Genomic DNA, 72089 nt, shown 5'->3' with positions numbered 1-72089 from the left:
TTTTTTATTGTAATAATATTTTTTTTTAATAAAAATTTTTTTATAAAAAGTTATTTTGTTTTTCAAAACATACCTTATTTTAATTATATAACTTCTACTTAAGAAAAAACAACTTTTTTTTTTATGACAATAAATTTTAAATATAATAAAAAAAATGTATAAAAAATAAATATTGAAATTGCGAAGACATTCTCTGGCATATATCTCTAAAGACCTGCGCCTACCTGAAAATTGGAAGTTGTTTTTCCCATTCCTATTGCCCTCTTGAAATGCGGTCTGATAATTTGAGCCCCGCCAATGCCGTCTTGCATATTAGACTCATCAGTAAACCACACCTGTTCGCTTTGTTTAAAGGATACATATTTCATCATTTCTTCACTCTGAGTGATCAGTGGTGACCACCTTGAAATGGTTGAAGAATTCTAGTTTTCTTTCCATTTTGTAATTTTGCAACTCAAGCAAATAATTTTTTATTCAAAAACATAGTAAATTTTTGAAAGGAATTCACTGTCTGTGTATTAGCACACTCAGTTGAAGGTCTGCAATTTATGAGTAATAGAAAAGTGATATTTTCCAGATGTAATGGGCTGCTCGCTATTGATTCTTTTGTTGAAATTTTCGAAGACATTTATGCACCATTGGAGCCTACATCGGCAATTTTTATTAAACTTCATCTCTCAAAGCTTCCGCCATTTCTGGGTTATCCGCATAAACTTTAGAGCTTCGTGAAATTATTTCTGCAAAAATTTCTTTTGCAATAAATTTGATGTTGCACCGCTTTTTTGAAATCATCTACAGCAGGCCAAAGCACATTGTTGAATCACAATTCGTGAGCGGTAAGTGAACACAGAGAATCCGACTGCATTTTCGGAGAAAAATAGACAGGGAACATCACCAAAGAGTAACACCAGAGTCACTCAGCGGCTTGCTTTGAATTTAACAACGCCCAAAGATGGCGATTTTGTTTGTTTATGTATCCACGTAAATGGAGACGAGCTTCCTATGAAAAGATGATTTTCAGCAAACACCATTCACAGTGGATCCGTATACAGTACAACAAAATTAGACTTTTTTGTGAAAGTATCTACAACACTTTTGAAGGAAAAGGTTTAAGTCCAGAATGTCTCACCTTTCCTTACAGCCGGTCAAAGATCATTTTTTAAAATTTTGGTTACAGAATTACTTACCCCTTGATTGAAAAGTTCACGCAACAACTGCCAGGAGAGTTCTGTGTTTTGTGATTTGAGTTCTGTTGTTTTTGTTTGTTAGGTCTGTGATTAACATTCGTACAAAAATTGTATCGCCATTGCTTCGCATGTGTAAAAGTTACACCATCCTGAATTTACGAGTGGCATGAAAGTTTCAGCAGAGATCGTGAGTCCAGCGAGGATGACATCAATAAAGTGAAACAAAAATGGATCAATAACCGCAAATTAATCATCAGAGAATTTAAGAGCTGGCAGAAGACTTGAGCAATGGTAATGGACCCGTTCAGGACATTTTAGTTAATGATTTGGTCCTGATGGTGTCGGGACCGTTTCCCTCAGTCATGGCTGAGTCAACTCTAACAAAACGGAGCTGGGTGCTATTTACCCGAAAATATAAACCTCCACCCTTTCGACTTCCCAAATTAAACAACCAAGTTCTCCCGCTCTCATCGGAGGTTAGGTACCTTGGAGTGATACTTGACTCCAAACTCCATTGGAAGCTACACATTGAAAATCGGGTAATGAATACCAGTAAAGCCTTCTACTCCTGCAAATCTATGTTCGGTAAAAAATGGGGACTCAAGACACAGGTCGTGCTGTGGATGTACAACGCAGTGGTTTTGTCAATTTTAACGTATGGATGCCCGAAAAGCTCTTCGAAGGGCCTTAATATCACTAAACTGGGGAGGGTGCAAAGGACTGCATGCAATGGTATCACCGAAGCATATAAAACTTGCCCCAGTGCTGCCCTGAATGTCCTCCTGCACTTACTTCCCATCGATTTTTCCGTCATTTCCATCGCAGCTCAAAGTGCAATCAGGTGCAATCTCTCAAGGGACATTTCGAACAGATCTCTCTATCTGCAAACTAGAGTTTGAGTGTCGTGCTAGGGCAATCTTTCCAAACAGGCAGGATTAGATCGAGGGGAAAATCTGTACCGAAGCTTGCACCTCTGCCTTCACTGACGGTTCCAAGATGGAATCGGGAGTTGGAACTGGGGTTTTCTCTAAATAAGCCAATTTATCTATCTCTCTAAACAGCCAAACACTGCTCGTGTTTTTCAAGCAGAAGTCTTTGTGATCTTGCAGGCAAGGAAAATGCGAGAACGAGGGAGACATTAACATTTTCTCCAATAGTCAAGCCACGATTAAGGCTCTGACGACGCCATGGTGCAGAACGAAACTAGTAAACTCTTGTAAGGAGGAGATCAAATCTCTTGGATATGCAGGTAACATTTATCTGACCTGGGATACAGGACATAGGAACATAGGAGGAACTTGCCAGGAAGGGGACTGAATTGTCCTCAGAGACCTTCTATCCGGTCAACGGCATCCCACTGACAGCTATTAAAGGAGAATTGCACAAATTATTTCTCAGGAAAGCGCGGAAAAGATGGAGCTACATTTCTTCATGTGTTATTTCGAAAACCTTTGGGCCCCAGTACAATGTACGGAGGACTCAGAAACTCCTTTGGATTACTCGCCATTCAATATCCAAACTCGTTACTTTGTTTACCGGCCATTGGACGATCGGCACACATGCGGAAAAGCTAGGGTAACCATTTAACACTTATTGCAGAAGCTGTTGGGACCTTTCAGAGAAGAAGACTGTTGATAATTTTGTCTACAAGCGTCTGGGATTGGCAGGTAGACGATTCAGGTTACTTAGTGATCCTTTTCCGACAGCTTAGTGTAGTGCTAAAATCTATATACCAGCAATCTGTTCCATCATTTCAACAGCTCCGGCTGGTTGTAGATATCCTTATGGTATCAAACTGGCTCTTTAGTGCTATTTGAGGAGTGTCAGACTGGCATTTCAACCATTTCACCTATCTACCTGCCTGGGGTTTGCGCCGTGCTGCTTCAAAGTTGGTCTCTAAGGACCTGAATTCAATGCAAGAAAGGGACCGTGTTGATATCGCTAAAGTCATCATTTCTAAAGCTGAATCCCCCAAACATTCTTTTCATCAAACGCATCACTGAGACGAAGTTACGAAGTCACTGGAGACGAAAGGTGGGCTTATGATTCGACATGCAATCCAGACATCAAGCGAGTAAGTGGGGTGCACCAAATAAACTAAGAAAAATAGAAAGCGATGCTGAAGGTTTTGACGGATTGCAACGGTAATGTTTGCCACGAATTTTTGCCAGAAGGTCAGGCAGTTAATAAGGACTGTTATTTGGGCGTTATGAGACGTTTAAGTCAAGTAAAGGATTAGTGGGAAAACAACTCGTGGATTTTGCACCCTGATAACGCACCGTCGCACCGTGCCATCATTATCATGAGTTTTTAATCAAGAATGAAAATGCCATCCAACAGCCAGCAAAATCATCATCTAACTTGGCTCCCTTGTATTTTAATTTTCTGAATATATTCCAGGAACTTTTTGACCAAGATATAGTGCGTAATTAAAATGTAGCAGGATTTTACGGCGTTCACTTCCTTGGAACACTCTAAGCTTCTAACTGCCCATTTTACAGTAAATTGTATCCCTTTTTTAGAAAAGTTCCAAAAAGTCGATTGAAATGGAACATTTGAAGTGTAAAATGTTTAACGAAAATATTTGCCAAAAAATTTGAATGAGGGTTGCCGAAAGTTATCAATAACAGCATTTACTCGTAATTAACAGAAATATCAGCGCTTTAGAAGAGTTGAGTTTTTCTTTGTTTTTTTTTTTTTTTTTTGTGTCGGGACAACTAGCAAGTGCAGCACTCAGACATTAATTAAGTCCATTGTACTACACTTGGATTCCCTTTTAATTTTCTTTAAATCTACCCGATCTCCGAAGAAATCTGAGTAGATCTTGTGGTGCGAAGGCGGGGCAGACACACAAGAAGTGGTCCGCCGTCTCATCCTCCTCTTCACGAGCTGGGCGGAGTACACTCTCTGAGATGCCCAACCTTTCCATGTGTTTCGCCCACAGAAAGTGGCCCGTCATCAGTCCAACCAGCCGTCTGCACTCCCCTCCGCTTAATGACAGAAGTGGTTTGCGACAGTCGATCGGACATGACAGGTAACATCAGTTTAGTCCACCTGCAGCCCCTCTTAGCCTGCCAAGCTCGTTTCTGGATGGTAGTTACCCATTTGCTAACCGTGGCTGTGATGGCCGCAGAAGGGAGTGGCAAAACGGGTCTGGGCCAAAGAAGTTGGCCTCAGAGCCCATCTTAGCTAAGGAGTCAGAGGTCTCGTTACGCGCTATACCCACGCGTCCGGGGACCGATGTTAGCATCAGGCTATTATGTCTACCGACATAGTTCAGCCTGAATTTACAGGACTTGACTACCCCTGATGTGGTTGGAGGGCTGTCTAAGGCCATAAGCGCAGCTTGGCTGTCGCTGCAGACACATATAGATTTGCCTCTCCATCGTTTTTCCACAACAAATTTCATCGCTTCTTGAACTGCATTCAACCTCCGCTTGAAACACAGAGGCATGCATTCCAAGAGCAAAGTGCAGTTTTGTCCCGCTGGATTCCACGTAGACCCCAGAGCCGGAGCCATGCTCGGTCCTGGAGGCATCCGTAAAAATGCGAAAACAGTGTTTGCCGGGCTCATTTCCTGAGTCTTCCCACAACTCAGCCTCTGGTAGCACTACACTGTATCTCTTTTCAATTGTGACTCTTGATGGCATGGAGTCAAGGGGCATGGAGAGAATCGTTGGATCGATGTTCATGCGTTATCTGTGTTCTAATGCCGGACAAGGGCCGTACCAGTTCCCATTGTGTTTCAGTCTGCAGATGGCCTTCAAGGCCTCTCCTTGGATGAAAGCATCAAGTGGTGGTAAACCAATGGTTGAGTTGCTTTGACTTATAACTCGATTTTACAAAAGTGACCTACCCAAAATATACCTTCAAAATTATATTGTATGTTCGCTTGTTCATTTCAAGAATGCTGTTGAAGAATGTTACTTGTACTAGATACTCAAGAGAGCTCAATTTAATTTTATTAAAATGCAAATTTCATGCTTCACACCTGTCTTAGGAGGCGGCATCGAGCTGCGACACCTGTCAAAGCCGGACTCGAACTTGAAAGGCCCTGCAGTTGCAATTACACTGGCGCATTTGCAGAGCTAACCATATGTTTGTAAATATGTACACATATGCATATTTGTATTGTTTATATGTGTGCGTATTCAAAAGTAAAGTTTTCATTATTGGCATTCAAAATTTTCAGGCCAAATTGCAATCAAAGACTAAAACTTTGTGTTTGCTGTGGAAATTTGCTTCATACATTTTCATGAAGCAAGATTTAACTGATGTGCATATTGTACATATACATACATGCAAGCAAACATACTCACATACATACATATGCACCTACATGTATGAACAAATACATGCGCATATGCCAGCGCAAGTGTGTGTAAACATGAGAGTATTGCAGTAAGCGAATGCATTGGTTCGAAGGTATTGTGACTTTAAATTATTGTAAATATTCAATATTTTGAATACCAAAAACAAGAAAAAAACGATTGCTTGCTTCGGATATGTGTAATTGTGTGTGCGCGGATGCAAATTCTTGCAATTATATTATATTTATGAACTTCTTCAAACTGCATTTCACTTTTGCTAAAGAATTGCAAAAACGACGACAAAAGAATTGTCGGTCAAAAAGAGCCAGAAGTAAAAAAATTACAAAAACCAGTGCGTGATTCGCGTGTTGAGAACGGTAAAACCTTCACTGCAATTGTTGCAGAAAAGTCAACTGAACCGAAGAACAACGATATTGTGTCCCAAATATTGTTCAAACTAAACGAACAAACATCTTTCAATACACTCTTGCTCAGCCGCGTTGTAAAACTTGAAAAGGCTGCAAATGTTGTATATGATTAATAAAAATCATATTAAAATTATGGCTTGGAACGCAAAGGGTCACCTGAAGCACAAACACGAGCTTGAACTTTTATTGAACAAAGAGAACATTGACATATGTTAAATATCTGAAACGCTCTTAACTTCTCAATCGTTTACGCTTTTTCAAAACTACAGTACATACTGCTCTTATCATCCCCTTAATAATGCCAGAGGACGTAGCGCAGTCATAATTAAGAAAACTATAGAACACCATGAAGAAGACAAAGTCTGCTCATCTGAATTTCAAGCCTCATCAATTTGCATCAATTTACTTGGAACGGATCTCTTTGTGACAGCGTTATATAGCCCACCAAGGCATAACATTAAAGTAGAAGAATACAAACAACTTCTTAATAGACATAAAGGAAGGTTCGTCATTGGTGGCGGTTTTAACGCCAAGCACGTTAATTGGGGCTCACGCTTAACAACTACCAAAGGTCGTGAACACTGGAAAGCTACTGAAGATCTAGGTTGCCGAGTAGTATCTAGGTAAACAAACATACTGGCCAACTGATTCTGATAAATCCACCGACCTGATCGACTTTTTTATCGTCAGAAAAATTCCGAGCAATATGATATCAGTTGAAGATGCGTTGGATCTAAATTCAGATCACTCACCTACATATACTCATCACTATTAGTGGCGTAATAAAACAGAACGTAAGAAACTGTGCGCTTTCAAAAAAGCGTACGGACTGGGAGTTCTAAAAACACAAACTTGGCACTTATGTAAACATAGATACATCAATTACCAACGCGCATGACATCGAAAAGGAAACAACAGATTTTACAATGCAAATACAGAAATCTGCTTGGTTAAGCACTCCAGAATTGACCCCAATATATTGTACATTCCCTATATATATCCTCGCGAAATACTATGTCTTCTTAGCAAAAAGAGAAAAGTAAAAAAAAAATGGCAAACAACAAGATTTCCTCCTTTAAAAACTGAGCTAAACAAATTGACCAAATTGCTCAAAAACAAAATACAAGAACATAAAAATCGACCGTTCAATACAAAAATTCAAAACCTATCAGCAGATAAAAAAGCTGATTATTCGCTTTGGAAAACTACAGGAAATTTAAAAAAGCCAATTATCCACAATCCTCCGATCAAAAAAATAAATACTTCCCAAGTTTGGGCAAAAAGCGACATTGAGAAAGCCGAGGTCTTTGCGAAACATCTTGAAAAGATATTTCAACCCCACGAAAGATATGATAGCTTCACCCCACCTCCAGCGGTTCAAAAATTTTACGAAATTGAACTATTTACACCAGAGGAAGTATCATCAGAAATATCTAAATTGAAACCAAAGAAGAGTCCCGGTTTTGCCCTTATAACTTCGGCTGTTCTTATAACCTAACATACAAGGCATTAATTAAACTAACAACGATTATAAATGCGTGCATCAGCCTGAAATATATCCCATTACATTGGCAAATTTCAGAGATCATAATGATCCCTAAAGCAGGAAAAAATGCAAGCGAGTCAGCCTCATATCGCCCAATTTCATTACTACCACTCATGGGAACACTTTTCGAAAAACTATTTGCCTTGCGCATAAAAGAAATAATTTCACTCAAGCAACTAATTCAAACACATTAATTTGGCTTGAGAGAAAAACACTCGACGATAGACCAAGTTCATCGAATAGTTCACACAATAGAAGTCTCTGGAAAAAAATAGCATCTGCTCTGCGATTTCCCTGAAATGATAAATCTCTACGCTGTCAAGTATGCCAATTGAGCAACACATCAATGCTGAAGCCTCATCTCTTTGCGATGAAGCAATATATACTAGGAGGCTGAAGAGGACTTATTAATAAGTAGATTCATAAATTCACAAACTAAAGTTCCTCAGGCTTTTGATAAAGTCTGGCATGAGGGGCTGATCTATATACTTGTTGTATACTTCCAATTTGCCTGTTCCTAAATCCTGCAAAAAAGCGACGTTTGCGAACGATACGTGCGTCCTCGCTGTTGGCGAAAACGTGGATGAATCTCCTGCAAAGCTACAGGAATCGGATACTGTAATAACAAACTGGACTAGCTTGTGGAATATTAAACTTAACGGCACTAAATCGGTACACGTAAACTTTACAGACAAAAAAGTTATCTGCAAACCCATTCAAATATTTTCCGCAAACGTTCCGTATGCTTGTACAGCAAAGTACTTGGGCATGACATTAGACACTAAGCTCAGGTGGAAGGAACATGTCAAAACCAAAGTCGCTGAACTCAAAATAAAATATGGAAACGTGTACTGGCTTATCGGCAGAACGTCTAAATTACGCATTGAAAATAAATTGTTCATTTACAAACAAATCTTTAGGCCAGTGTGGACTTATGGAGCTCAACTGTTGGGATGCACCGCAAAAGTAATGTAGAAATCATTCAACGTTTTCAAAACAAGGTAATCCGGGACATCGTAAAAGCCCCCTGGTATATACGAAATGACGACCTACATAGCGACCTACAATTTCATACAGTCAATGAAATGATAAATCTCTACGCTGTCAAGCATGCCAATGAAGCAACATATACTAGGAGGCTGAAGAGGACGAAACTACTGGACCTAGTGGTTATTAATAAGTAGATTCATAAATTCACGAACTAAAATACCTTGTTAGTTATATAACTAGGTGTAATAACATGGAATGTATCTATTTATTTATAACATTTCAATAAAAATAAAAAATAAAAAAATATCACTTTTAAGTCGCATAAAACATAGTTGAAATTTTACAAAACGAAAACAAAAATCAATGCGGCCGATAAAAAGTCTTCATTTATTCTAGCATGAAAAGACTAAATGAAGTTTCAGTCGCTTAGTGATTTTGTCAATCATTTCATTCCTTACTCTTTTATGGTATTTGTGTACATGACGTAAGAAATTTCAAATATACGCAATGAAATACGGATTCGAGAAATAAAAGGTGCTGACTTGTCCACTTTTGACACATCCCTATGTGTCTCTACCGGCATTCCTGCGTTAAAACTACCTACGATAAAGCTGGCCTTTTTTACAAGTATGTTTCTGAAAAAGTTGAATCAGTCAGTTTTTACTCTATACTAAATACACTTTTTGCATACATTTCGGTCAAGTAGAGATTCTTTCTAAAATAGTGAATAAATGAAAAAGTGATACAGATAACCTCTAAAATAGTGCTTGATGGTTATCTTAGAGAGAAGATCACAAGCACTACAATTTCAACATCCCAACCTGCCTATTTCAAAGGAAAATCTACATACACAACTCTTCATGCAGTTGTAAGTACGATAGAGAGAAGCATTCTTTTTTTTTTTTGTGGAGAAGGAAAGCAACGAAAGCCTATGGCCATTGTGACCGTCAGTGTGGAACTTTCACCTGAACTAAACCCCTCTCTTATCTAAACGGTTGCTCCTCCCGGAACTTTGCCGTTAAGTAATACGTCGGGAGACCGTTATGGAGTCTTTTAACTCAAATCAGTCAGTCTCTGTCAGTACGTGAATTTGTTCGGTGTTTGTCTTGTAACGACTTTTCCGCATTTCTATCAGGTTCGCCTTTCGGATCCATTCTTCATCGCGCAGCGTTTTGACTAGACGCGCTGCTGCACCACTTAATGCTCGTAATTTTTTAGGTTTATCGGAGATTTGCATATCGTAAGGTTTGCCTCCGTGGGATGCTCCCCAAAAACCGTGCAAAGGTCTTCCCTTTCCGTGTCGAAATGCGGGCACTGCAATAGCACATGCCTTGCACTCTCTGGTTCGTTAGGGCAGACCGAGCAAAAGAGGTCATTTTCTAAATTAAAGCGGTGTGGGTACTCTTTAAAGCATCCGTGACCGCTCAGCAGTTGCGTCGCGTAGAAGTCAACTTCCCCGTGCTTCCTTCGGTACCATTTTGCTATGTCTGGTATCAGCTTGTGCGCCCAACGACCATTTTTTGAAACGCCACTCTCTGAGGGTTTGCTGCCGCTCTTTTTCTTTAATCACACCGAGCGCTATTTCTCGCGCTAGGTTATACAGCCTCTGCAGCTCTCTCATTGAGAGATATATAGGGATTCTCATCGATATGACTGCTATGGCATCGTCTGAAATAGTACGATAAGCGCTCGCCTCTCAAAGCGTGCTTAGTTTATGTGTCGTTGTTATTTCTTTCATACGCGATTTTTTAGTATTTGCCCAGATCGGGTCTGCGTATGTTATCACGGATGTGTTGACAATTGAAAGCAGTTGTCGTGTTTCTTGCAGAGGTCCTCCTATATTTGGCTTGAGTCTTGAAAGCGCACTGTGTACTAGTTGTGCTTTCTTGCTGGCTGCCTCACAATAGTCCTTGAATGTTATTCTTGAGTCAATGATGACTCCTAGGTACTTCTAGTACGGCTGTGACCTTATGGTGTGGTGCCCTATCGTGATCGCGATCTCTCCACGTGCTCTCCTTTTTCTAAGCAAGACTACTTACGTCTTCTGCACCGCAAGTTCCAGTTTTGCTGCTATCAACGATTTTCCTATACGCGAAATTGCGACATCGAAATCTGCACTGATGGTTCTAAGACGAACTGTGGTGGAGAAGCTGGCCTCTATTCGGAGCCGTTCAAAGTATTCAAATCAATTCGACTTACTGACTATGGACGCGTATTCCAGGCAGAACAATCAGAGAAGCATGCAAATCACTAAAACACTACAAAGAAATTCGATTTAAGAGTAGCCATCTTTTCAGGCAGTCAAGCAGCTATCAAAGCTTTAGGTTTCAATTCCCTTTTCATCTAATTTAGTTTTATAGGGCAGAGCGAGGAACTAAAATTGTTTAGTCATTGGCTTCAAATTACTCTGGTATGAGTTCCCGGTTTTAGGAACATAGAGAGAGAGCTAGCAAAAAAGGTTCTGCGCTAGACATAACAGAGGTGAAGGAAATTGCTACCCCATTCAACATAGTGAAAACATCCATTACATGACACTACTTTGCTTTAACCGTAAGAGGAAGGAAGCAATTAACTGCATGCACTACAAAACCTGGCTGCCGTACAACACCCAGAGGACGAATTACCTGTTGGAATCTCCCTTAGTAACTCAGCAACAAAAACTACAACAATTCTAATTTTTATTCAACTTCTCCCTTTTGACTTTTATTTTGCTTAGGTTAGGTTAGGTTATGTTGGTAGTTGGTCTGTATGACCAACTCAGTTAGACCTTACAGGTCCGTTGTGATGCCACTGTACTGCACGGGAATCTTATTTACTATTCTTCGTGGAACCATTTTGTGGCTCTTTTGAAATGTAGAATTGATCCCAACCCCACACCAGACAGCTCTGTAAGAAAACTGAAGAAGTATTTACCTAGACAAACTGCTCTGATTTTAGCTAGGGCTGGATAATTGCAAAGGAAGTGGTCTACTGTTTCTTTCTCTTCCTCATCTGTACAAGTTCTGCAATATTCATGGGACAAAACACCTAGTCTCGAGAAATGCCTGCCAAATAGCCAATAAGCGGTGACTCAAGTCCGGTCTTCTAGATATCATCTCTTTAGAGGTTAAACAATTTCTTTTTCTTTTTCTTGTTTACTTATCTTCATCTCTCAATGACTTATTGGCCTCTTGGATAATTTGGATTATAAGTTTACTCGTGGCCAAACTTATTCCAATGGTACTTTTATCACTGAGCAGTTGTAGAGCAGTACCTTTCTTGACTAGCTCATCGGCTTTACAATTTCCCTCAATATCTTTGTGCCCCGGAACCCAAATAAGACTGACCTTGAATACGTCGCTAATATCATTTAAGGCTGTCCAGAATTCCTTTGCAGCCTTCGATCTTAGTATAGCCGCATTCATTGCTTTAATGGCCGCCTGGCTATCCGAGAATATATTTACATATAGGCGTTTTCGTTACGGCATGCATATTTAGATATGCAGCCACTTCTTTTGTAGCTAGAGCCTCTGCCTGATAGACGCTGCAGTATTCTGGTAGTCGAACGGATAGTTCCAGTCCGAGTTCCTTCCAAAATACTCCATAGGCAACTTTATCGTCTAGCTTAGAACCATCTGTATAAACATTGAATTTTCTCATTCTCCATGGCCTTGGTGTCTGCCACTTCCTTCTTGACAGTATACTCGCCTTGAAGAGCTTGTCGAAGGTAAGTCTAGGGATAGAGCAGTCTATTTTTTGTTTGTGGCTATTCAGAGAGTCTCTCCATAGTGCCATACTTTTGAGTCTAAGCGCCGAGACGGCGGCCACGTGTTTCCCTACCAAATTTAGTGCAAGTAAATTGATTAGCACTTCCAGCGCTTTGTTTGGCGTAGTTTTTAAAGTGCCAAAGATGCATAAAAAAGCTGTCCTTTGGGGCTTCCTCAGGATTGTAGCGTAACTCGCCTTTTGAGCAAAAGGCCACCATACGAGTATTCCTTACATTAAGATTGGCCTAACTACAGAAGTATAGAGCCAATGGGTAACACGAGGTGTTATTCCCCATTTAATACCGACCGTTTTTTTTGCAAGTATATAATGCAACGTTGACCTTGTTTACTCTTTCCTCAATATTAGGTTTCCACGCGAGTTCCCTTAAAAATTACACACACACCCTTAAAAATTAGCGGGGAGATTATAGAGAGCCTATTGTTTCTTTGAAGTGAAGTTTGGAAATCTTTTTAGTCGCTCAGGAATAACAATCGCGTACGCGGATGATATCGCAATAGTGGCAAGGAAAAAAAGATATCTCATTGAAACCTTTTGTAATATTGAATTTCAGTAGGCCTTAGAATAAATGAAGGCAAAACTAAATATCTGAAGGTCTCCCGCAGCGAAGAAAGTCGAAGTCCTGAAAACATCCAAATCGGAACATTAACCTTTGAAGGTGTTCAACATTTCAAATATTTGGGAGTGTTAATAAAAAATGAGAACAGTAATTACGACACAATACAAGACACAATAATGGCAGCAAACAAAGCATATTACGCCCACACAAAATTGCTGAAGTCCAAACTGCTCACACGTGAATGTAAACTCCGCCTCTACCAGTTAATAATACTACCGGTGCTGTCCTACGGCTGCCAGTGCTGGACATTGACAAGCAAAGACGAAAGTAGCTTAAGAGTTTTCGAACGAAAAGTACCTACTCCGAAGGGTGTTTGGCCCCAAACGCTGCAACGATGGAACGTACCGAATACGCTACAACGATGAGTTGCTAAATTTATGCCAGGGAGAAGACGCCGTGAAATACATTAAATCCCAAAGTCTTCGATGGTTAGGGCACACTGTGCGCATGGAAAACAGCCGCCTCCAAAAATCTTTTTTATCAACGAATTGTCTAATGACCTGAGCCCGAGGACGTCCAAGGTTAACCTGGCGTGACCAAGGCATAGCCGACCTGAAAAAGATACGAGTTAGGAGCTGGAGATCTGTTGCTATGAACCGTGCAGATTGGAAGAGGTTTGTGGATGAAGCTAAAGCTCACCCTGAGTTGTAATCGCTACCTGATGATGATGATGATTGTTTCTTTGTTTTGCTTGCTAGTATTACATTTTATTTACTGGTCTTAATAATGTGAGCTGTCGATTTCCAATCCAGTTTTACAAATATAGACAATGAATTTTCAGAGTGACATATGAATTCCTGTTCATCTGGCTGGTGTAAAGAAAAAATATGCTAAACCATACAAAGGCTATGATGCAAGACCATTTGCACAAAATTCTTATCAGTTCCCAAAAATTGCAAAAATTGTTTTATACTTGCAAGCCCATTTTTTCTTTAAAACACTGCATATGAAAATAAGGAAAATTCTTGTTTGCTCATTTGTTTGAATCCAATCAGGCTTTTCCCCACATCTGCGTAAGGATATTTCTTTCTTTTAGATGCATTTACAAATATCTAATGTTAGTGTGTATGTAAATCGCAAATAAAAACAAACAACGAGTGAGTGCTCAGCAATCCAAAGTTTTATAGAATCTTACAATCTTTACTTTCAAAAACTATGACAGCTCTGACGCTTACTGTAGTTGATTTTTACAATAGAAATCATTTGCATGTTTGCATTTTTGTGTAGGTAAATATTTATACTCTAAACGTGCAACAACACTTTCGTATCAAACATTCATGGACTGAATGCAATGCGGCAGAGGCAACTAAATTGTAACTGTAATAACCAAATCAGTGGGAACTGTGGGCTGCCCGGCGATGATTTAGCAAACGAAACAAAGTCAGAGAATGTAAAAATACAATTTGTTTTTGTTTGTGTTGTTTTTCTTTTTTAATCTACACTTCCATTTGAACTCACAAATGTTCGTAAGTCAGATATGTCTAATCGTCGACATGCTACAGGATTTTCCTCATGCATGAATACTTTCTTAATATCAAAATGGATGTGCTTAAGTATTTGTGCATATATGCATATGTGCGTATGTATTTGTGTCAGAATATATAGAATATATATTGGAGGTTGAATTAGTTTTAAAGGTGACACACAGATGGCGCTATTTATCACTTTATCGCGTTGGCAATACTGAATATATATTCACGACAAAGCCTCATCCCTAGGCTTTGTTTATCAATATCTGTCATTTCGCTGAAGTATAAACAACGCAGTGTTTTCGTGCTCCGAGTATGTCAACTTTCGTGCCGTCGAAACGCAATTTTCGGGAGGCTTTGCTTTTCTGCTTCAATTTGAAAAAAAAATACAGCCCAAGCCCGTGAATTGCTGCAGGAGGCCTACCCAGACCATACTCCGTCGATTTCAACATGTGAGTACTGGTTTCGACGATTCAAAAGTGGTGATTTTCACACCGAAGACAAGGAGCGTCTTGGCCAGCCCAAAAAGTTCGAGGACGCGGAATTGGGGGAATTGGTAAACGAGGACTCGTGCCAAACCCAAGAAGAGCTTGCTGAATCATTGGGCGTTGATAAGTCAACCGTTTGCAAGCGTCTAAAAGCGATGGGAATGATCCAAAAGCAAGGACATTGGGTCCCGTACGAGTTGAAGCTGCGCGACGTCGAACGGCGATTTTTTACGTGCGAATTGCTGATCGAGCGACAAAATCGGAAGGGTTTTTTGCATCGGGTGGTGACTGGCGACGAAAAATGGATCCACTACGATAACCCAAAACGCAAAAAATCATGGGGTTTGCCCGGCCACGCATCAACGTCGACGGCCAAGCAGAATATTCACGGCAAGAAAATCATGCTCTGCATTTGGTGGGATCAGGTCGGCGTCGTATATTTTGAGCTGCTCCAACCGGGCGAAACAATCACGGGGGATCGTTACCGACTGCAATTGATGCGTTTAAGCCGGGCATTGAAAGAAAAACGGCCGGAAACGGTAAAAAGGCACGACAAGGTTATTTTGCAACATGACAACGCTCGGCCGCATGTTGCTCAACCTGTCAAAAAATACCTTGGAACGCTTGGCTGGGAAGTGTTACCCCACCCGCCGTATAGTCCAGACATAGCTCCTCCGATTATCATTTGTTCCGGCATATGAGTCTCGATTTGGCGGACCAGCGGTTCTCCTCGTACGAGGCTACCAAAATATGGGTCATGGATAGCCAAGCAGCGGCCAGAATTTTGGAGAAACGGCATCCGGAAATTGCCCGAAAGATGGGCGAAAGTTGTAGCTAGCGATGGCCAATACTTCGAATAAAATATTTTGTACCGTTTTTTCACAATAAAGCCCCAAATCTTCGAAAAAAACCTTTAAATCTAATTCAACCTCCCATATAATGTTCTCATATTTTTCAACTGCTTTGTCGGAGAATGCTTCACTCCTCTAATCATCTTTTCAGTGGAGAAAATTGTTGTATGTAAGTATGGAGATATATTTGTACGGACAGCGCAAGGCAAAATAATAGCACCATTTTGACCAGATCTAATTTTTCTCTTTTTTTTGAACATTTTTTTTCTTATAAAAGGCTAACTATGGCTTATTGTCCAACAAAACTAATGTAAATCTAATTTTAAAGTTAAACAAAAAAAAACCGAAAAATTTTCACGGTGGATGAAATAGTCGAACCCATTTTTTATATACAAGAAAAATAGTCGAAGGTGTATATACAAGCTGGCGCAAATCTAGTCGTCCAACTTTATTGTTAAATAGTTTTTTTATTAAAACAAAAATGATTTCCAGTGAAGAAAGTCCTTATTTTGTCTATTGCTTGTCTGTTTTCATACTGCAGCTGTCTAAGTCACAAGCATCCAATATGAAAGGGTGCTCGACGCTATTTGCAAAATTATAAACTTTCCGTAATTCTCCTACAAATTTACCTTACACCAAAAATTTCGAGGTATTTTCATAACATGCCGCCCTCCAATAGTCCCTCTTAAAAGTGAATTTTGTAAGAAACTCCTGCTGTTCATAATTCGTTGAACAGATACTGTATATGCCATTTATATATGGTATACGCACTTACCTACAAATATTACCTCTTTACTACAGTTGTTATTACCATTTATGGCAGCTTTGTGATGGAAAATTTTCGCAAATTTTATGCAACTTTATTGTTCTTGAAATTCAGAGCAAATACTTTCGGCCATGTATATACATACGTACATACATACATACGTGCAAATGCATACGAAAGAACACATAATGTAGCAATACATTTTTACATGCATATTGTTGTTGCTCGCATGAGACTTGAAGGAAATTGCGCATTTGAAATAATGCGAATATGAGTATGAAAATTTCGAACCACGCAAAGTTTGTCTGCAATGCGGTTAAGTGTCTTATAAGAAACGCGTTAGAAGTCTGTAGCAAAATTAGGACTGTGAAAGTTTGTATGTGTATGTAAATGCGCATTAGTGAGAAGATAATGCGCGCAAATATGCTAACAAGTGGAAATTAAATGAAAAGAAGAGGGGGAGGGTACAAAAGGCTAACATTGCCGTTTGATCACTGAAGCGGTTTTTTTTCTGGTTTTCTCACGAGATGTGGAGCTTTCACTAAAAATAGATCAGTTGATATGAAGAGTCGTAATTCACTCAAACTTCGGCAATTGTTACTTGGACTGATGGTCTGAGTTGTTAATAATAAATTATAGGAAATAAATCTAATGTTTCTCAAATATGAAAAAAGCCATTTCCGAAAATTTTGAGCAAAAAACTAAAAACAATTTCTGAGATAATTATTTTTTAAAGAGTGTATTTTATCACATTCATTAAGCAAAATAATATTATTTTTTCTGAGAAAATGGTTTTTAAAAATAATATTTTATATTACAATAAAAATATTTAAAAACGAAAAGCAATGTAGAAATTATTAAGAAAGTGAAGATGTTTCAGTTAAAAACCCCACACCAAAATCCAGTATTTTAAACAGTACATATTTCACCCTAAAAAAACTTAACAAAAAGGGGTTGTCTGTAAAGTCAGTTTACTGACGATAGTTTAACGTTACAACGTCATAAGAAAATACTGATGGAATGGTTGCATTTTTCAAAAGAAAATTTTAATTTCAAAATTAAATTTGTTTGATAGATATTTTGTATGGATATAGAGAAGCAGGTAAATTGAATCGCAATGGAATAGGTCAAGTTACATTTACACAAACGTGAAAAATGACGAAACATTTATCAAATTCATGAAACATATGTTCAATTTCGATTGTGCATCAGACGATCATCAGATCAACACTGAGAGGCAACATCAGCGATTTGACTTTTTCAAGACACATTACACTCGAAACACTCCCTTTCATGTTATGTGTATAACGCACACAAACCAAAATATAACAAAACACATAACACATAACATAACATAACATAACATAACATAACATAACATAACATAACATAACATAACATAACATAACATAACATAACATAACATAACATAACATAACATAACACAACATAACATAACATAGCATAACATAACATAACATAACATAACATAACATAACATAACATAACATAACATAACATAACATAACATAACATAACATAACATAACATAACATAACATAACATAACATAACATAACATAACATAACATAACATAACATAACATAACATAACATAACATAACATAACATAACATAACATAACATAACATAACATAACATAACATAACATAACATAACATAACATAACATAACATAACATAACATAACATAACATAACATAACATAACATAACATAACATAACATAACATAACATAACATAACATAACATAACATAACATAACATAACATAACATAACATAACATAACATAACATAACATAACATAACATAACATAACATAACATAACATAACATAACATAACATAACATAACATAACATAACATAACATAACATAACATAACATAACATAACATAACATAACATAACATAACATAACATAACATAACATAACATAACATAACATAACATAACATAACATAACATAACATAACATAACACAACATAACATAACATAACATAACATAGCATAACATAACATAACATAACATAACATAACATAACATAACATAACATAACATAACATAACATAACATGCAGTTCAAGCAAGGTAACGTCGCATGAGCAATATAACGACGCATTTTTTGGTGTGTGCAGCCGGCTACATCGAATAAGACGTTATCACGTCAAAAAGCTGAAAAAAAGGTATTTTAAAAATGTTTAAACAAGCAAAGATATTTAACTTTAAAAAACTCTACACGAATTTCGGAATTTAAAGACTTTACCCTAAAAAAACACAAAAAAAAAAAAAAAATAACAATTATAAAAATGTTTAAACAGGCAAAACTATTTGACTTGAAAAAATTCTACACATAAATATTTAAATATTGAATGAAACTGAGTATTAAATTTGTTTAAAAATAAAAAATGTTCCATGACTTAAAATATTAGGTATATTTTTAACAACAAATACAACTGGAATGATCACACAAACTATTTGCACAAATCACTACAAAACAGGCTTAGTACTCGTTCAATAAAATGTTTAAGCAACATCAAATTTGAAAGCAATACAAATGCACTGCTTAATATTGTGAGAGCTACCATTCTCTCGAAAATCGATTATCTCGATGCGGCGCTAAATCACAAGCAAATCTTTCAAAAATTTCATCGATATACCATTCTGCGAATTGTCTTTTCGCACCACTCCCATCCTCAACATTCTCGCCGAAGCGGGATTACCGCTAATCAAACATAGAATCAGTTATATATCTGGACGAACGGCAATCAAACTAACACAAAATGATGACACTGCCTTATAATCGATAGTAAAACACTGTCTGAAACGAAAACGAAAATCACGTAAAAAACCAGCAATAGAAAGGCTAATAGAGATAGCGAGACACCTTGGCATGCCGTTGGAAAACAATATCACCACCCATATAAAAAGTCCTCCATGGACATTACCGACGAACAGCATTCTACTGCATTTAACACAATATAAACAAGAACGAACTCCGGTGACCATAGTTCTGCAAAACTTTCAACGCATACGCAACAATTGCCATAATTGGTCCACACTACAGGGTGAACGATATGAAGTGTTACCTAATCAAAACACCATAACTTTTTGTGTGAAATTAGTTTTTATTGACTTAAAAGGCAAAATTGTTCAAAAATGATTATAATTTTTAAATATATTCACTTTAGCTCGATATGACCACCTTTTGCCTTGACTATTGCCTTCAAACGGTCAAAAAATGAGTTGCATGCTGCGCGAATGTGATCTTGAGGTATTTTGGCCCATTCTCGTGTAATCGCTTTTTTCAGCGCATCCATACCGACATATTTTTTAGTCCTCACCTTGCTCTCCAAAATGGACCAGATTGAATAGTCCATCGGATTTGCGTCTGGCGAATTCGAAAGCCATTGTGTGGACGAAATGAAGCGTGGAACATGATTTTTTAACCATTCTTCGTTCACACGAGCTTCATGAGACGGTGCCGAGTCCTCTTGGAACGTCCATGGTCCACGACCGAAATGTTTGCGTGTCCACGGCTCTAAACCAGCTTCTTAAACATTTTCCCGATAATAAGTCGCATTCACTTTGACACCAGGCTCGATAAAAACGGTTGGAGAGTGTCCATCAGCGGTCATTGCGGCCCAAACCATTACTTGCGATGGGACATGCTTCGAGTGGCCATGCTTAGGCTCAAATTCTCGTATGAGCGTTCGGTCAAGTAAACACTATCGTTTTGAGTGTATATGAACTGCTCAATTCGGAAATTTTTTTCAGCAGAAAACACAATGTTAGGAAATTCGCCACGTTCGTGGAAGCGCAACAACTCCTTTGCTCTTTCGCACGGAACTTTTTTTTGCTGGGGTGAGAGATCGTGTGCTTTTTGGAACTTGTAAGCCTTGACCTTGAGTTCATTTTTCAATATGCTTCGAATGCTGTCTTGCGATATTTTCAATTCTTAGGCCATTTTTCTTCCACTTCGACGTGGACTTCGTTCAAGTCGAGCCTTCACTTTCCGAACTATTTCTGACGTTGTTGCGGTTTTTTTGGTCCACCTCCACAGTGTTTTGCAATGCTACCAGTATCATTGTGACGTTTTACATTTTATTCACTTTGAGGTGACTGAGCTCACGAACAAAGGCTGGTTGTGATTGTCCAGCCAAATATAACGCAATCACACTACTAAGTTTGAATTCCATCACAGGAAAAAAAATTCAACATATTTGAGACGCAAATGCTTTTGATGGCTTATAAACAATATATTGAACTGTCATTAGAACAATTTTGACGTTGATATCATGAGCTGTTTCACAGATACAAGCAGATACAGATTATTACCATATTATGCGTCCGTTTTCACAGCCGATGCAACTGCCATCTATAACGCCTGTAAAATAGCAGAAAAAACGGAGGAAAATAGCTTATCTGCAGTGACTCACTTTCAACTTTGACTTCAATAAAAAACATAAACAACAACGATATATTGATATCTCAAATCAGAAAGACGCTAATATCAAACCCCGAACAATTAAAGTTGCTTAGGATCCCTAGCCATATTGGAATACTATACACGGAAACACCCTAGCAGACGCAGCAGCAAAACTTGCCACCAAATCGCCGTTACACACAACATACAGCTTTAACAAGGGCGACCTAAAAGAACGCAACCATCAAAGCAAATCGACAGCAAAAGTCACAACGATGCACATACCGGTATTTTGATAATCTAGGCGGCCAAAACTATTTTAACGTTTTTTATAGTCTTAAATACTTTTATTCATCATCATTTAGACAATGGACTTTTTTTATTGAACTATTATATTATTAACCTTTAAATGACGTGGTATATTTAAAGATACAACCATTTTGTACTAGAATAAATAGAAAATTAATTTTTTTTGGGTATTTATAGGTTAAATTATATAGAATAATGTTTTAATTATTTATTATCAAAAGGCAAGTTTCACAGAAGGTGTCAAATAAAATACATTATTTGAACCAAAAAAAAAAAATTTAATTCAATCAATAATCTTACGTCAATAAGAACTAAAGCAAAATAAAACAAATTAAAGGAAAAAATTACAAATTTTCATTATCTGATAAATCAGATTCGTTAGGTTGGGCCGGAATGAGTAAACTTAACGTTTCCGGTAAATATGATTTTAATTTTCCTCTTTTCACATTTCTAGTGCTGCTAAATAAAGGGTCTGAACTTAAAAAAAGTCGATTAAAAATGTCTCTATTGCAGTTTTCTCGGGAAAATTTTCTTGCGAAGTCTTGGCGGTAAGTTCTAAAATGTTTATTCCTTGCTTCTGCAGCTTCCTCCGAAAGTTGCCCAATAGGCACCAATGCATTTTTTATGATTAATGCACCATGTACAAGTATTTTGTGCATTGTCGGTGTCATCGGGTGCCATGGGTGTAATTCAACGTACAACTGAGCTGTGTCAATTGCATATTTATCATACTTCTCCGAGTCCACTTTATGTCCGCATGAAATTGTTTCCAATATGACTTTTAACCGATAAATGAGATCATAGTTGATTCCGGTTATTTCAGCAGCTAACTTTGGATCTTCGAAAAATCTCCTGCTTGTGTTACCATCATTCGTGTTTCCAAAGTTAGCTTTTGGCATATCAACGAGCAAGCCAGTCTCGTTACGGAATCTCCGTTGGATTTCAAGTTTCCTGTCTTTCTCGAGCGTTTTTTCCGCTTCTGTCTTTCTTTCTCTGTATTTTCGAACAGGCAACTTGTAGGCAAGATGGAGAATACTCTCAAAGAGTCTTATCCTGGCGTGCAAAACAGATAAACCAAACTCAAGGCATTCGTGCTTAATATCATGCTTTAAATGCAGCTGATTAAAATCTTTGGATGTAGCGCCACAAATATAGCACTTATTGGTAGAAGTTGTGCCAGAAGCAGCGTTGCACACTTTGCCATCTACCATTGTCATGACGAACACGTGACTGACTTTAAAGGTTAAACTATTTAATTCTAAATCCGTAGCTGACAGCGATTTCAAAGATTCAGTTACGAAGTCGATTTCCTCTTTAGTTATGTCCACACTTTCTTTCACAAACCGGAACCTCAAAGGACGACAAAAACGAGTTGAAGAGGGCGTTGGATTTTCCTAAACGACTTTATCACTTTTTCCACAGACTAACCTTAATGGAACAAAACAGGTTTGGAAGATATTTGAATCACAATCAGTATCACTTTCTTGTTTTTGTTTAAACTGTGACTGCTGTGAGCCGTCGCATCCCCATTTACAAATAAGTTTCAGGGACAATCTTTCTTGTTCTTCAAGGGCTGAAAGAACTACTTCCAAATAAGTTAATAAGCGTTTCACTGCAACATCGACCAAGGGCTGTAAGTCACATTCGGCACTAGTGCATGTAATTCTGATAGATTCAGTAGGCGGATACAATTCATTTTTTGCTTTTTGAATAAGTGCGTAGCAGGGAACAATTTTTTTACATGTGTTCCTTATAACTTCGTACTGAGCACTTGTTAGATCAGCATCAATCATCATTTTCAATGCTTGCATTGGTGATAAAGAGTGGATTTCTTTTTTCTTAGTGTTTGAAAATGCCTTTTTGTATTTTGTCGCACGTATCGGAGAGTTTTGAATGTCTTTTAATACTTTAGAAGCATCTCTCTTCCCACTTTTGATTAACTCTTCTGAAGCAGCTTGCATAATCAAGTTTTTGTCCTTTACTGTAGATCTGAGTTCTGCAGTTTTGCGTCTTTTAGATCTTTCACCTGAGTCACTGAAATCTTTCTGAGGACGGCCACATCGTTTCGGTATTGCTGCAACAGTTAATTCAAAACCTCCTTCCAACCAAGATTTGTACTTTGATAGGAAAACATCTTCCTTTTTATGTACTTGTAGCCACTTTTTCTTGATTTGTGATTTAAAATGTGAAAAATTGTGCTTAAGAGCTGATATCTGTTCGTCAGAGTATTTTTCACTTGACAAAAGCTCCTGTTGTAAAGAGTTTAATTTTTCGTCCAAATTTGGTAAATTCTGAGCTTGCATGTGGTCGAATAGGTATTTTCGAGTTACAATTCGAACCCCTGAAGTGCCTTGAGAACCTTAAACAAACCAAAAAATAACAAGTACAGAAAACGCTTTAAAAAAACTGTTCCATGAAACTTTTGAAATTCCACAATTAATTAATCTGCGGTTTTCTGCGGCTAATTCTACTTTATTCTACATCTCAAAGCATATGTACACAATCTGAAAAAAAAATTCAAGCTTGGACGAACTTGGAAGTATAACTTTCAGCTTAACAAATAAAAAAAATATGTGTAAAAAATGCACTATTTCTCCTTGTACGGAATTCAGTAAATTACGTTATTAATGAACAAAATCAATAAAATATTTATTAAATTTGGAAAAAACATACCTGAAGCTTCAATTTCCATCATTAAAACGAGACATATAACTTCAAATAAGTTCACTTTACTTTTTTGAAGATTTGCTGCTTGCCGAACGCCGAGCGAGATATTTGTAGTGTGATAAGCAATGAACTTTTGACTGCCAATACAGCGGTAGCGCACGCGACGAAAAAGCGCGAGAGGGGGTGAAGTGAATACTCTATTGTGTTATCTTTATATTTTATTCATTATTAAAATCAATTAATGCATTTTACAAAATTGACTTTTGGCCGCCTAGATTATCAAAATACCGGTATGTGCGATGGCAAAACATAAACCATTATTATAAATGCATTAATCCAAGCTTCATCCCTCCAATCTCCCCAGCCGCAACCACAAGGCGAAACACGGTTATTTATACCCGTTTTCGGCTTGGACATATACGCCTGACCCACAGCAACCTCTTTCAAAACAACAATCCCACGATTGTCAATTCTGCAACGAAGAGATACTGCAGGAATCGGCCACACAATCCTTATGGACAAGCGCTGCTATTTTTCGCTGTGTCAAGACCTAAAGAGTCGCCTCCTAGACAGAAAAACAAAGATTTCACTGTATCGCTCAATTATAATTTCCATCTTGCTATACAGTAGTGAAACATGGACACTCAGAGATGTAGATAAACAGAAGCTGCTGATTTTCGAGAGGAGAGTTCTACGAAAAATTTTTAGCGCGATTTTCGATAAAGGCGAGAGGCAGAAACGCTACAGGGCGGGTCGATTTAAAAATCGCTCATTGCTCTGTGAAAATCGTTTTCAAAATAAAAAACTTTACCAAAGGAACTGTACCTCTAAAACGAATTCTGATGTCCCCCAATTTGGGTCGAACGAAAAATCCCACTTTGACCCATTTAGAGTGCTCCAATCGAGTCCAAATGTATGACCGACCCCCCCTAACTTTGGACGGCCGATTCACCCATGCCAGTGGCACACCCCCTAGAACTCTCCTGGGGGGTTCCCCATACAATCATTTCAAAATATCACAATTTTTGGCCTTTACAAGAGAAAAGAAACTAAAAAGTTCGACCCAAATGGGGTACATCAGAGTTCATCTTAGAGGTATGGTTCCTTCGGCAAAGTTTCTTATTTTGATCCCTACAATATGATTTTCACAGAGAAATGGGCGATTTTTTTGCCTCCCCACAAATCGACCCGGCCTAATGCGCACCCATCTGTGATAACCACAATCATGATCAACAGATTGAGATGGGCAGGTCACATATTGCGGGCTAACACGGATTACTCACCTCAACAAATACTATTCGGTAAATGCCACAGACAGAGAAAAAGGGGCCGCCCGCCGCTTAGATGGATTGGCGGTGTAGAAGAAGACGCAGACTTATTGAGATTTCGGGCATGGAGGACACAGACACGAAACCGAGACAACTGGAGGCATATAGTATGCCACAGCAGGCGAAGACCCGACCAGGGTTGTCCAGCCAACAATGATGATGATGATCTTGTTTTGAACCACATTTTTTTCATATATTTTGTTTTTTTAATTTGGAAAATGCAATTTTTTTCTGGTTTTCTGTATTTTTAAAGACGTTTTTTCTATTGTAGAAAAAACATTTTGCCAAAAAAAAAAAAAAATATTTTGAAAAGCCCTAAAAACTCGATTTTTATAAGCATATTGTGTTTGTAAAGGGCTCGACGGTTGCTTTTTCAAGATACATTTCACTAGTTGATTCTTATGTGCAAAGTAGCAATTTTTCCCAACAACTTAAAGTTAACAAAAATTCTAAAGTACTGCCTCTTGGAGAAAATGTAGCAATCAGAGAGTCTTTAACTAAAAGTGTCGTCAATACAAATCGCACAGCAAAATTATGGCAAAAAACATCATTCAGGGCGGAAAAACAATTTCTAGGGTGATCTAATTTTTTTTATTTTTTTTTTTTTTTTTGTGAAACCTTTTTTCAAGCTTTGTTTCCGCCGCCGTAGGTCTATTCTACAACATTTCCAACAAGAAACATAAAATGAAAATATGAGGTAAGTCCATATGTTCGTGCGTTTTTTAAAGGTGGTTTTAAAATTAATAAAAAAGATGTTTTAAGTATTTATTAATCAATAATATATTTTCCTTCATTATTTACAATGTCTTCCCAACGTTTAGGCAAATTTTTAATTCCCTGCTCAAAAAATTGTTTGTCCTTGGAGTCAAAATACGCTTCGATATCCTTTTTTATAGCTTCTTTTGAGGAATAGTTCTTGTTACTCATATGGGATTGAAGTCCACGGAAAACGTGATAATCACAAGGTGCAATATCCGGAGAGTATGGAGGATGCGGCATTAGCTCCCATCCGAGCTCGTTTAGCTTGCCTAATGTTTGCCTTGCGGTATGAAGTCTTGCGTTGTCGTGGCGAAACAAAACTTTGCGTCTATTCGCTAAAGACGGTCGATTTTTGTTTAGTGCCTCATGCAGGTTTGATAGCTGATGTGAATAATAATCAGCACTTATCGTCTGGCTTGGTTCCAGAAGTTCATAATAAACAATACCGGCCATATCCCACCAAATAGACAGGCGAATCTTCTTGCGGTGAAGGCCATGGTGTTTCGTCTTTATCTAACCATTGGCTTTTGCGAACAGGATTATTGTAAAGGACCCATTTTTCATCACCAGTAACGAGACGGTTCAAGAAGCTTTCATTTTCAAGCCGTTGCAGCAGCTGAGAACACACATTCACTCTCTGCTGAAGGTTGGCTGTCAAATTTGGGTAAAATACGCACGAACTTATGGAATGACCTGATATCACCGTTGAATACATGCAGTAATTTTTTTTCTCCTTTTTTTTTTTTGTTTTGAATTATTTCCACAAAAGTAAAAGTCAATTTTAATTTTTGCTTGCCAACTGTGATGATGATATATTTATGTATTCCATATAATACATTACAGTTACGTATAGATTTTTTCTTTTATTAGATAAACATAAATTTTATGTACGCAGACATATTCGAGTACTTCAACATTTTCAACACATAAAACACACAGGAATTTTAAATAACATAAACTAATAGAAATATTAAAATACCGAAGCAGCGAGGCTTCCATGAAGGACAAAGTTCAACTGATAGGCATTTTACAAAGCATAAGCGCGTCGCATTATCAGATCAAAAAACATGTCATTGTCGATGGATGCGCTGATGGTGGCGTAGTAGTTCTCAAACTCCTCTTTGGTAATCTGCAAAGATAAAGAAGAAAACATAAAAAGGAGGTTAGTTGTAAGGCATTTTAATTTATTTTTTTTATTCAAAATTTCACGCGAAAGCTTTTATAAGCTCATTGCCCATGGAGTCAAAATGGCAAAAATGCCGTTATTCGTTAATTTTTAGTAAAAAGTTTATGCAGATCCGTATTCTTTAATCTCTTCTTTTAATTTACTTTCACAAATGTCAAAAAAATTATAGCTTAACTTTATTAAAAAAAAATATTTTGACTATTTTTTATTTTTTTATTTTTTCCGTGTTCACTCCTCTCGGAAGCATAGGGCCTCAACAACTTCCTAGGCAAAGTAAAAAAAACTTTTTAAATATCTTAACCACTTTAACTTTAACCATTCACCATTTTAAAAGGTTATGTCTCCATAAATCGATAGAAAATTAAATTTTAGGAAGCTAGCTGGAAGCTCAAGTCGTTAGCAATGATAGTCTGGCCAGACCTGGGTGCCCAACAGAGCGTTAATTGGTGTAACGCTGATGCAGAGGCTGACAATTAACATTTCGTAGGACATCGCCATGTTGAAAATGCCAGTTGCTAGGCGTTGAAAACATATAAAAATGCATACTTCGTCAGTGCAAGGCAAAGTGGTAGAAAGGTATTTTAAAGCTATGTAACAGGTTTGAGGAATTGCCAGCGCTGCACAACCAAACTACACTCACATCTCCTCCATCACTCATTTAGCGCATTTTCACTATTGCGCGCGGAAAACCACATTGAGCCGTTAATCGCTTAAAGGGGGAGCCTGCTTTATAGGCGTCAAAAAATCGATTTTTGTTTTTTTGCAGAAATGTCTTCCCAAACTAGCCAAGAATGTGTCTTCAAAATTTCAGAAGCAAATTCAAAATATTTTCGGAGTTACAGAAGAAAGTGTGAGCAAGCGTCGAGCAGGTTACGAGCGGATTTTTTATATACAAAAACTTTGGAGCGCGATTTCTCGGTTTTTTATTTTTACGATTTTTCCCAATTGGCGGGAAAGATAGGGAAAAAGTTAAACATTCTATCGAAACGAGATAACATTGATTGTATTCGCAATTAAATTCTCTTCTAGTTGAACCTAAAAAACCTTAAGAAAGTTATGATTAACCCACTTTTTAAACAATCTAAAGTGAATTTGTTTTTCCAAAAAAATTAATTTTTTTTTAATTAGCGAAAAATTGTTGAATTTCTCACTTTTTTTTTAAATTTTCTTGGTTTACCTAAAAGCTCTACTATACTAAAATAAAATTTTGTTTGGGTTTTTGGTTTCAGATGAAAATTGCGACCTGCATCTTTCCCGCCGCACGACACATGCACACTCGAGGCGCCTCGGCAAAACGCTTATACCAGGCATAATATGACATATATTTTAATGAAAAAATTTGAGAAGACTGTTGAAATATATAACAATAAAACCAGAAAGTTTCGTTTTAATCGAATATTTCTTTCCTTCCCAAAAAAATCCACGGAAGAATCGATTTTTTGAAGCCTTAATTTAATTAATTAATCCCCCTTAAATTAATTTTCATTTCATTTAATTTCTTAAATCAACTAAAATCCCCCAATAATTATATTCTCACTTTAGAGTAAACAGTGTAAACCAAACCAACCAGCAACTCACCTTGCCATCCAAATTTCCGCGCCCACCTTCAAAATTATTCAAAAATTCCGTCAATATTTCATCTTCACTCAATTCGCCACTTTTAAATTTCGGATGTTCCTTCACCGAGTAGACATTCTTCAAGTCATCCACAGTTATAACTCCATCACCGGTTTGGTCCATCTTAGCGAATGCTTGATCGATGATGTCTAGACGACATTGTGGCATTGGTGGCTATGGGAAACGAAGGGTCATTCATTACATAAATGCATTTCATAAGTAGATATTTAAAAGATAGATAGATAAAGAAAAATAAATTAAGTGAAAATAAGTTTTGCAAGTTGTAAATCGCAAACTCACCCGCAATTTCAGCAAAAACTCAGTCATATTAATGGAACCGCTGCCATCTTCATCGAAACTAATTTAACAAAAAGTAATGCATTTTGATTACACTTTTCAGCTGCAATGTGCATAAGTGTGTGTGTGTGTGTGTGCATGTGTATGTTGTGCACTCACCTCTTGAACATCTCCTTAATTTCCTCATCGGTCACATCTAAACCCGTCTCACGTAAGCCATTAGTGAACTCCTCCTCATTCAATGCTTTGCTACCATCGTCGTCCATATTGCGAAACGTTCTAAATGCATAGCAGAGTACATACATTAGGGTAGGTGATATAATTTCGTTTAAGAGCTGCTTGCTAAGTGCCTTTTTTTTTTGCTCCCAATTTAGTTTTGTATGTAAAGGTAACTGGTTATATTAACTGTCGCCACTTACCTGCCCAAACCGAGTATACCAGTTGCACCACGACTCAGACATAGCAAACGTAATTTGGTAATTGGATCTTTCTCTTCGCCATTTGCCAATTCTCGCATCGACTTGTTTACCAAATTGGCTTCCAACGAGTAAAGGTCTTCATTGCACAACTGGCATAGGGAAAAAAATTTAATAATTAGCATGCGAAGTTTTCGAAACGAAGAATGAAAAAACTCATGGCATTTCTTTGATGTTTATGATAAATGAGAAATCGTCAGTTTCTAATTAAGAAACGAGGGTGTTAAAAATTTCTTCGCACATAATTACTAAAAACAGCAGATGAGTGTTTTGGAGAAAATTAGAGGAAAATAGTTCGCACTATTTAAGGGCCAATGGTTGGTGTAAAAATTTGCATCAATTGCATGAAAGCTTTACAATAATTGGCCTTTGAAAATTACACTGTACAACAAAATCCAATTACAACATGCCAAGGTTTCGACAACGAAATACGGCGAAGGAGGCCCAGGAATAATAACTAGCCTACTCTGATTTTAAAGTTTGCATCTGAAGTTTTCTAAAGCGGGCCCAAGTAAATTCCTTCTTAGAATGAACTGGCCTTCAAGACCCTTACACAGCAGGCATCAAAAGTATTCAACAATTTAATGAGGAATTCTGCAATAATAATTTATTTAATACAGTTAGTAACCTCTACCTTCTACACATTTGGGTTTTTTTGTCCCTTTCAGGCAAACTTAAACAAAAAGGTGCGGATGCGCTAGTTGGATTCTGGAAGAATTTCCATTTCAATTCAACCGGGCTATTCGGGTCATGTTCTTCGATTTCAATGTAACGGAAATATGTTGCTCTCTGGTCAAAATTATGAGACACGTATTTTTCTGTTCGCCCGAAAAAAAATTTTTTCAAGCTTTATCGGCAATTTTGTATTTCGGCTCAAAATCGATTTTTTTTAATAATATAAAAAAAAATTGCTTTTAAATGCTCATAACTTAGTCAAAAATGAACCGATTTTAATAATTCTGGGTTTAAAATGATCGTCATTACTAACACGAGCGATTTCATGTAGAAATAGTTGCAAAAAATTAGTTGAAAATGTTTTATTTTGCAAAAAACAAAAAGTGCTAAACAGGGTTTTTACTCAAAAATTCATTACTCAAAACCAACTCATTTTAGCTACTAGGTATTCAGCTAAATTAAAGTTTAAGATGTCCTTTTGATTTGGGAAAAGTTATAAAAAAAAAATACACTTTTTGAAATATTGAATTTCGAAAAAATTTCAATTTTTTTTCGTTTTTGCTAAATAAAAAATTTGCAACTACTTCTTTGCAATTGGTTCTACATGAAATCGCTCGTGTAAGTAATTACGATCATTTTGAACCCAGAATTATTAAAATCGGTTCATTTTTGACTAAGTTATGCCGATAACTCTTGAAAAAAAATTTTTTCGGGCGAACAAAAAAATACGTGTCTCATTATTTTGACCAGAGAGCAACATATTTCCGTTACATCGAAATCGAAGAACATGACCCGAGTAGCCCGGTTGAATTGAAATGGAAAGCATCAGAAGTCATACTATGTAGTGTAGGAGAGACCAATTTGGTACCAGTTGCAAAGTGAGCCATAAATAAATAATATGGCTTCTATTTATCTTACACGACATTAGAAACCTCTAGAGTTTTAGGTAAACAAATAAAACCTAACAAAAACAAAATTGAAAGCGTTCATTGGAATTTTGTAGAGTCGGAGAGAATACGACGCAACAAGTTTTAAACTTTCATATTCGTTCCCCCGACAGTCGGTTTTACGTTGCCGGAAGGACCCGGATTTATATATGGCCAAGGAGTGTCACTTCAGCAGCATTCCCCATATATGTATGGGGAATGTTTATGCTGCTACAACAACAACAAATTTTCATATTTATGAAATATGCAAAATTTCTTTGCAAACATCATAAATATAAATGATTTTACCGAAATTGAGAGATTTATTCTAACTTACTTACTTACTTACTTAGGTGGCCATAACAACCCGTTACCGAGTTACGGGCGACGAGATTTATTCGCTTTGATAAAAAAAGTCAGAGACGTCAACGTCTACAAAGCGATAAATTTGCTTCAGTATCAGCAATATGGGGCAGTTTTATTGAAAATAATATGAAATGCTTGAAACCATGGCCAAATACTACAATTAACGAACGACTCTTGTCAAAAAAAAAAAAAAACACAAAAACCAGATGCAGATTTAAGCAATATTTGCCGAATAAACCCGACAAATTTGAACACTAGGCCCTGAACCCTTTCTAGGTGTCAATTTCGCATCGCTCAACTATGGATTGGCGACTTCATGAGGTCTACCCACAGTTGTCGTCGTTGGTCTGAGTTGAACTCGTGCAGAGTAGCCAAGTGCTTTGTGAAAGAACCAAACAGGAAATTAGCGACCTTTCTCCTAAAACTCAGCAGGAAGGACCTGAGAGTACTGGTGGGTGTAGTCACAGGGCACAACGCCTGTGGTCTGACAGCCCGATATGCCTATCCTGGCTTGTGAACGACGACACTGCAGAGCATTTTTTCTGAAGCTGTCCTGCATTTTCCAGAATTAGACTTAGGATATTGGGTTGCGATATACTTAGTATGAATAAAGTGCATACTCTTCCTCTTCCGGATCTGTTAAAATTCATCAATGAATCCAAGAGGTTTGTGGAGGAGTGACCTCAAACTAATTTATTCGCTTTACCATCCCCTCTTTACCTTTCCTATCTCTATTCTTTCTACTGATATCTATCCGGGTGTAGTACAATGGTCTTGGACTTGTCCAACCCCCCACAAATCTAATTTAATATAGGGTGGGCCATGTAAAATTTGCTTTTTGAATCGGCTAAAAAAAAAAACTAAACAATATTTTTTTAAACTTTTGTTTTTATTTTGAAGATTGAACATTGTCATTTATGAATGAAAAATAATATCGTTCAAATAACTGCCACGACTGGCTTTACAGTAGGCAATGCCATCAACCCAATTTTTAAGCACATTTTCGATTGTTTGGGCTCAAATTTCATTAATGGCAACTTCGATTTCGTGTTTTAAAGCATCAATCGTCTCTGGATGGTTCGCATAGCATTTGTCCTTAACGGCTCCCCACAAAAAATAGCCCAACGGGCTTAAATCACAGCTCCGAGGCGGCCAATTGATTTCGGAATTTCGGCTGACTACTCGGTTTTCAAACGGTAGCCAAAAGTTCGAGTGTAACTTTGGCAGTGTGACAAGTTGCACCGTCCTGTTGAAACCAAATGTCGTCCATGTCATCCTCTTCAATTTTTGGAAACAACTCGTTGAGCATGTACTGTAACCGCGGCTCCTCGCTCATTTTCGAAAAAAAATGACCCGATGATACCGCCAGACCAAAAACCGCACCAAACAGTAACTCGTTGTGGATGCTTTTGCTTCTCTACAGTAACGTGTGGATTTTCTGAGCCCCAAATCCGACAATTTTGCTTATTGACGTAGCCACCGATGTAAAAATCAGAAAAGAAGAAGAAGACTTAGCACCTTGGAAATAGGTTTTCAATATTTCCTAATTTTGTTCAAGCGTATAGCGTCCCATTTCGTAAATGTCAAACCTTTAAGTAAATTATGAACACATTCGACATGTCATTTGTGTTACTATATGGCCCACCCTGTATGTACAACGAATTAGATTTGATTTCATGACCTTCTTAGCAGAAGAATTAGTTGAAATGTTGAATTTTTCATGTTTTTGAGAGGATTTTTTTATTTTTCCGTACTCTAGCGAACGTTTTGCAGATTCTGACTTCTTGTACCTGAAAACTCCCAAAATTGAAAATTATTTGCATTTATATTAATTTTCGTTAATTTAAATATTTCTCCGCGGGTAGTGACTTAAAATTTGCAAAAAAAAAAACTATGCTGGAAATCACCAGCCAGTAAAAACCGAAAAATTACAATACTTGTACATAATCGAGACTTTCAGAAAAACTTGGTCGCCTCAATGGCTCGAAAAAAAAAATTGTTTTTAATTCCTACAAAGTAATTATAAACACACCTGTCGACAAAAGAAATCTTGACATATAATTTTTTAAATCTAATTTGGACTAACTTTCAATGAAAATAAATGTAGTTCGTTCTTTAAGGGTTAGGAGTGAGTAGTCAGAATTTTCAGAAAATTGAATTGTTTTGCGTTTTCTTAAATTATAACATCTTTAAAATATTGTGCGAAAATTTGAGGTAAATCCGATAAATACTTTTCGAGCTATTCAACACTTAACGATGGGCGCTCGGGCGCTCCGGAGCGTTCGTATGTTGAAAAAATGGATGCTGCACTTATGAAAGTGGCAGATAAGCGCGCTAACGATAACACTCGAGAAGGTAGAATACTACGTAAGCAACAGCAAATCGATATTTTGGTAGCTGCTATGACGGCTGAAGAAGTATTATATGGCCCAGGAATAGATGACAGAGTGTAAGTAATTTAAGGGGGAAACCGGTTTAGATCACTCAAAAAATCGATTTTTTATTGCATAAATCGTTAGTACAACTACTCAAGAATATGTGGTAAAAATTTTAAAGCGAAATTCGCATTATTCCCGATTCTGTGAGCACTTAAGTGACTGCCCGTCGGTTCCGCACCGTAGCGCGCGTTAGTTAGAACGACGTTTTTCTCTCGCATCTACTTTTTTTCAACTGGTGGGCATTCTAGCTGAAAAAATTATCGACCAATCGTTCTAAACTTTAAGGGGATTTTTTCTTTATTCAATTCTGATGTATATGAACCTAATTCTGGGATTATATTAGTATTTAAAATATGGGGTTTTAACAAAATAGGTGGAAAAATGTTGTATAAAAAACTAAATACTTTGTGTTCAAGCGCCTCAAAAGCATGCAATTTTCAATATTTTTTTACCACGATTAGGTTCATATTCTTGGGAAATATTTGTTAATAAAAACAAAAAGAAATTGCTGTTGATTTCAGAGAAAATTTGCAACTTCAGGAACTCCCAGCAGCAAAACATTCGAATAGCGATCGTCCATGGACAGCACGCTCTATCGCCACTATCTCCCGCGGAAATAGCTTCAAAAAAATTTAAAAGTGTACCTAAAAATATAAATAAAATATACTCTAAACTTAAACAATTTCTGATTATTCCTTCTTTGTTCAAAAAATTCTCGAAAAACACTAACAATTTTGGACTCCTGAACCGGTTTTCCCCCTTAATAATTCGTATAGCTCTACATAAATCGATTGCAAAACTTTAAATCCTTTTTCTCAAAACTATATTTTTTGAACTGGTGATCACTGTAACTTAAAAACCGCTTGGTAGATTTCAATAAAATTTATACTTTTGAAAAATTTATTGTAAAATATCGTGTCTGATCGAAGGATCTGTTTTTAAATTTTTTTAAGCAATTAATTGTCGCTTTTTTCTCCAAAATCTGAAAAATATTTCCTGGGGCCGCATTATTGTTAATTTTGAACAAAAAAAAAAACAAAAAAGCTTCAATCAGGCACAAGATTTCCTATTAATAAAACTAATTTCTCTTGTCCGATTGATTTTAGATGAATCTCCAAGGACTTGTGATGATCACCACAAAGGACTTCTGGAGAAATGGGTTCCACACAAACAGCGATAAGTTTTACAATTATTAATTTTTTTCTTGAAATTTTACTGAATTCAAGTCGAAATGTGATGTGTTAATGCTATGTTTTTATTTTTGTAAAATAAAACAATTGTCTAGCAAAAAAAAATTATTAAAAATCATCAATTTTTCGAGCCTCTGACTACAGCTAAGCCCGTAAAAAAACCCTCTGTGATTATGAATTTTGACATTTAATTTTTTAAATTTCATTTGAACTAACTTTCAATGAAAATACAGTTCGTTCTTTGAGAAAAATTATTGTTCGTTCTTAACCCTTTGGGGACGCGTCCGCTCGACGAGCGAGCGTCGCTGAGGACGAGAGGTATTCGAGTGCGCAATAAAGAAAATACTAAGGCTTTATTTAACACAAAAAACATTTTTCATAAAATCAAAAAATAAATATTAACAAACTGCTACCACTGCTAATGTTGAAGCGCCTGGGTGGATTGCTTATTGCACGGCTTTTACTTCCACTTGACGAAATAATGCCGTCAACTTTCGTCATAACAGATTCAAGGCAATATTTTTCAGACCTCTCACTATCTAATAAATCATTTCTAGGATAAAACGTCTCCATACATAAAAATGAAATAATGTTCGTTTGTACGCATTTTTTTGGGCCGATACGAGGCCAATTTTATTCGTTCTTTTTTCATAATATAGGGATCCACTAGGGGAAGGTTTTTAGGAAAAAACATTTTTTTTAAATAATATATTTTCTTCATATAAAAAAAGAAAAAATCAAAATATTGTACAAATTGTGTTTTTAGTGAAAATTGCCGCAGAACTTGCTCGATTCTTAGATTAAGTTTCGAATTAACGTTCATTTTATGTGTACAACTTTTTTGGAATATACGAATTTTTCGTTATTGTGAAACAATTTGTGTCGTGTTGCTAAGTTGCAAATTTTTTTCGACGGAGAGTAAACATAAACACAGAGGTTTGTACGCTCTTTATGAAGAGAAATGATTTGTGTTTTGTGTGCAGTTCATTTGTGAGAGCAACAAGTGTGTTGACCAAGGATAATAGATTTACCAAGGTTTGCCAGACAAGAAACAGTTATTCGGCTCTCAGAGAATTTGACAAAAGTTGCTTTTGGGTTTACTTTAAACGAGATGTGCATTTTGTAAGAATAAAGGAAATGTTCAAACGGTTTGTTTACGAATACTGCACACCAGAGCACACCACTTTATACCTTTCCCCATGTGATGTGGCAGAAAAAATTTGTTTTTTTTTGTTGTTTTTGCAGTTTCAAGCAGACCTGGTAAATCTATAGGCCTTGTGTGTTGACAGTTTTCTTTGGGTATTCACATCGATAAGATTACAATAGAATACATTGTTCCCGGATTGATACGAATTGAAAAAAATAACATTACATTTTCGGAATGGCAGATTTAAATAAAGTTGTGGATTTATTTACCGACGAGGATGAGCACATGAATACACAAAATTCAGATAACTCCAACGATATGAGCGTGTTTGAAGACATGGGATTTCAGATCGATGAGGACAATGTGATTGTTGTTTCAGATGAAAATTCAACGAACAACGAGTCAAAGACGGAAATTGTTCATCATGAGACGAAAACACAATCCGAGGTTCTCAATAGAGAACTGGAGCGAGAATACCGTTATGATTATAATGAACTAAACACATTTACAACATCAAATTTAACGATTTTGAATGACCAACAGCAACATGTTTATGATACAATCATGAACAATGTTAGCCACGGAACTGGTGGATTGTTTTCCTTGGATGCTCCTGGGGGAACAGGAAAGACCTTTTTGATTTCATTGATATTAGCAACAATTCGATCCGATAATAACGTTGCATTGGCACTCGCTTCTTCCGGAATGGCGGCTACATTACTGGAAGGCGGTCGCACAGCACATTCTGCATTAAAGTTGCCTTTGAATATGCGGGTAAATGAAACACCAACATGTAATATTTCGAAAACATCTGGAATGGCAAAAGTTTTTAAAGTATGTAAGCTCATCGTATGGGACGAGTGTACTTTGGCACACAAGAAACCATTGGAAGCACTTGATAGAACTTTGAAACATCTACGAGGAAGCTAGACAGTCTTTGGAGGTGCCATGATTTTATTGGCTGGAGATTTCAGGCAAACATTACCTGTGATCCCAAAATCTACGGCTGCGGATGAAATCAATGCATGCTTAAAATCATCGTATTTATGGAGACATGTAAACACGCTTACACTTGCTACAAACGTACGTATTCAACTACAGAACGATCGGTCAGCAGCTGAATTTTCACACCAATTGCTGAAAATCGGAAATGGCCAAACGTCTGTCGATCCAACAGGAATGATTACATTGCCTAACAATTTCTGCACTTTTGCACAGTCTAAAGAGGCATTGATACAGAGTGTATTTCCAAACATAGTTCAATATTACAAAAACCATGATTGGCTCAGCGAAAGAGCAATTTTAGCTGGGAAAAATAAGGACGTCAATGATATAAATGCAGCTATTTTGGATGAAATACCTGGTGACATAGTTGCATATAAGTCAATGGACACTATTAGTGATCAAGATGATGTCGTAAATTATCCAACTGAATTCTTAAACTCACTCGATTTGCCAGGCCTACCACCTCATAATTTACGATCAAAAATTGGAGCACCGATTATTATGCTGCGCAACATTAATGTGCCACGACTTTGCGAGAACTTCACGGATTCCGACGGATTTACCAATCGATTTCAAACATTTGCAGTTCCCTATTCGCATTGCATTCGCTATGACAATTAATAAGGCGCAAGGACAGTCTCTACAAATGTGCGGTATTAATTTAGAATACCCAATTTTTTCTCATGGACAATTGTATGTATGTAGCTTGCTCACGAGTAAGCAAACCATCGTCATTATTCATTTGCGCGAAAGATGGAAAATCCAAAAACGTTGTCTACCAAAAAGTGTTACAATAAAATTCGAATAAAATTGTATCAAAGAATTTTCTCTGTTTCGTATTAATTGTATTCTCTTTCAGCAAATAATTGAATTTATCGCCTAGCGAAGCGGGCGAGGGTACGCTAGTAAAATATATAAAAAGCCTGATGGTTCCTCAGACACTGAGAGACTGAATCGAAGAACTAAAATTCGTTCTGACTTTACCGACATCTCACATCGTAAGTTTACATTATGAAGAAGATAAGTCTTCATTGCTAATGTCCGCTAATGACTTTGAATGAAAACGTGACTCTTTTACTATACCTATGCGTACCTTGCAGGAACGAACTAATTTGGGCGGTTATATGCCGACACTCGTCCCCAAAGGGTTAAACAAGCGTATGAGTCAAAGTCATGGGATCTTGTCGATGGCTGTGTGGTAATTTTATCGTCGAAATAAAGAGGAAAAACGATTTAAACTTTTTAATTTCGCTAAAAAATAAAATAATAAATAAATAAATAAAAAAATAATAAAAAAATTTACATGAAAAATAAATTATAATTCTTTGCATGCATATCTTAGTCAGTGGGAAGGCACATCTTAACTACTTAAATTCCGAACAAAAGGTATATTATATACATACATATGTACATATATACGAGGGTGGATTGATTAGTCTTTAGAATTGGGACATCTATCGGTTATTAATTTACTTAATTATTGTGATCGTTAAAAGTGAACTGTCAAAATTTCATAACATATGGTCAAACGGTACTTTTTTGAGAATTATTTTTGCAAAACACTATTGTATTTTTATTAAAAATGGAAAAAAGTGAACTTCGTGCTGTTATAAAGTACTTTCATTTGAATGGATTAAACCAGAAACAAATTATTGAGGAGTTGCAGACAGTATTAGGGGAACATGCACCCTCAAATGCAACAGTTTGCAATTGGGTAGACGAGTTTAAACGTGGCCCCAAAGATGAGCCACGCTCTGGGAGGCCAAAAGAGGTAACGACTCCAGAAATGGTGGAAAAATTGTACAAAATTGTCACACAAGATCGAAGAATTAAATTGAGAGAGATTGCTGACATTGTGAACATTAGTTATGAACGTGTGCATAACATAATACATGATGTATTGGGTATGAAAAAGCTTTCAGCAAGATGGGTGCCGCGTTTGCTAACTCCTCTGCAAAAAACGAACCGAATGTCGACTTCAAAAGTTGGTTTAGACATGTTTAACAGAAATCCATCGGCATTTTGCGTCGTTTCATAACGATGGATCAAACGTGGATGCACCACTATACACCAGAGTCTAAAGAACAGTCCAAACAATGGGTAGAACGTGGCTCAAGTGCTCCAAAGAAAGCAAAGGTCGTTGCATCAGCTGGTAAGGTTATGGCATCAATTTTTTGGGATACACAAGGTATAATTTTCATAGATTATCTTGAAAAGGGTAAAACCATCACAGCTGAATATTATTCATCTTTGTTGGAACATTGGACCAAAATATTAAGCAAAAACAGCCACATTTGAAGAAGAAGAAAATTCTCTTTCATCATGATAACGCTCCTTCACATTCATCTTGGAAAACACAGGAAAAAATAAATGAGTTAGGCTATGAACTGCTCCCTCATCCGCCATATTCGCCAGATTTAGCTCCCAGTGACTTTTTCCTTACTCCAAATATGAAAAAATGGCTGGGTGGAAAAAGATTTGTGTCAAATAGTGAAGTTATAGCTGAAACAATTGCTTATTTCGAAGGTTTTGAAAAAACTTACTTTAGAGAAGGAATAAATATGTTAGAAAAGCGTTGGAAAAAATGTATTGACGTAAAAGGAGATTATGTTGAAAAATAAATAAATTTTTTGTTAAAAAACCAATGTCTAGTTTTTCATTCTAAAGACTTATCAATCCACCCTCGTACAAGCATCTTGCTAAACAAGATCACTTTGCGGTTGCAGAAGTGCAAATAAAAAAAATTTACTAAAGTTAGTAAACTGAAAGTCAAACAAATGAGTCAAGAAAACTGCGAAATAACAACAACTAAAAAAATAATTTAAGCCCAAAGTAATGTTGAAGCAGTAAGAAAATTAATGGCCCACAATATGTGTATGATTCACCAAAAAGTAGGTGAGTAAGCGAAAACAAAAACAAAGAAAAAACACAACAAACTAAAAATAACACTAACAATAACAACTGAAAAGCCGCAAATAATTACAGTGAGCCATAGTTGTCGGACAAGATACGAGTACGTGCATATATTTGGATCTGGATTGTGGTCAAAAGTATGTACATATATATCAACATTTCCTGCTTCATATTAAATATATTCATACGCGTACATATGCACGTATTTATGTATGTATGGTAATATATATGCCTGATCATATATCATGCGAAAAGTGTTTGAAACGTGAGAAACAAATAAATATTTCATTTAGCCAGTGGGGTCGTTAAAAATTTAACTGCCACTTCTGGCGGTCACTGCTCCGAGCGTTGAAAAACAGACACTGCGATATGATTCCCACGATTTTTTTTTTCTTCTGTAATTCCATTTTCACTCTGCACTCGTCCATTATACTTACATCTGCTTCTTCTGACATTTTAGTGCCACGAATTTATCGATTTATTAGAATATTAAATTATATTCAATTCTCTACACTGACAGCCAAACAAAATTTCACACAAAGTCGTACTTATTCAGACCACAGCTGTTAAATGCCAAAGCCAAATAACCAGCAGTTTGATTTTTTACAAGTCTTTATGCAGATAGCAGAAAGCAAAACTTGTTACTCTGCCGGCTACAAGAGACAAACTAAAGTTGCAAGCGTTGAGTGGAAGCCAGTAAATGTGATTGCCGAAAGCGTTTAACGTCGGTCAGGGGCCCGCCAACGGTTGCGGCGTTACGCTGACATGTCTGTACGTAGCTTAAGCCCACGTATTCTACTATATATGCATATGTGTGTGTGTGCATGCACCTATGTTGCTTTTTTTTCTATTTGTATATGAATGTGCCGGCAAATTAACGAAAGTGCGGCAAAGCGTGTGGGCAAATCGCGTATCACTAGTTTTCATATCTGCCAGATACTTTAACGTGAATCAGCGTAGACAGACAAGTCAGCCATGTAGTCTAGTACACATATATATACACATATATGTATATATAATAAGTGAATAAATGCCCTTCAGGAAAACTCAAGCTCTTGCGATACAAGCTGCATAACTATTTTATATATTGGTAGTCGAAAAAGTCTTTTCGTATTTTGTCATAGATGTCGTTGGAGTCATCTATCTCCAGTGCTGCCAATCACATTGTGTCATATCATATGGTGTTAGAAAAGTGACATCTTAAGCTTTATTCAACCAAAAAAAAATCAAATTCGGGGAAGAAAAAAAGTTATAGCTGTTCAAAAACGAGTGAAAATAATGAAGAAATTCGCTATATTTTGAAATTTTTGTATAAAAAAGGGAAGAATGCCATGCAAGCCACCAATGAAATTTGTGAAGTTTACGGAGACGATGCCGTATCAGTTCGTGTAGCACAACAATGGTTCGCTCGCTTCCGTTCTGGAAATTTCGATGTGAAAGACGCACCTCGCTCCGGTCGACCTATCGTTGAAAAAGTCGATGAAATTGCCGAAAAGATTGACCAGGACCGTCACATAAGCTGCCACGACATCGCCAAGGCGCTAAACACTCATCATCAAACGGTTTTGAACCATTTAAAAAAGGCTGGTTACAAAAAGAAGCTCGATGTTTGGGTACCACATGAATTGTCTGTGAAAAATTTAATGGACCGAATTAACATCTGCGATTCTTTGCTGAAACGAAATGAAATCGCACCATTTCTGAAGCAAATGGTAATAGGAGACGAAAAGTGGATCAAATACGACAATAATATGCGAAAAAGATCATGGTGCAAGGGTGGTGAAGCTCAACAAATGGTCGCAAAGCCAGGATTGACGCCTCGAAAGGTTATGCTGTGTGTTTGGTGGGATTGGAAAGAAATCATCCACTATGAGCTGCTCCAGCCTGCTCGAACGATTGATGCTACATTTGACTGTCAACAACTGATCAGATTGAGGCAGGCAATCGAAAAAAAACGGCCAGAACTGATCAGCAGAGAGGGCGTCGTCTTCCATCAGGACAACGCTAGGCCACACACGTCTTGGATGACTCGGCAAAAACTGGGAGAGCTTGGCTGGGAAGTTTTGCTGCATCCACCATATAGCCCTGAACTTGCACCATTGGACTACTATGACTACCATCGGTCAATGCAGAACTCCCTTAATGAGGTAAAGTTGGCTTCAAGAGAAGCCTGAAAAAATTACTTGTCGCAGTTTTTCGCAGAGAAACCACAAAAGCTTTACACTGATGGAATAATGTCTGTAGAAGAAAAATGGCAAAAGGTGGTCCACCAAAATGGTACATATTTGGTTTAATAAAGTTCATTATAAATAGAAAAAAAATGAGTTGAAGTTTGATTAGAAATACGAAAAGACTTTTTCCACTACCATATATATAATTGGCGCGTACACTCTTTTTGGGTGTGTGGCCGAGCTCCTCATCCTATTTGTGGCGTATGTGTTGATGTTGTTCCACAAATGGAGGGGCCTACAGTTTCAAGCTGACTCCGAACGGCCGATATTTTTATGAGGAGCTTTTTCATGGCAGAAATACACTCGGAGGTTGCCATTGCCTGCCGAGAGCAACCGCTATTAGAAAAATGTTTTTCATAATTTTGGTGTTTCACCGAGAGTCGAACCTACGTTCTCTCTGTGAATTCCGAATGGTAGTCACGCACCAACCCATTCAGCTACGGCGGCCGCTGCATAACTCTTAGGTAACCAACAAAAAAACAAAAATAATGTATGCGGTTTCTAAAATTATCGATATTTTTCCTATTATACGAATAGTAATTAGATCCACCACAATGTGGATAAGTGCGAGGATCGTTTGATAATACTAAGTCTGTGCAAACATTTTTTTTTTTTTTCTGTGCAAACATAAAAACTAGTTATTTGTTTGGGGTCAACCTTTTTAATTATTTGACACAGTCTCCTTTTGGTTTTATACACATTGGCGAACGTTGTTCTAGTTGTTGATTCCTTCCGAATAACAGAATTTGTCCAAGTCTGAAAAAGAGCCATTCGTTTGTGATATCACCTCCTCGTTTCAATACTCATCAGATTTTATTACCGCTACCCTAGACTTTACAATACAGTTTAAGGTAAGGTTCCCCACGAGAAAAAAATGCGATTTCAAATCATTGGTCAAAGAGTATAAAACTGCGCTTTACACTGACGGATCTAAGATGAATTCCGACGTCGACGCCGGTGTATATACGAAAGGCTTCGAAACTTCTAAGCCTACTCGCCTGAGGAATTGAAATAACATTTTGCAAGCAGAAGTTCTCGATACAAGGGAAGCTTGCAGGTTAATTTAAAACCATCCACAACAACTGTCAAGCAGTCATCTTAGTCTTAGGGTCTCCTACAATCAAGTCAAAAATCGTTTTCTTCTTCTTCTTAGTTGGCGCTATAACCGCTTATGGCGATTTTGGCCGAGTTTAACAAAGCGCGCCAGTCGTTTCTTTCTCGTGCTAACCGGCGCCAATTGGGCACACCAAAAGAAGACAAGTCCTTCTCCACCTGATCTTTCCAACGCCGAGGAGGCCTTCCTCTTCCTCTGCTACCACCAGCTGGTACCGCATCGAACACTTTCAAAGCCGGAGCGTTTGTATCCATTCGGACGACATGACCCAGCCAACGTAGCCGCTGGATCTTTATTCGCTGCGCTATGTCTATGTCGTCCATCGTCTGCGATATTCGCCGTTGCCAACGTGCAAAGGTCCAAAAATCTTACGCAGAATCTTTCTCTCGAGCACTCCAAGCGTCGCTTCATCGGATGTTGTCATCGGCCAAGCTTCTGCGTCATACGTTAGGACGGGCATGATGAGAGCCTTGTAGAGTGTTAGTTTTGATGGTCGAGAGAGTACTTTACTACTCATTTGCCTACTTAGTCCAAAGTAACACTTGTTGGCAAGAGAGATTCTCTGTTGGACTTCAAGGCTGACATTATAATCGGTGTTAATGCTGGTTCCTAAATAAACGGAGCCTTTTACAACCTCAAAATTATAACTGTCAACAGTGACGTGGGTGCCGATACGCGAGTGCGCCGACTGTTTGTATGAGGACAGGAAGTACTTCGTTTTGTCCTCGTTCACCACCAGACCCATTCGCTTTGCCTCTTTATCTAGTTTGGAAAGGCAAAAATAACAGCGGTTGTTAAGGCCGATGAGGTCAATATCATCGACATACGCCAACAATTGCAGGTTTCAAAAATCATGAGACAATGCAAAAATGAACTTAATGCTTTAGCGCCCCCGACAGACGTCATTCTCATCTGGTTACCTGTCATAGGAACATAGACGCAAGTGAGGGAAACTGATGAACTAGCAAGACAATCTACATCCCGTAACGTATCCGGAGCGGTGAAAATAGGCTGTCCCTAAGGCAACAAGGCAAGCAACAAAATGAAGATCTGCAGGCCGTTGACAGGTGGACTAACACGGATTCCTGTAAAATAACTAAAGAAAAGTGGCTCAATTTCAACAAAACCAGAACTAACGAGTTGTTAAGAAAGTCGCAGGCAGACATATTCAGAATTACAGGAACCGGTCACTGGTCTTTCGGAGAATATGCTAGGAAGATGGGGTGGCCGTACAACGTTAGATGTAGAGCTGTAGAAGCTTCAATTAAAAGTAATCTAAGAGAACAGTTCTTCACTATCTGTGCGCCAGTGTACAAGTCTGGATGCTCTACGACATGGAATGCTGAGGAAATTCTCGATTGTTAACTTGAAAGAAATTGCAGAAAAGAAAATAGACGACATGGGCAGATTCGATGTCAAATCAAGATGGTTCAACTAATAAAAAGCAGTGGTTCTACAAATGGTATAGGGAAATGCATATTTTGCACTAATCGGGTCTGGGCAGATAAATCCTCCACCCCCACTAACTCGTTTGAATAAAATTTTTCACAAAAGCCATTTCTTCAAAATGGTGAACAAATAGTTGACCGAGGTACCTTAGAGAGCCAAGTAAGGAGAATAGGAGGATGAGAAACGAGTTGTAAGCCCATATCTATTATATCCACAACTGCTGAGCCGTAAGCTGGTGCGTTGTCGTAATGGAAAAGGAAAATCACTCGACTTCCTAGATTCAAGCGAATGCCGAACGCAAAGAAATATACTGATCTGGCTGAAACTTGGTGTGTAGTCTTCTAGGAGATGTTACTAGTTAAACATAACTTCGATACGCGGCAGTAGTGCCAACTCTTTGACTTTTCACGAATTTTTTAAACGATCCTCGTATTGGGGATTTTCTGAAGGCTTATGTTTCGCATCAGCCCATCGGATAACGTAGGAGGCTGTACGGGTTCTTAACCGGAATAAAAGGTATCGAATCTGTAAAACAATATGTTAGTCGTTTGAAGTGGGAACCGTTATTATTGCTGTGAGCGAACAGCTCTTTCACTCTTTTCCGACTGACGCGTGAGATCTTTGCCTTGATCATTTGTTTTCTATTCTGAAACCACAATATGAGCTTTCATGGTAGTTTTGTCAGGCCTGACGAGAGGGGGCGGGTGATCGGGACTTTTTACCCCGGGCCAGGAGTTCTCAGAGGGGCCCGGACTCGAGATTATACGTATTTATATGAATTAGACATAATAGGAAAGGGCCCGCATTTGCAATTTCCCCCCGGGGCCGGGATATGTTCTCTACGGCCCTGGGTTTAGTAGAACGATTGTTGCGGCTGGCGACATTTGTCTTCAGAGTAGCTGACCTCGAAAACATGGCGCTGAGGGGCGTCGTTACAATTTACACTTAAATATTAATAAACATCACTGCAATGCTATATAATATCGGGGGAAAAGTATTTTTAAGCTATTCCTCTACAGTTAAAATGGATCTTTTGTTCGAAAATAAGATTTGGAGAAATTTGCTGACAAAGGTGCTGCCGATATTGTCACGTCTTGAAACCCATTATTCGACTATATTTTAGAATTGCTGATTACGAAACTGAAGTCGGGTGTTCACAATTCAAAATTACCACATTGGCTGATGGTTCACCGCTGGCTAGATGCTCTACACGGCCATATTTGGCAGCTTTTACGCTTTTTACGTTGGTATCTTGCTTTGGTTATACTTGTAATTTGCTAGAACTGAACCAATGCCGCATGGATGGATAAAATATAAAAGCCATTATATCCATTGTTGTGGTAGTGAGAAAGGTTTGTCCATAAAAAAAATTACTAACATGAAAATATAAAAACATTTAATTAGTCAAATAAGTTCTCCATGGCGAATTGGTAACTTCTACTCCCATTTCACATATTTTTGTATCAAATATGGACTAGAACAATAAAGAGATAAATGCGCTACTAAATTGGTTGTCCTTGATTAATTTATGGAGATAAGGAGACCGAGAAAAGTCAATAGAGGCGGAAAAATATCCGACCTTTAGGAATTTCTTCGTTATTTTCTATTGAACTTCTTAGCATTTTAGTACCAGACGCACAGCAGCGCCATGCGATGAACTAAGATATATCCAATTAGCATTCCAAACCATTTGGGATTCGTGTACTCTCATAAGGAGTACTGCTCTGATTAGGAAAAATCTACATCAGTCTATGTAATAAGTAAATTAAGCCTGATTCCAGCGCCTACAACGCTTTCGTTATTGCGCACAGTTATTTCTTAAAAACAGTACCTGCTAGAATATGAAAATTCATAGTTCAAGTACTGTACGCTATTTTCCTTAAGGTTTTAGAAGCCGTTTTCAAAAAAAAAGTGCGTGTAGCAGATAAAGAAACAGGGAGATACCCGAGAGAGAATGATAGAGAATGAGAGAGAAAGAGAGAAAGAATAGAAAGAAATTAGTTATAATCTAAATAAATTCACAACATTTGCAGAGAATACAAATAGACTAAATTTATAAAAAACGGATAAGGTTCCACCGGTGTAGGTAAATGCCGGACTCAAACCGTGGCATAATGCGCACGACTTTTATCGCCCGCACAAACGCAGCGATTCCAGGACCGCAGCAACGGCACAAATTACCGCAACGCAATACCAATAAATTCGACGCCGGAATGGATAGCACTTTATGGTACGCACAAACACTAGCCAGGAAACGGAAATAAGCGCCAAAAAGTAGGCACCAAAACACAACGCCAAAAAAATTGGGGCCAAAAAACCCCAAACAGTAGGCACCAAGGAAATATAACGCAAAAAAGTAGGCACCAAAAATACATTTCCTACAAGTTTGCACCAACAAACCAACGCCAAAAAGTAAGCAGTGTTATTTCTCACTAGAAATTAGCAACCACAAGGAAAAACTCAGGAAAAATAGCCTAAAGTGTATCTAAGATATATATATATTAAATTATAGCTCCCTCTCTCCTTTATATATCTTTTTTCTCTCTCGCGGAACGAAAATGCACAAAACGTTGTATGGCCTTTTATTCTCCATTCTTACTCGTCCATCGACGAGGTTACAAAATATATTTGATTCAAAGAAATTAAAAAGTTCAGAGGCGGCGTAAAACTTTCGGCCCCTCCATTTGTGGAACAACATGAAGACGCACACCACAAATTGGAGGGGAAGCGCGGCAAACACCCAGAAAGGGTGCAAATATAACAATATATGTATATTATGTTCTAAGGGTGACCAGTTAAGTGGTGTCGGATTTTATATTGAAATAAAACAGCGAAAGTTCAAAACAGATTCTGTCACATTCACAACTTTCCACCACCTGTCTCTATATAGTCACACGTTCATACATATATATGTAGATTATCTACCCTTTCGTGCTTAAAAGTACTTTCAGATTGGGAACTAAGCACGAAAAGGTAGATAATCTACTTATATGTGAACGTACAATATTATAAGGCTACTTCCTTCCACTGCCGCACGTTTAGCCTTCAAGGTCAACTTCCACGTCTTCGAGCCTTCTCTTTCTGGGGTGTCCCCTTCTTCGGCCTCCAACAGGGTGTAATTCAACTTTCTTTCGAGTTGTTCTCTTCTTGGGAACTTTGAAAATGTTTCCGAGGCATCTTATCGCCTGAGATTAAATAAACTTTATCACAGTTTAATTTTTTGCTAGTAGTTCCAGCTCATGATCATATATAATTCGATAGGTATCGTCTTGCAGCCTTACAGGCCCATATATGTATTTTTCGCAATATTTTTCTTTCAAATACCATTAGCTGATTATTGTTAGTAGTTCGCAACCATAGGATCGAGGTTTTGTATATCCTTAACTTTTGGTCGCGAGATTATAATTTATCATTTGTTGTCAATTTTGTATCCTAATTGGTTGATATTTTAATACCCAGATAAGTAAATTTTTGTATACTCTCGAATACATAGTCTCCGACCAGCAGGTTATCAAGCCTTAAACCGGAGCTGGATCAAACCATAAACTTCATTTTTTCTGTGTCGATTCTTAGCCCTTATTTTTTCTAGTTTTCTAAACACACTCTTCTTCGGATTGGATTTGGATTAATTTCGGTTATTGCTGCGTGTAGGACCAGGTTGAATATCAATGCTGATCAAGCGTCGCCCTGTTTAACTTCCGATATAATGGGAAATGACTCTGAGCACTCTCCTTGAACAATGGACTTCTGCTTGGTGTTTGTCAGCGTCATAATAGAAAGCTTTAGCGGGATGCCTATAGGCTGCAGCAAAAACTTAGTTTTTATTCGATCTATGCTGTCGAATGCTTATTTGAAGTCTGTCTTGACTTGTCTTTTTAAGAACCAGTTTCAATAAGCAGTTCAAACTCCTTCAGAGATGAAAAGTATACTAATCCCAGGCAGTTGTGACGAGTTATGTTTAGAACAGGGAAGTGGCAAAAGAGGTATGTATATATTATATATTTTCCCATAGTTCCCAGATGAAACATGTTTTGAGCTACATGTTTAACTTGACTCCAGGAACGGCCTGCTCTGTCCGCCTCTGCTGCTACTTGTCACCTGTTGGCTGGCCTCTCACACGTACGGCTTCCTTGTGGATTTCCGTCTAGCGCTGTCCTTGCGATGTCATCTCGTGGTTAGCACAATGTGTGTCCCATCCATTTAAACTTGCGACGCATAATTTCTATGTGAACTAGTGTTTGCCCGGTAGCCGTCCAAAGATCATCGTTGCCTGTAATATCAGACCAGAAGATCCGCATTATCTTTCGTAGGCAAGCGTTTAGGAAGGATTGCAATGATTGTGATATGCTTGTTGTTAAGTTCCATGTTTCACATCCATACAGAACTACCGATTTCACGTTGGCATCAAATATTTTTAGTTTTATGTGCCTGGAGATATGCGTTGATCTCCATACCTTGTCTGGCATGCCAAATGCAACGCGTCCCTTAGATATTCGGTTGCGTATGTCAGTTGTTGATCCACCGTTTTTTGAAATTTTGCACCCAAGGTAGCAAAATTCATCTACATCTTCAAGCGGCTTGTCGGCAATTTGAAGGGCTTGCGTTTCGGTGATGTTAATCCGCATTACGTTGGTCTTTGCTATGTTAATTGTTAGACCTGTTTGTGCTACTGCATGGCATACCGCTTGTAGTTTAGCTGATGCATCTGAGTATTTGTGCGATAGTAAACAAACGTCGTCCGCATAGTCAACGTCTTCAAGCCGGCTGCATAAGCCCCAGGAAATGCCGCTGTGGGCTGCATACGCTTTTCGCATTGCTAGGCCGAAGACATGGTTGAACAAGAGTGGAGATATAATACACATTCTTACCTAACACCGGATTGAACCTCGATACTACCACTTAGAGCATTTTCGTATTTCACGCGGCATGAGGCGCTAGAGTACAATTCTTTTATGATGCTGGCAATTTTCGCAGGCACTCATTTGCATTCAAGAGCTTTCCAGATTGTTTCATGATTCATAGTGTCGAACGCTTGCTCGAAGTCGATGAAGCAGAGGTAAAGAGGCGAGCGCCACTCAACCGACTGCTCTACGATTACTCTCAAGAAGTTTGCGTGATCGACGCAAGAGCAGTGGGGACGAAAGCCTGCTTGTACTTTGCATGGGGACAGAAGTGTACGCGCCAAATATTTACTTTTTTTAAAGGTTATTAACCGAATGGGTAGGTAAGAGAACATTAGCATCTAAAAACGAGATCCTAAAGTTTTTATAAATTGAAAGTAAAAGAAGAAGATGAAAATGGGAGCTGTTAGTTTAGTTTTTATAACTGAAGTGCATGATTTCTCCCATTAGAATTATAAAGGGTTATCTAATGAGAGGTGTTATTTTGATATTAAAAGAAAAATGCTATTTTTTTAATATAAATCGGATGTTTATTTCATTATAAAGAGCAAGGTATGCCGTTAATAGTGGAAAATAACATCAGACAAATGACCACCACGACCACGCTTACAGGACAATATCCCTCTCAAGAAACTTTCCATAGCCGTATTGCAAAGTGGCTGCCCTATGTTCTCGATAGCCTCACGAATTCCATCTTTGAGGTCTAGGTCTTCAAGCCGCCCGCATAAACCCCAGGAAATGAAAAGTCTAACGTAATCCTTTCTTCTTCGTAAAGCAAATACAAAAATATAAAAGGATTTTTTTGCAGCGTAATGCCATCTTTTATTGTTATGTGCCATGATGCGATGTAATGAGTGGTTTCTTTTCAAAGATTTAAATAAATTAGCAGTACTGTTTTTTTTTTTTTGTGTACGTTATTGTATGTGGTCATAACTTTTTAATTAACCTAATATTTAAAAGGATTTTTGTTTTCAGAAATATTAAATATATCACTTTTACCAATGCATACAATTTTATATGTGCGGCCGCCGTAGCCCAATGGGTTTGTGCGTGAGTACCATTCGGATTTCAGAGAGAGAACGTAGGTTCGAACCTCGGTGAAACACTAAAATTAAGAAAAAACATTTTTCTAATAGCAGTCGCCCCTCGGCAGGCAATGGCGAACCTCCGAGTGTATTTCTGCCATGAAAAAGCTTCTCAAAAAAATATCTGCCGTTCGGAGTCGGCTTGAAACTGTAGTTCTCTCCATTTTTGGAGCAACATCAAGACGCACACCACAAATAGGAGGAGGAGCTTGGCCAAACACCCAAAAAGGCTGTACGCGCCAATTATATATATATATATATATATAATGTTGTACTTGTGTGTGTGTTACATATATATATATATATATATATATATATATGTAACACACACACAAGTACAACATTATCGTTCGTATTGATTGAAATAATTTGCTTGGCTTTTTAAATAAAAAACACATGAAAAACCGTTTCTGGTTCACTTCGGTGTCACATTTGCTCACCCCTGTGGTCTAACGTGACTTTCTCATTCACTCTTTCTCAATTTGCATTCCTCCGCTCTACATACAAAACTCATCCGCATTGTTCTTGCTTATTATATCGTTATTCGTATATACAATGCGGCGCACATCGTGTGATGATGATGAATAAATGATGAAAAGTTTTGCCGGTGAATAATGCATGCAACAAAAACAAATCCAACAAAAACGACAATAAGGTCAACCAAAATTGCCAAAGTACGTACCTACTCGCGCACAAGTACGTAGACGAGTAGGAGTAAGCGCAATAACAAATATAATGCATTCCACTTACACTCTCACTCTCTCTCACCTCTCATAGTCTCACACACGGAAGCCCACATGCGACCACAGCAACCAATTGACATGCACACATTCGCAAGCAACTGCCACCCACCCACCCACCAACGAATGCATTGGTGGCGTTGAAATGAGTAGAAAGGCGAAACCGACGGAAATGAGTTGAGCGTGAGCTATTAGATTTGAAAACTTTGTTCAACTTGTGTTTTTGTAGATATGCTCAAATGCATACATGCATATGTACGTGTATGCATACATACATACATTTGCATGAGTATGTGACAGAATTGACATGATACAGTTAATGACAGTCAATAAAGTAAGCAAATCGTAGGTACAATGTGCGTGTGTGTATAGGTATATGCCCTCCTACCTACACACATTATCCGGGTCATTCGCAATTGCTATTATATTAATTGCTATTATTCCTATGTATGCACTCACCTTGCTACTTTTGTTGTTTTTGTTGCCCCGCGAAACGGCGCGCGCTTATTCTGTAGCCCAACCCATTGAGTATTTGATTTGAAAGCACTCGTGTATGCTGCCTTGAATCTATTCTTTAAATTCTATTTGCATGTGCATGTGTGTGTGTGTACGTATCATAGATAGTACTTGTGCGCAGCTCATTTGCAATTCGCATATTCTTTCATTTAATTTCATGGGAAATGTTGAAATTTTTCAATTAATTTCCAGCTCAATGACTGATGAGCCCATTGATAAATAGCGGAAGCATTTTGTATTTTTGCATTATTTTGCATTCATGCCCACTTTAACATACATAAAAGCATACCCTACTGGGAAAATTTAAAGCAAATGTTTACATGCGAACTGGTCCTTTTCATGCGTCATTTTCTTTCATATAGAGCAGTTTGGAAGGGAGCAAATTTTCACTAGTTGAAGAGGTAGTAAAATACGATTTAAACAAAAGCGCGCAAGATTTGCGTACTACGGTATTCTTAATGGAAGTCTATGCCTTATGGAATGTAGCTTACTGGCTAGTTGCGAAAAAGTGGCGAGGTAGTAGTATTGGAAATTGTAGTGATAGTCAAGCTGGACTGAGAGTCCCTGCGAACCCACGCTGCTCTTCGAAATTGGTCAGTGAATGTAAGACATAATTGAAGCGTGTTACAAAACATAAGGAATTTTGTCTTATTTGGGTGTCTGGACATTGTGGTTGCCTGACAAATTGGCTAATGAAGACTCTGCAAGCACACCACTAGGCCCTTAACCCTTTCTACGTGTCAATTCTGCATCGATTCAACTATGGATCGAACATTTGAGGTCTAAACATAGAAGGCGTTGGCTTGACTTGGGCTCCTGTAGAGTAGCCAAGTGCTTTATGAAAGAACCAAATAGGAAATGAGCAACCTTTCTTCTAAGACTTAGTAGGAAGGACCTGAGAGTATTGGTGTGTGGGATCACAGCGCATAATGCCTGTGCAAGGATCTCATGTGCAGCAGCTTAACGCATGTGAGAACTTTACTCAAGAATAATACTTGCGTTTCAGAAGAATTTCGATCAAATTGAAGCCGTGAAGTTCACTTATCATTGTTTGGTTTCCACAATGCTGATAACAACAACACTTCAATAGTCAGTTATGTTCAGAAAAAAAAAACAAACAAAAAATGAGTGCGTGTTGCTCCTTTTCACAGTGCAATATGAAATGAGTACTCCAGGTACTCAAAAGAAGCTCGAGTCCATACATTATTATAATATATATAAATAAAACCGTCGTAAACGCGCTTGGAATGTACACATGCATTCTTTTTTAACATCTTAGACGTAGAAGCCAATGTACAATATATAGGACTTTTCACCCATCTATTGCATATGGGAATAATTTTCCGTCCTTTCTTTGCCACAGTTACGAATTATTTAAATAATTAAATATTATGTGAAATATATGCCATTGGAAGCTACAACTTTACTCCATCTTTCAGTCAGCGCACGGATTCCTCTGACGAAAAATTCGAGTTCTTTTGACTTGATCCATTCACTGAGCCAGTTTGCGATGCTCTCGTAAGAAGTGAACCGATCTCCAATAAGGGCTGGTTGCATTGGTCGGAATAGATGGTAATGCGAAGGTACAATGTTTGGAGAATACAAAATTTCGCAATTCCGTCCCTATAACCATTTGTGGACCGATTTAGCAACGAGTGGCCTGGCGTTGACATGCAGCAAAATCAGCTTGTCATGTCTACTGCCCCATTCCGATCGCTTTTCTTTGAGAGCTCGATTCAAACGCATTATCTGCAGTTGGTAATGAGCGCCAGTGATGGTTTTAGATGATTTAAGAAGTCCATAATAGATGACACCCTTCTGATCCCACCAGTTGCACAAAATAACCTAAAGAAGAATGAATATTTTTTTTCGCTGTCGATGGACCTGGTTCACCTGGCAGGCTCCATAATTTTCGCCGCTTAAGGTTGTCATAATGGATCCATTTTTCATCGCCAGTGACGATGCAGTGCAGCAAACCTTTTCTTTTCTGCCGTTCAAGAAGCAACTCGCACGTCATCAAACGTTTCTCAATATCCCTCTCCTTCAATTGATGTGGCACCCAATTACTTTCTGGACCATTCCCATCGCGTGCAAACGTTTGTCGATGGTTGATCTGTCAACATCCAACTCTTTTGACATATCATCAAGAGTTCGAGGTTCGACATGCGTCTTCATCCAATAATTGTTGTAGTTGAGTATCGTCGAACTTTTTCGGTGCCCCTTCGCGATCATTATCACTAGAGCTGTGATAGTCATGCAAATGCATGTTGCATGCATATTTTGCATGTTTCGTTCATAAAAGCATATTTCGATTTAAAATGCATGTCTGCAAATTTTTTGAGTAATTTTAAGAATTTTAAATCATTCTTCTAACCGAAACATAAAGAAAAACAATTCGCAGCTAAACTTTCGTTTAAAGAACAGATCTATAACATTTTATGCGCCCATCTGTTTCAAAATTTTTTTATTTACTTTCTCCAACGAGATACCAAAAAATTGATGATGAATTTATTGTGCGTATGAAAAACCAATTAGCGGCCGCCGTAGCCGAATGGGTTGGTGCGTGATTACCATTCGGAATTCACAGAGAGGTCGTTGTTTCGAATCTCGGTGAAAGCAAAATTTATAAAAAACATTTTTCTAATAGCGGTCGCCCCTCGGCAGGCAATGGCAAACCTCCGGGTGTATTTCTGCCATGAAAAAGCTCCTCATAAAAATATTTGCCGTTCGGAGTCGGCTTGAAACTGTAGGTCTCTCCATTTGTGGAACAACATCAAAACGCACACCACAAATGGGAGGAGGAGCTCGGCCAAACACCTAACAGAAGTGTACGCGCCAATTATTTATTTTTTTTATGAAAAACCAATTTCCCAATGTTTTCCAATTTAAAGTCGAACAGCACATTGATTCAGTGAAACACAAGGATGCTCAAGAAGCCAACATTCCATTAAATAAAGTGAATCATCCGAGTGTAGTACAATTCATAGAAAAATACACTTCACAATCAGTTCCAGATCAAAATACACTTCGTCGTAAGTAAGTATGTGCCACATTTGTTTCAAAAATCGATTGAAAAATTGCGTTTAAAAGCTGATGGAAAACATATTTGGGTTACTCTGGATGAAACAACGGATATTAAAAAAGGTCAGTTGCGAATTTTGTTTTTGGCATATTGGATGGTGAAAATGAGCGCGGAAAATCTTATCTGTTGAACGTTAAAGAATTAGATAAATGCAACGCGAACACGATCGTAACATTTTTTACTGAATCATTGTTATTTTTAATGGCCTAAAGGTAATTCTTTACCTAAACACTCGAAAAACTACTCAATTTTGAATTTTTTCTTTGCGTTTCTTTTGTATTGAAGGAATTCAATATGAAAATGTTATGCTCGTTACTACCGATGCTGCTGCATATATGATTTCGGCAATGAAGTCTTTTCAAGTTTTATTCCCAAAACTGCTACACGTTACATTTTTTGTAATGGATTGCATCGATGGGTAGAATTTATTCGTTCAGAGTTCCATAAAGTAAATGTGTTGATATTAAAAGTAAAGGCTACCTTCGTCAAAGTACGTATTGCTATTTTTATCTATAGGTCAAATTCTTATATTGAAAAAAACCTTTAAATTCCTTCACAGTCAGCAGCTCGGCGACAGCTGTATAAGCAAGGAAATCTGAATATTCCACTGCCACCCGAACCAATTGTCACTAGATGGGGAACTTGGCTGCAAGCATGTGATTACTATGCTGACAAACTTGACGCTGTAATATCGGTTGTTGATTACGAGGGGTGGCTTTTATATGTCGGGATTTGGCAACCCTGGTGTTGTAATTTGGCAACTGACAGCTGCTTCGCAAAATTTGACATTTTTTGGCTTTTACGTACTCAGAACGTTTTGAAATTCCAGCGCTATTTGTGTTGTTTACAGTAACTTAAAAGATTCATCTCCGTCCAAAAATGGAATTAAATCGTGGGTTATTTTTTACAACTTTCGACGTGGATTAACTCAGCAACACTGCATGGATGAACTTAACTCATTTTTTGGCGATGAAGCTCCATCAAGGACCAGTGTTTATCGATGGTATGGTGAATTTACCATCGTAGTCGTAGTTCACTCCAAGACGAATTTCGTGAAGGTCGTCCAAAATCAGTTGTTGTTCCGAAAACCATTGATGCTGTGCGCAAGATCGTCATGTGACCTATCGTAAGATTGAGACAATCTTAGGCATTAGTGGTCCCATACATTTAATATTGCATAAACATTTGACTGTCAAAAAAATTTGTTCCCGTTGGATCCCACACAATTTGTCAATCGCCCAAAAACAGGCTCGTGTCGATTGGTCGAAGGAAATGCTCAAAAAATACGATCGCGGGGCTTCGAAACACGTTTATGACATCGTGACAACGTTTTTCGACACCTGAAGAAGCGGTTGCGGCATTCAGAATGCATGTTTTGGAGGTACCTCATTCAGAGTGGCAAAAGTGCTTCGACAATTGGTTCAAACGCATGCAGAAGAGTATAAACCTTCATGGAGAATATTTTGAAAAACAACAAAGTGATTTTCGATGATTAAAATTTGTTTTTGTTCTCTAATCCCGACATATAAAAGGCACCCTTTCAATGATGCAGATTCGGAATGCATTCGAGATGCAAAAGAAGCGCTTAGAGCGTCCAATATTCGACAAAATTTGGCATTCATAAAAGCTACCTTCATGTTCATCGCAGACAAGATCAAAATATTAGAATCGAATAGACTTGAATTGAAAATGTGTATAGAGCTGAATGAAGAAGTTCATTCTAAATATCTTAGGCACAATGACCACGACCGTTTCGAAGAAATGTTATCTCGGAATGTTAGATATAGTTCTTTGCTTGAAATTAATGATATTTTGAATGGAGATTCACGAGCTAGCGCTTGGAATGAATATATAACAGCATTGACACCATGTGAAATAACATTTTTTAAATTTGCTGTTGCTACATAGGTGGATGTAGAACGTGCCTTCTCAACCTACAAGTCAATTTTAACTGAAAAACGGCGGTGTTTCTCGTTCGATAGTCTGAAACAACATCTTGTTTTGACTTACAACAATGAATTACTATAAGTATCTGGCGAACTGAAATAAAAATTTTTAATAACCCAGGAGAAAAAACCACCTTTTTTGCATATTTTGTCTTTTTTTGCATTTTTTCGTGCATATTCCAGAGGTTGTCATGCATATTTTGGACTTTTATTTTGCATGACTATCACAGCTCTAATTATCACTCATGTCGGAATTACCACTTTGGAAGCGTCGAAACCACTATTTGCAAGTTGTATTTGATGGCGCGTGATTACCGTAAATATTGATCGATATACCGCACGTTTGAGCTGCACTTTTTTTTAAAAGATAACAATGAAGCATGACTTCCCGGAAATGCTTTTTTTTCGGGACGAACGTAGACATTTTTGACATTACTTCAAACGAATGTCAACTACTGCGATCGAGACCTCTAATGACCAGTGTATTACTAGAGCGAACACAAAAATAGTATCAACAGCGGCACCTCTTCTACAATTGCGAAAACTTATTCCCATACCCAATAATAAAATGGAGGCACGTAAGTGCTCAGCATTGCCACTTTCAATATATATGCGACATACAAACATGGAAACTGAATATCTCTTATGGTTTCAATGTAATACATCACTCTTTCAGCATGAAATATACAGTTTAATAGCTATACCAAGGATGTGAGTGGAAGTGCTGCAAAGTAGAATGTTAGAGATGGGTTAAAAAGGAATATGAAACTTATAAAGTCACAAACTGGAAGAGAGTTAAACGAAAAAAATACTTTTTTCCTTTTTCACTACAGAACCCGTTAAATACTTGTTCAAATATGTCTGGTGTAGAAAAAAATGTTTCACTTATATCCTTCTCTTGAAACAAATTAATTCTAATAGCCTTCAGCAGAAGTCACATAACTGTCTACAGCGCCATGGGAATAATAACAAAACAACAACGTTACTCAACTGAATATGCACGCAATGGTATCTCTAAAGTGCGTGTCGTAAACGAGTTTAATTTGATAACCAAATTGGGTCACCCCAAGTGTGTCTAATAATGTATAGGTATTATTTCTTTTAATTCATTCAACGACACGTTAAATAATACGGAATAGTATTTGTAATTTAGTTTGGTTCGCAATTCGAGACTCAAAACCATATTTCACTACACCAAATATTACCTTGAGAAAAAGTAATTTTTTTTTTCTAAAATATGTTAAAAAAATCTGTTAAACACTTACTTATAAGCCTTGTTATCCAGCAGACAAGTTAACTATCAAAAAATAAGTTATCAACCTAATTTATACTTATGAACAGTGCACTTCACGCCACCGCACCCTTCGAAATTACTTGAAAATGCCCTCAATAAAATGAAACTATGAAAAGGACATATGTATATGCACTTGTGTTCTAAATAATAGCAGCGCGACATATCAAAAAGGTTTGGCAATTTTTGCTTGTATAATTATTAAAAAACAATGTTATTTAGTTTTATGAAAATACTGTTCATACTAAACTCTACTCTATATTTCAAATTTTGTAGAAAGTTTAAAAAAATTTAAAAATTTTTTATCTAAATTAAAATTTTTTTTTAATATAAACGTGGCTTATACCACACGGAAAACATTTATTTCAAAATTTCAAACTCTGTAGAAAAATAAAAAAAATTTTTAAATTTTCATCAAAATTAAATTTTTTTGATAATTTTTTTTTTTAAATAATCCATACTACGAAAAATGTTCATCAAAGTCTAAAGAAAAAAATTCTTCTTTTATTTTTTCATAAAAATATAATTTATACTACAAAAAAAAACATTTTTCTCAAACTTTCAAACTTTGTAAAAAATTTAAAAAAATTTTCATCAAAGTTTAGAGAATTTTCTTTTTTTTTATTTTTTAATAAAAGTTTAATCCATACTACCAAAAGCCACATAATTTTTAAAGCTTTGTAGAAACCTTTTAAAAATTTAAAAAATTTTCATCAAAGTTTAAGGAAAAAAATTTTCTTTTCAGTTTTTTATAAAAATATAATTTATGCTACAAAAAAACAACACAAATCTCAAAGTTTCAAACTTTATAAAAAATTTAAAAACATTTTCATCAAAGTTTAAAGAATTTTTTTTTTTTAATAAAATTATAATCCATAGTACCAAATAACACATATTTCAATGTTTAAAGCTTTGTAGAAACCTTTTAAAAATTAAAAAAAATTTCATCGAAGTTTAGAGAAAAAAAGTTTTTTGTTTTTTTTTTATAAAACTATGATTTCTACTACAAAAAAAAACATATATCCCAAAGTTTCAAACTTTATAAAAAATTTAAAAAAATTGATCAAAGTTTAAAGACAAATTCTTTTTCTTTATAAAAATATAACCCATACTACAAAAAACACATGCATCTCAAAGCTTCCAGCTCCATAGAAAATTAAAAAAAACTCAAAAAAATGTTCTCAAAATTTCAAGGTCTTTAGTGTTTTAGCTCATTCACTTCTATGCCAGTATAAAACTGCTGAATCCTCGCGTTAATTTTTAATCATCTTTTCCCATATAATGTTTTTTTTTTCATAGCAAATACTTCAAAATTTTTTCGGTATATGGAGAAAATGCAAAATTTAAAACATTAAGGGGGGATCCTGCTTTAGAGGCGACAAAAATCGATTTTTTTTGCATACATGCCTTCCCAAACTAGCCAAGAATGTGTCCTTAAAATGTCAGAAGCAAATTCAAAATAGTTTCGGAGTTACAGAAGAAATTGTGAGCAAGGGCCGGATCACTCGAAGTGCGATTTCTCGGTTTTTTATTTTTGCGATTTTTCCTAATTGGCGGGACAGATAGGGAAAAAGTTAAACGTCCTATCGAAACGAGATAACATTGATTGTATTCGGAATTAAATTCTCTTCTAGTTGAACCTAAAAAACCTTAAGAAAGTTATGATTAACCCACTTTTTAAACAATCTAAGGTGAATTTGTTTTTCCAAACAAATTAATTTTTTTTAAACAGCGAAAAATTGTTGAACTTCCCACTCTTTGTTTAGTTTTCTTAGTTTAACTAGAAGCTATACTATACCAAATTAAAATCTTTTTGGGTTTCTGGTTTCAGATGAAAATTGCGACCTGCATCTTTCCCGCCGCACGACACATGCACACTCGAGGCGCCTCGGCAAAATGCTAGTACCAGGCATAATATGACATATATTTTAATGAAAAAATTTGAGAAGACTGTTGAAATATATTTCATTTCAATCGAATATTTATTTCCTTCCCAAAAAAATCCACGAAAAAATCGATTTTTTGAAGCCTCTAAAGCAGGCTCCCCCCTTAAGAAAAGCCACGAAACAAAAAATACACAAAAATCTAGACGCTATTTAATTTACTTAAATCTTGCTGTCTACCCAATTTTTTTTTGTTTTTTTTTATTTCTGACTGTAGGTCTTTAATTCGATGAAAATTTAGTGTTGATGAAAATTAGTTGAATTTCTTAGCATTTTCTACAAAACCTGAAGCTTTAGGTTTTACGATTTTCGTTGCATTTTAGTTTTGTATTAAAAATTTTAAATGATATAAAAAATTAATAAATCGTCAACATTTTACAAGACGTCGCTCTGCTATTCCAAAAAAATATACATAAAAAATTAAAACAAAATTCTAAAAAGTAAATAAATAGTAAAAACTTAACTATATGTCGCTCGGTTATTAGAAAAACAAAATAAATATAAAAGGGTGTAAAAAAATTATGCATAAATTAATAAATAGTCAAAACTTTATAATATTTAAAATTTAAAAAAATATAAAAATTAATAAATAATCAAAGCTTAACACTATGCCGCTTAGATTTATAAAAAAATGGTAAAAATTTAGTAAATATTCAAGGCTTTGCAATGGTAACTTTTATATTAGAAAAAAAACATACTAATATAAAAACAATTATAAAAAATAAATAAATATACACAACTTTATAACAGTTGCTCTTTTATTAAAAAAAAAGTCAAAACATTACAATAGTCGGGTTTTTATTAGAAAAAAAGGATAAAAATATATAAAAAAATATAAAAAATATATTAATAATCAAAACATTACAATAGTCGCTCTTTCAATAGAGAAAAAATATACAAAAACTACACAAAAATTATAGAAAATAAAAAAATAGTCAAAAAATCATAATAGTCGCTCTTTTGAAAGAAAAAAAGTATAAAAACAAGTAGGAAAAATTTTTAAAAATTAGTAAATAATCAAAACTTTAGAATATGTCGCTTTGATATTAGAAAACCAAATTTTATATAGTAAATTAATAGTCAAAACTTATTAATTAAAAATTAAATTAATAGTCAAAACTTTAAAATATGCCACTCTGCTATTTTAAAAAAATGTATGAGCCCTTGATTTTGAAAGTAGTATAAGTCATATTTTCCTTGTTTCGAGATATTTAGAATTTTGCATTTTAAAGGATTAAAGAATATTTTTGTATTCTGGAATATGATTTTTGGACAGTAAAGTATTGCCAACAAACAAGTATTTATTATGATTGTGAAATTTATAACCATTTTTAAAAGGAAATGTGGTTTTGGCAGGTTGAAATGTCCTATACCACCAAGGAAACATTTTTATTGGTAATTAACATTTTATTCAAACTCATTTCATTGTAACTAAGTAAATTATTTATTAGTATTTATGGAAATAAAGTGTTTGTGAAAAATTGGTGGGATATAGGGTAGTAAAACGTTACGTTAACGTTTTTGTTTTTTTATTGGTCTAATAGTTATTTATAATGGAAGCAACTCAATATTTTCATATATTCTAGGTCTTCCTCTTTTAGGTGAGAGGTCTATTACTTTGAATTCGGAATTGTCATCCAAGGATGTTTAATAAAACATCTTATATCGAGCATTTTTAGAAACCAGATCCGTTGTATTTTTAGCTAAGACACAGCTTCTCCATTGGCGTGTTTCTTTCTATTATTTGTTGATTCTTTTAGTTGTTTTGTCGAAATGAAATCTTTCCGTGCCATTTGTACTACCAAAAATGGGTTTTTCTTTTTACACACTTTTACTAAATTATAATAATGCTCAGGTATAAGCAAGTAATTCGTTTTTTTTAATTTTAACTTCTATCAAACCAAAATCAGGATCATTCGGCAAAAAAGAATGGCCGGATACTATAAATATATGATCAATGTTTTCAACATTATTATCGGATGGTTGAACAATTTTTAACCAAATTAAAGCTATGTTAATGTTACGATTTTGTCCTGAGCCGGCATCACTGTAAGCTATGACTTGCGTTTGTGTGGTAATGTCCCATATGTGCTTTAAGATGCAGGATGCAACTTGCTGTGATCCTCTTGAGGCGATTGTTTCATCACATGCATACATTTTAGCATTTTGGTTGTAGAAATTATTGTATACATACAGGGTTGCCAATATTCCACGGACCCATCTGGCAACCCCGTATCTTTTGGAGAGAGAGCGTCAGTCCAAGCAGATTTTTGCCATGGACCAGTACACGCCAAGCGAGCGCTTCCAAATGGTTGAAATTTACATTCAACAAAAGAAGTCAATTGTGAAAACTCAACGTGAAAAGTGCGCCTTCTTAGAACACCATTAAACGTTTGTACGAAAGGTTTTCGACTGGTGATGCTCTTTCTAATTCAAAGAGCCCAATTCAAAACCGACCAAGGCGTCGCCAAGGACATCCCAAAATCGCCGTTCTCAGCAGTTGGGCACTGCTCGGACCACTTTTCAACGAATTATCCGCATTGATTTGCATTTATTCCTGTATAAGCTTCAATTGACGTAAAGATTGTTGCCTGCGGACAAGCCTCGACGATTGGAATGGGCCCAAAGAGCCATCGAAATCCGTCGGGTCCGTCGAATATGAATTCGTAATATTCACTCGGGTTATCTTTTGCTTTTTGTATGTCATCAGTTAAACTTTTTCTAGCCTCTTCGGCATTGTTACTCGTCTTCATTACTGGATGCCTTAATTTTTTTAATTTTAGCGAATCACACTTTTGGCACGTGCCTTTACGAGGAATATGAAAATTTAAGTTGAACTCCGTATTGAATATTTTCCTGTAAGTCCACTCCTGCACACGTGATGTATTATTTTCATCACGTTTTTCACATACAGCTCATACATTTTTCGATAAATCTTTATTTTCGAAAATTTTACTACTCACATGCTTAGACTCTTCTGTTTCATATTCCTCTCCACTATTTCTCTTAATTTTTCTTATATGTATTTTGTGCACAATTACGTTGATTTCGTGTCCTCTTTCTTGATTTCATGTTGCTTTCTTCCATTTGTAAGGGTTCCGAATTCACTTTCAAAGTATTATCTGAAGGCGATATTGGCCTTATTCGTTTTCATTTTTTTTTTTTTTTTGTTATTAACGCATCTTAAAGTATAAACATAATAAAGTTTAGAAATTACAACTAGTACAACTAAGTAAAGATACTAACGGGCAATTTTTAGTGAACATATATATTAAATAAGGAAAAACTCAATATTCATAAATTCATTATCAATGTATAAATATATAAGGTACATCTGCTACTGGGTGCCCATCTGGTCTAAAACTGTTTTACGCTTGAACCGCCGACGATGAGTATTTGGCTGGAGCAAAGCCAGCGCTTCAGCGTTGACATGTATACTTAAACGTTGTCTGTGAGCCATGGCGTACTTTTTCGCCACGTCAGTGATGGGTAAGATACCAAGATCACGATGGAGGTCGACATTTATCACATAGTATGGAGCATTGACGATGTTGCGCAACACTATATTTTGGAATCGTTGGATAATAGTCATGCAAGATTCGGTTGAGCATCCCCATAGCTGAATGTCATACGTCCAGACCGGTTTGAGTATTTGATTATATAGCAGTAGTTTGTTGTTCGTTGATAGAATAGAGTGTCAGCCAATAAGATAAAGAAGGTTTTTTGTTTTTAATTCCAGCTCTTCACGCTTTTTCTTGACATGCGCCTTCCAACGCAGTTTAGCATCAAGGGTTATACCAAGATATTTTGCCTCGTTGACGTACGGTATATTTACGCTGTTTATGTAGACTGGCTTGTAAATTGTTTTTTTCAGCCCGAACACAATGTGCACTGATTTTGAATTATTTAATTTTATACGCCATTTTTTTTTTGCCATGTTTCAATAGAACTCACCGCTGATTGCAATTTCGTCGTTGTTGTCTCGATCACTTCTCCAAGTGCTATGATAGCCGTGTCATCTGCAAAGGTTGCGGTAACGTGTTGCTCGTGAACCGGTAAGTCATACGTATACAAGAGGTACAGGAGAGGGCCTAGGATGCTTCCTTGCTTTTTGCAATGAGGAATAGGCGTTGTCAAGTCTGACACGAAAGTATCTGCCATCAAGGTAGGAAGAAAGGAGTTCGCAATAATTCTTGAGCAAAATCAATTTTAGTTTGTGGAGTAGGCCCGTATGCCAAACTTTGTCAAACGTCTGCGAGACGTCAAGGAACGCCGCTGCGCAAACCGTTATCTGCAGACATGACAAAATTACTAATTATTTTGCCAAACTTTGTGAACAGACTGACTTAAACCACTATCAAAAAAAAAAAAAAAACAGTAACCGTATTTTGTTTACCAATCAAAAACTTAACACATTTTATCGAGTTACTTTTCATGGCATACTGCTAATCTCTTCAGATTATGTTATTTTATTAGGATTTGATATGAAATAGCTGATAAACTAGATTTTTAAAATTTTTTACTTATGCCACTTTCAAAATCAAGGGCTCGTATGTATATTAAAAAAAAAAATACTAAAAAAATAAATAAATAGTCAACACTTTACAACATCTCACTCTGCTATTATTGTGAACACAGCTGTACATCGTGTATGTAGGTGTGAGTAGAAAAAGTGAAATATGCGGTGTCATTGGCCTTAAAAAGTAATTGAACTCGCTGCGCCTATTCGCTTAGCAACGCTGGTGGTCAACTAACACTCTAACAGGAGCGAACATACGCCCACACACACTTTCACGCCGCACCACAATCGCTCTGAATAAACTATTGTATAGATAAAAATTATATAGATAAAAGTTAGAAAAAAATTGTTCACAAAAATTCACAATTTTGGCTGAACTAAATAAAAATTTGGTCTATTCTCATTTCAGTGTTTTTTTCTTTGTATTTTTATTTTTGCTTCAAAATGCATATTTTTGCATAAAGCAGCACTTCAACTAAACGCAATTCCACTCATTTGCACATTGGTTAAAAATTTCACGTTTCACGTTTAAATTGTTTTCACATTAAATTTAGCGTAAAATTTATGTAAAAAGCGCCAAGAGCAGGAACAACAATTTTTAAGTAAATAAACAACGGAGTTTTGAATATTTTCCAGTTCGTTTCTTTTCTATTTTCAATACCTTTCTTCGGCGCTTCAAAGAATTTCGGTTTATTTGTAACATTTCGCCTCAACAAACGAATCAACACTAAATTAAATGTCGAAAATATGGAATGCGTGCAACAACAAGCGTACGCGTGCATAAAAAGGAAGCGTACGACACACCCAAGAGAGGGTACCAAAACACAAAAAAAAAAAAAAAAAAAAAAAAAAAATTAAGTAAATAAACAAAAAGAACAAAAAACATCCGAAAAAAACAAAAAAATACATTTTAATTATACACAAAAAAAGTCGAAAACAAGAAAACACAAACAAAATGCACGCCAAATTAAGCATACCTCAAGGCGGAAGGACTTTCCTTTACTTAGCATGACGCAGCTCATATTTTACTGAGCCTCAACACACACCCATTCGGGTTTCATTTGTTTCCATATAATTCTGTTTTATTTGGCGTAATTTTTTTTCCACTGCTGGTTAGCAACCCAGCAAGTGAATAAATAGAAGCCGCATTTGCCACAACATAAAACACAGAAACAACACGCAGCGCACACGGAAATAACCAAGAAAATAAGGAAGTATTGTCAATGAGCTGTAAGACACTGACTGAAGGAGGAAGAACGAGGAGCAGCAAAAGCAAGGGTTGCGGCCACTCGAAACTGTCTGTGTGAATACAGTAGCTGTCCAACAAATTACATACGAATGACGAGCAAATATTAGAAACTCTTACTGCGACAAGCAAAGAAATATTTTGTCTTTAGCGGCCGATGCCTTTAATTGGTCACATATTAAAAAAGCTACAAAAGCCATGTTGAAAAAGCTATGGCACCCCAACAGTTTGAGCGTTAGGAGAAAAAATTATGCAAAATGAATGCAAATTTTGGGTCGATCGGATGCGTGGTTCCTGGACTAGTAGCCGACTCCTTCTATTTTGATCAGGAGCTCGACTGAGCTTGTAAAGCTCTATTTGAAGGACCTTCAGCATTTGATTCCGATACCTTCGCGGGGGCGAATACTTTCTCCAGCTCACCCGTCTCCACTTCCCGTGCATTCAGGAAGGCTTCCAAGATATCTTCTATACTGAGATACTTTTCCATCTCCCCCGTCTCGAGCGTGTTGTGATTGTCGTCTGTCGAGTTATGCTTTTCGAGGCCTGGGTACACGCCGCATACAATAAATTCTCACCCGATTTTCTGTTGATTTGGAGGATATAGTTCTGGTCACCATCAGCAATCGCTGGTTTCGACACCTTCCAGTCACTTGTCGGCACCTGTGGACTTTGCCGTTGTAAGAGTCGCAGCGCATCCTCCGGTTTTACCATGCACGGTTTTACTTTGCTTTGGTATTGTAGAAATGCAGCTGCGGTCTACTATTTCGAGCACAGTCTCCTCCCACAGGCTTTGAAGCGTTTTTACTACTTCCTTTATCCAATGGAAATTCCGGAATTTTTTTTAATTCGCTGATTAAAAATTTTGAAATTTGATAAGAGTTTCTCGAATTTTTATAAATCTTGTACAAAACGAAAAACTTAAATTGATATAGTCTCAGTTATGTAATGAACTTGTTTTATATCAAAAATATATAAAATTAAAACTTAATAAAAAAATAAATAGGCAATACTTGTCAAAATGTAGAGGCGCTCTTGGTCCTTCGCCAGCTGTTCGTTGCATCGAATCACGCTCTGCAGTGATTTATAGCTAACGTTACGCCTCACAGTGCGGCCGATTCCCAAAAAGCTGGCCAAAACTCAAAAAATTAAGTAATTGATTCAAAATTTCTTACTCGGGGGTTGTCGGGGTCGCTGATTACGAATTTGATCTTAAAATTTTGAAAATCCACCCCCTTCCACCCCTATTGGCCACCCCCTCACGTGAAATAGCGTATATTCTAGAACATAATCAAGATGCATGTAAATTTATATGTTTTCGGGGTCGCAAGGTAGCAAGTGGTAGCAGCTGAATCTTGTTTTATTCAGTAAACATTACTTTTTTCAGTAACCTTTAATAGGTTTCAAAGCAGCATATGACGGCGTTGTATTACTATACAGTTTGAAAACTCAAATTTTATAAAAAAAATTGCAAAAAATGTATCTACGTATTGCTGCAGCTAAACATTTTGTGTCGAGGTATTGATATGTACTAAAGATTTCTCGTATTTTACTAACCTTCCGAAGATGATTCCATTTGGTTTTGTTCAATTTACTCCATTACAAAATCTTTCAAATGTGTACAACTTTCACTATTCATCGACAGTAATACGATGCTCAAACGAAGGCCACGTTGCGACTGAAAATACAGAGGATACTTAGGGTACAGGACGTTGCTATGAACGGTTTTCACTACTCAAGGCATTACTGTAGCCAACCCAAAGACAAAAAAAATCTATCTAGAAACTTTTTTTCGACTTCAAAAAAGCTCTTTTACCATCGCCTTGGTATTATTTGTCTACTACTACTACTTTTAGAGTTTCAATCCCATCTAAAAGCCATTTCGATGACTGGGCCAAAATTTTGTCTTCTCTCCGAATATCACAAAAAATATTTAAATTTTAGTTTCAATTTATGTAGTTACAAATTGGTGCAACGGCGCAGGTTAACGGTATTGCATTTGGTGATGCCAATTGCATAAAAAATAAGGATAAAAAGGAAAGAATTCGAAGCGTTCTTCACTACCACTACGCCCACTTCTTACAAGGCTTGAGCCTCTTGCATAAGATGGGGATTAGTTTGACCGATGAATGTTATGATGTCAGTGGTGTAGTCTCCACCCGTCGGTATGTGGAAATGTTGGATCAGTAAGCGCGCGAAGAATTTAGAAGACGAAGGAATTTTTATACGTTCAGTTGATTAGCTAGGGTTTGTTTGTTATTGTACGATTCGTCATGGTCACCAGTCCAGAGCTGTATGGGAGCTCAACTGGTAGCAGTATTTACAACGATGTCGGAGCGGATACTTCAATCTGGTGACACGAGGAATAGGACCTCTCGAGATTGGCTCCGACCTGTTCTTGAGGACGGTCGCGTGGGGAGTTTCATGTTTGTCGTGGCTTAACGCCGAATTGCAGATGGAGCCATTTTTGGCTCTATCTGGAGTTGCATTGCAAACGAGTGCTAGACCCATAGTGTGGCAGAGGTTTCGATAGGCTTAGAACTCTACCAAGGTGGCTAGTGTGTCACTTCCACACTACCAATTGGTACCGTACATGCTTTTTTGCGTTTTGGGCCGCTGATCAACGCATTGATTTGATCCGTTCTGCTTTTGAGCACGGTGGAGGTGGACCATTGCCGGCACGTACCCACATAAAAACACACCGGACCACTACGCCAAAAGTGAAAGTCGGAGGAGGTGACGAAACAAATGCCTGTTTTATATGAACCCAATAAAGTATCGAATGCAATAGAAAAGCTGTGGTTTTAAAGATTTCTTTCTGTTAACATGAGCGAATATGATGATAACTTTTTGGAAACTGTGGAGTCAGACTGGCATATCCGAAATATGCTAATTTCATTGTCCAAATAAATCGCAAAAATGCGTGGAATTTTTTAATACTTGGCCAAACGTTTGTCACATGTCCTCCGATACAACCTTTATTTCTCTTGGCATACCAAGTAAATATTTTTTTATCATTATTTGATTAATTTATTTAATTTCCGGCATTCATCGCCAAAAGCGCTAAGCCAATGCAAGCTTGCTTTACTAACTTTGCTTATTCTGCTTCATTTAAGTTTATTTAGAAAGGTTTTATGGACAAATGGAAGCTTTCATCACTGTCAAGATAATTTCAAAAAGAGAACCAGTGCTTGAAATTTAAGTATGAGAGGCCAAAGAAGCTTAAAACACTTCAAGCAAAACCTACTTTCATACATTTTTTGTTTTTGTTTTTTGGTAGGTGATTTAGGGTTCAAAATGCCTTCGTACCTACAGCGACTGTCATCTACTGCCTCGAGTGGTATGACCACTAAAAAATCCCTTCTATCCTTCTGGAGAAGGGTGCCTTCCTCTCGGGACTACTTTCTACTTCAAAGGGGCTCCAAATGGCGTTTATAAAGAACAAATTCTATTCACTCACGTCTGGGCCTACCGTATTTGTAGCCTGATTTCTTGAACGCGTTCCAGCTGTCCTCGAGTTTGATCATTTTGCTGATTATATTCCTCGGCGCCATGTCACCAATCTATGATACTTCCTCAGAGCATCTCATTCAGCGAGCCATCTGTCACAACTGAAAAATGTGTGTTCAGCGTGGTCGCTTGGTACTACGCAGTACATGCACTTGGAATCGCTTACCTTGCCCATGCAGTTTAGATATCTCCGGAGGTATCCGTGGGCCGAGAGGAACAGAGTTCAGAAATAATTTACTGCCCCAAAGTTCCTTTGGACCCCCTTGCCCATTGATGGAATGAGTTTTGTGGTCCATCTGCTACTCGGTTCAGTGTCCCATCGGCCTTGTGACCGCAGTATGGTTTGGCATCTCCGTTGCGCCACTTTCATACAGTAAAATACATTAAAATCCCGGGATTATGAAAAAACAAAAAAGGAAGAAAATACATTTTATTTTGTAGCGAAATTAGGAAAGCTGTTAGAGCGATTTCGAAAGCCGCATTTGAGCGAAGCCTTAAACAGCGTGGGAAACCTGTTAGACAGACAGCTTTCAGACCAGCTGGATCCATAATTGGTACCACCGAAGACATAGTGTAGAGTGTAGAAATTCCGCTCAGCAAAAATTATCATTCCAGGCCTATCTCTTAGTTGCGACTCTCAACGTTAAGACGGCTTTTAATGCTGCGAAGTGGATAAATATAATACGAGGACTTCAGAGAATTGTTCCAAGCTTCGTTTTATTTTATGAGTATCATTCGGGTATAAGAAGACAACACCGGAAAACCATCACAGCAGAGGCCGCCCAAGGATCGATCCTTAGTCCGGACTTATGGAAGATAAGCCTTCGCATCAATATGCCAGTTAATTGTTACCTCGTTGGCTCTGCAGATAACAAACGGCAGTTATCAAAGCGCGGAATACAACAATAGCGCAGGGTAAATTGAACCAAGTCATGATAAGGAGGAAACACTGGTCGGACTCCCATGAACTTAGACTAGCCACTGAGAAGACGTAGTTAATGCTTCTAACAAGAAAACATATACCGTTAGAAATAGGCATGAAATTGTGCTCTAAAACCATAAAAAGGAAAGCTGCTTTGCTATAAAATACTTGGGTGTCAGAATTGACAGTAAACTGGCTTACTGACAGGTTGATGGCAAACATTAGCGGACCGATAGCCAACAAAGCGAAACTATTGGACTTACGGCGATTAAATCTTACTGCAAAAAAACCATGGATGATTTTATTAACTTTGACAAAAGGAAGCATACAACCTTTTTTTATTTCAATAAACTCAACTTATTCTAAAGGGTGGTTAAGTTTGAAGAGCCGGTGTTGTTTTGAATAAATACAATTTTTGTCAGAAATTATTGTCATTTCTCTTTATTATGATAATATTGGTATGACTCAATTACGCATAGAACAAAATATTGGCCAAATGGCCGCCGCGGCCTCGGCGGCCCACCTCCATCCGATGGTCCAAATTTCGATGGCGCTGAGGCATAATTGCGCTTGACGTTTAGATATGGTTTCCATGCAACATCGGCCCTTAAAATTTAACCACCCTTTAGAAGGAAGTAAGCCGCATAAAATTTAGTAGTTTGTGCTCTCGAGCCCAAGTTGAGAGTATATTACAATAATTTCAAAAGTAGTTTTACTGTTTGTAATTCTTTGGGCAGATACTGTAGTTTAGCAGCGCTTGGCTTTTTCGTTCGAAGAATTGTAAGTTTAACTTTAACTCATCATATATGCATTTCCAAAAAGTATACAACAAGTGGCTTCTTTCGTGTCTTACAGTTTATTTTCTACAGTAAATATCTCTCAATTGTGGCGCGTATGGCATAGGATCTCCATTCACTAGAATGAATCGTATGATGAACTCAAAAACTCAATTCAAATTTAATGATTTTTTGTGCTTCGACCAAAAGATTGTAGTTGTATATGAAAAGGATTGTAAAGACGGAAGTAAATATTTTCACTGAGGTGGCATGATTAGTAAATTAACATATTCGTCTCGGGCACTTTTGGATCGATAAATGTACTTATGCATAGCTGATTAAAGTAACAGGTTAATTTCAATGCGTGGAAAAGTGAGACGGAATGTACATATTCTGATTACTTCTAAGTAAATTAGAACTCCTAATTATTTATTCTTATGGGTGGTTTACCCCTTATTTTCAGCTTAGTTATGGACGCACCAACTCACCAACCGCCAGATTGCCCGCGTTGGCCTTTGCTGTAAGCCAACAAAATAAATTGTCACAGTGGGTTGAAGTGTTGGAATTTAATGGCCTACGCACAAGCAGAAACAAAAAAGAGCATCTTCGCACTTAGTGGCAGGGACCAAATTTAATTTTGGTACCGAAGAGGTAAATA

At 37.1% G+C, this 72089-nt stretch overlaps 1 protein-coding gene across 1 annotated transcript; it reads right to left on the bottom strand.

Annotated features, from left to right (window-relative positions):
• Positions 1–26706: 26706 nt before the first annotated feature.
• LOC128855577 (calcyphosin-like protein) lies at positions 26707–40845 on the bottom strand. Its single transcript, XM_054090587.1, has 6 exons — positions 40601–40845; positions 29447–29595; positions 29187–29306; positions 29031–29088; positions 28692–28904; positions 26707–27056 (listed from the first exon to the last, which is right to left on the bottom strand). Exons 1-6 carry the CDS (start codon positions 40616–40618, stop codon positions 26955–26957), a joined length of 660 nt encoding a protein of 219 aa, XP_053946562.1. The 5' UTR covers positions 40619–40845; the 3' UTR covers positions 26707–26954.
• Between the last annotated feature and the right edge of the window lie 31244 nt (positions 40846–72089).

Source organism: Anastrepha ludens, chromosome 2 (genome assembly GCF_028408465.1).
Source record: "Anastrepha ludens isolate Willacy chromosome 2, idAnaLude1.1, whole genome shotgun sequence".
In the NCBI taxonomy this organism is placed as follows: domain Eukaryota; kingdom Metazoa; phylum Arthropoda; class Insecta; order Diptera; family Tephritidae; genus Anastrepha; species Anastrepha ludens.
Note: the sequence above shows the minus strand (reverse complement) of the source record. Positions and strands in the feature narration are given on the sequence as shown.

What these genes read in the sequence shown, in the direction of transcription:
- LOC128855577 (XM_054090587.1), bottom strand. An exon ending in GGTATACTCGGTTTGGGCAG is followed by an intron (nt 29,307 to 29,446) that starts GTAAGTGGCGAC and finishes CTATGCATTTAG; the next exon opens with AACGTTTCGCAATATGGACG. An exon ending in GCGGAAATTTGGATGGCAAG is followed by an intron (nt 27,057 to 28,691) that starts GTGAGTTGCTGG and finishes TTATCTTTGCAG; the next exon opens with ATTACCAAAGAGGAGTTTGA.